At 46.3% G+C, this 71456-nt stretch overlaps 3 protein-coding genes across 5 annotated transcripts; 1 reads left to right on the top strand and 2 right to left on the bottom strand.

Annotated features, from left to right (window-relative positions):
- Nucleotides 1-1646: 1646 nt before the first annotated feature.
- Nucleotides 1647-2696, bottom strand: LOC308490217 (N-formyl peptide receptor 2-like; the record flags this gene model as incomplete). Its single annotated transcript, XM_081032140.1, has 1 exon — nucleotides 1647-2696. The coding sequence occupies exon 1, from the start codon at nucleotides 2688-2690 to the stop codon at nucleotides 1647-1649; it is 1044 nt and encodes a 347-aa protein (XP_080888266.1). The 5' UTR covers nucleotides 2691-2696.
- Nucleotides 2697-36203: 33507 nt separating this feature from the next.
- On the top strand, nucleotides 36204-46947 carry HAS1 (hyaluronan synthase 1). Its single transcript, XM_081030621.1, has 5 exons — nucleotides 36204-36386; nucleotides 41021-41719; nucleotides 43131-43356; nucleotides 43631-43763; nucleotides 45434-46947. The coding sequence occupies exons 1-5, from the start codon at nucleotides 36303-36305 to the stop codon at nucleotides 46107-46109; spliced, it is 1818 nt and encodes a 605-aa protein (XP_080886747.1). The 5' UTR covers nucleotides 36204-36302; the 3' UTR covers nucleotides 46110-46947.
- SPACA6 (sperm acrosome associated 6) lies at nucleotides 46947-58814 on the bottom strand. 3 transcript variants are annotated; one of them, XM_081030623.1, is made up of 8 exons: nucleotides 58401-58814; nucleotides 57924-58001; nucleotides 52302-52370; nucleotides 51651-51674; nucleotides 51213-51290; nucleotides 50986-51095; nucleotides 50457-50613; nucleotides 46947-50380 (listed from the first exon to the last, which is right to left on the bottom strand). In XM_081030623.1, exons 1-8 carry the CDS (start codon nucleotides 58612-58614, stop codon nucleotides 50166-50168), a joined length of 945 nt encoding a protein of 314 aa, XP_080886749.1. In that variant the 5' UTR covers nucleotides 58615-58814; the 3' UTR covers nucleotides 46947-50165. The 3 variants fall into 3 exon arrangements, with proteins under 3 accessions (XP_080886749.1, XP_080886748.1, XP_080886750.1); XM_081030622.1 differs by having other exon boundaries at nucleotides 50986-51290; XM_081030624.1 differs by lacking the exon at nucleotides 50457-50613 and having other exon boundaries at nucleotides 50988-51290.
- Nucleotides 58815-71456: the final 12642 nt, after the last annotated feature.

The raw sequence follows: 71456 nt of genomic DNA, 5'->3' as shown, positions 1-71456 counted from the left end.
TCTGATGTGATCAAAAAACGTCTCTTGATGAATGAAAAAAGACACTTCTATCACTCAGGAAATTGCAAGGGTTTAGAAGCCCTGTACCATTACCAAGGGCTAAGGTCAGATACATATATATGTCATATATACATATGATATATATACAAATGATATATATACAAATGACATATATATATCATATATATGTAATTCTAATATTTATTTGAGTTCTTTCTTTTGCCAATGAGTCAGGAAAGTATGTTATAAAATAAGGGACAATGTGTGAGTGATTATTTGCAGGGGAAAATAAAGCCGAGTACTATAGCAGATTGATTTATTTCAAAATAAACATACATCAACATTTAGCAGGAGTACTTTATTCAAAATAGAAACTCAAAATTTGAGGTGTTCCTAAAGATATAAACCACAGGGGAATTTGTAAAGATTTTGGGAATGGGAGTGAGAATTCAAGGGACATTTCCCAATTCATAATCAATTCAGAGTTAATTTTAACTAGATATTAAAGGTTCTCATTTGACACCTGGGTGATACTATTATTTATTGATTCATTAATTCACTAACTACTTATTGAGTGTCTATCATATACTAGGCATTATTTTACAAATAGTATCATTATCCATTAGTGAACAATGCAGACCAAAAATCTTTCCCTCAGATAGCTTACATTTTCATTATGTGAAGGAAACCATACTAAGTACTGTATACAGTTATACTGTTTCACATCAATTAGTTTGACAGTTTGGATAAAGTGGCTAAATTCCTTGAAAGTCACAATTTACCAAAACTGACATAAGAAGAAAATCAGACTAGTCCAACAACTATTAAGTTGAACCTGTTATTAAAAGCTTTGCCATAAAGAAAATTCAAGACCCAACTAGCTTCACTGGTGAACTTCTCTAAACATTTCTAAAAGACATGATACCAGAGAATGGAATCAGAGGAATCACTTCCCAGGTATTTTTAGGAGTTTGATGTAATACCTTATACAGACATTAGAGGAAAGTAAAAGAACAGACTCATTTTTACATAAACATAAGTGCAGAAATTCTAAACAAATCTAGTGATATTAATTATAAGTATGTAAAATACATCAGGACCAAGTGTGGTTTATTCTAGGAATGCAAGGCTGGTTTAACATTAAAAAATTAATATAGTTTATGATGATGTAAATAAAATGATAAAAATAATATGATCACCTTAATATATGCAGAAAATGTGTTTGATACAACCCAATAGCATTCTTGATTAAGAAAAGAAGAAAACTCTTAATAAACTAGAAATAGGAAACTTCTGCGGTCAGATGAAAAATAGCTGAAAACAATCTACAGCAAACATCTTACTTAATGGTGAAATACCAAAGTTTCCCCCTTAATATATTCTCTCATCAAAGATTTATAAATTCCTCATCATCCTGTCTCTTCTCTTCCCTTGTTCTCTTTTCCTACCTCCATTCTCCCCAGGGTATAGGCTGATGTCCTCAAACCAAAATTGACACTAATAGTACCCTATGCCAATTTCTTGCCCCCCTCCCCAATCAGGGGGCATCAAAGTATTTTTCATGATGAGTATGACCTAAGGAAAGATGAAGCTGGAACTGGGAGCAGGGTAGGAGCAGGCAAAGCTCAAAAATGTCCCCCAACCCCTCACATTTCCTGTAACTCAGTGCCTGTGAAAAATGAAGCAGGTTTGGTTGCTGTGTCACTGGTCTGGGCTGAATCCTCGGTCAAGGCTCTCTCCAGACTCGCAGGCAGGGAGTGGATCAGTCTTTTTCGGAAGTCTTGGCCCATGAAGACATAGAGCATTGGAATGAGGCAGCTGTTGAAGAATGCCAGGGATCCCAGTGGATTAACAAAGATGTTGTACTTCTGCTGAAAAAGTGACTCTCTAGACCAACCTGTGTTCAAAAGGGCAATCATTTGAAAGGGGAACCAACAAAGGAAGAAGGAAGCCACGACAGCAGTGAGGACCCGTAAGGGACGGCTGGAATCCATCATGCCTTTTTTGCGGATCTTGGCAGCTATGAGCCCATAGCAGATAGCAACGATGGACATGGGCGCAGTGAAGCCAATGATGAACCGGATGATCGACCTGGCTGTGGACACTGTGATGGCCACCTTCAACCTCTTATCAAGGGTTTCACCCCAGGATGCAAAGGAGAAAGCACAGTATGTATTCCCTTTTTCATCACTTGCTATAGTCAAGAAGATGAAAATTTGTGAGGTAAGGACTAGTGCAAGAATCCAGGGTACAATGATCAGTTTTGTAGCCAGGCTTACAGTGCGGTGGTTCTGGGCCCAGACTGGATGCAGGACACAAATACAGCGGTCCAGAGCAATGAAAGCAATGAGGAAAACACTTCCAAACAGGTTTATGTCCACCACGCTGTAAACAAACTTGCATAGGAACCAGCCAAAAGGCCATTGTTCTTTCTTGAGCATTGGGACCATGAGGAATGGTAGAGTGGCAGTGAAGGAGAAGTCAGCTATGGCCAGGTTCAGGTAACACAAGGTGGTGACAGTGCGTGCCATCCGGAATCCAGCCACCCAGATCACAAGCCCATTGCCCAGAATGCCGAGCACAAAGGTGACTCCAAACACCACTAGTGAGAAGTACTGCAGAATAGTGTATGTGGTAGACTCATAGAGCATCTCAGATCTATTCAGAGGGCTGGAGAAATTGGTTTCCATCTTGCCCACACCTGAAATATTTCAACAATGGCCATTTCTCAGCTGTGAAGCCACCTTACAGCATCCGTTTTCAGGCCCACATCCCTTCCACTATGGCTCCCACTGCTAACAGGATACCCACTCTACTGAACCTGTGGCCAGTCATACTGTAAATTTGGCGCTCTCTTGGATGTCCCCTTGGGAAAGGGTAGATCTCCATGTTCCCATGATTACGAACATGCATTGCACCTATCAGGCTGATTAGTTAAGCAAGAGGGTTACAAGGCTCCTGTCCACCAGCCAAGTACTGAGCGAGATGTGTAGACTACAGAAAGTTGATGAGCGGCATCTTCAGCCGTGAACAGTGAGGGGAGCACTAGACTGGGAGTCAGTAGGGTCACATCTTCTTCCACCCATGACTCAGTGCATAGGTGCTGGCAGGCTCTGCACCCTCCACCTGCCCCAGGGACTCTCAGACTCCCAGCTCCTGGCCCTTCCCTCTGTGAGAACCCTTGAGCTATTGTTTCATTCACCTTTAAGTTAAAGTTTCAGAGTGTGGTTTTAGTTTATAGTTAAAGAGGATCTTGAACAGTTACTGGTAATGTGTAGTAATGTATTACATCCTGTGGATTCTGTGAGATAGACAGTCGGTGAAGGGGACCCTATCCCTGCATTCAATCCTCTGTTATTCATTGTCTGTGTGTGATATGGAGTTCTTCTCTGCTTGGGATGCTAAGGTTTCACCCATTGTCTAACTTTAGTGTCTATGGCATAAGGAATATGAAAGTACCATGTTTCCCGAAAATAAGACCTAGCAGGACAATCAGCTCTAATGCGTCTTTTGGAGCAAAAGTTAATATAAGAACCAGTCTTATTTTAGTATAATATAAGACCGGTCTTTAATATAATATAATATAATATAATATAATATAATATAATATAATATAATATAATATAATATAATATACCAGGTCTTATATTAATTTTTGCTCCAAAAGATGCATTAGCGCTGATTGTCTTGCTAGGTCTTATTTTCGGGGAAACAGGATAGTACGTTTAGTTTTATTTGTGGGGGTTCTTATTAGAGATGGTGTTACATTAAGTGGGAATCTAATTATTTTCATGGGGATCCACTTTGACCTACAGAAAACTCTACAATGTTCATTATTTCTACTTTTCATAAGAATAAATTGATATTCGGAGAAATTCTGAGACTTGCCAAAGGTCACTTATGTAATACAAGGTAGAAGATGGCTGTCAATTCAGCTGGATCTGAAATCCAATTCATTTCTTCACACTTAACTATGACAGATATTGCTGGTTGTCCACCCAACCCACATTCTTTTCTGCTAATTTTGTTTAGTTACTCACCCTTCAGGGAAGGTATTTCTCTCCATCTTTGCAGGCAAATCCTGATACACTCAGTAGTAGCTGGTATCCCCTTTGCTTTGCATGGGACTAAATCCTGGATACTAACACTTGGGGAAGATATTCTGGGTAGCTTCTGGGACAGGCTTCTGGGATAGATTTCCTCGCTCTTAAGGTTAACAATGCACAGAAATGTAGTGCCTCTAGACCAGATCGCATCTTGCCTCCAGATTCAACCCAATGTCTGTGTGACCCACTTGGTCATGAGACTTCACCAACAAATTTCCTTATACTGTGGTGTGAACTTTATCAGAAAGGTCCACGATGTCTGTCAAAATGCACATTCATGAACCCCATTCAAAAATCTCTGCATAATAGCCAGTGTTATTTTCCATGCCATGAACATGTGCATATCATCTTGGCTTGGTCTATTCTGCCTCCTGAGGAGAAATGCAATTTTCAGCATCTATTCACATTTAATACATGTAATAATATTGCAAGACATCCATTATCATCCCTCTCTTACCAAGGGGAAACCCTGGCCCAGGGATTTCAGCAGTGTGTTCACCACCATGCCCAGCCAGTCTGGGGAGGCAGTGAGCTCTGGAAACCAGATAGAAATAATTCCAGAGCCACTGCATTTGCCAGTGTCAAGTGCTGCCTTTCATAGGTTCCCCCAAGGTTACCTGGAGATGAGCAGACCCTGGTATGACAATTTGCCTCATTCCCTCCCTTCTTGTCTTTCTCACTTTCTCTGTTCTTCCTCTTTTCACCAGTCACTTTCACCGAGTCTTCTATGGGATATTGCTTAATGTAGTTCAGGGTTTCCTAACCTTGTCACCACTGACATTTGAGACTGCATAATTCTTTGTTGTGGGGGGCTGTCCGGAACATTCTAAGATGGTTAGCCGTATCTCTGACCTCCTTGTGCTAGATTCCAGTAGCAACTCCCTCTAGTTGTGACAACCAAAAGTGTCAAATGCCCCCTGAGGGGAAAATCACTTCCCCATTGAGCGTCACTGTTACAATGTAGTGTGCTGGGCACAGCACTTAGGTCAATCTGTATTCTAATCTCACTTGTGACACCTGTCACATGAGAGCTGACTCAGTGACAGCTCTTCATATTCCCCATCTAGCAAATGGGGTGATTTTGTAGTGAGCTTTGGTTTTTAGTGAGGATCAGGTCAGAATACATATGGAAATCTTTTAGGCAGAACCGAGTTTCTTTAACACATGGGAACTCTGGTGCTCATCAGTTTCTGTGCTGTGTCTTGGGACTCAGTCCTGAACCATATGTTGTAGAAGTTCAAGTTCAGGTCAAGAACAATGCTCATAACAATCATAGTTACTGCTTATGCACATTTCTTATGGTCAGGAGTTCCTCTATTTTTCTTTTTCTTTTAAGGAGGGTGCAGCTCACAGTGGACCATGCGGGATCAACCAGGCAACCTTAGTGCTATTAGCACCACGCTCTAACCAACAGAGCTAACCAGCCACCCCAAGATCTCCTCTTTTAACCCTCACCTCAACTCCTGTTGTATGGCTCTTGAGGATTGCAAGTGTGAATCTGTGTAAAGCACTGAGCATATTCTGTGACATTGTAAATATGGAATCATTTTAGATATAATTAGTATAACCATTGTACAGATGAGAAAGTGAAGACTTAAACTGGTTCCATTAATTATTTAAAACCCCAGTTAGAAAGAAATAGAGCCTGTATTTGTGCTCAGGCTGATGGCTTCCACCAGAAATGTACTCAGTTTCTCCCACCACATACTTCCTCAACAAGCTTTCTCCACCCACTCAGCAGGTTACAAGGCATTCAGAAGATATGATGAGCTCAATAATCTCTAAATTGTTGGTTTAAAATGTTGACACAACAAGAAAGGACGATCGTGCAATGATAGGTGGGGAAAGGTCAGTGAGGCAAATTTGTGAAATTATGGGCCCAGCCTAGGGGGTGGTGGAGAGAACCTGTGTGCCCCAGATGGTACTTGGATGGATTATGATGGCTTGTATTTGGTGAGCCCCTTAAAGTTGCCAGTCATAGTACATTTTATCATCACCAAAGTCAACATCTTGGCTTTTGGATAAGTATCATCATTGTATATTACAAGAGGAAATGTGGCCTTGGGAGGGGAAGTAACTTGTCCAATGTAACAATTGTTAAGGGGTGCAGCTGGATTTATGACCACAGATTTCGCATGGACACTCAGCACTTTTTGTTAGCTTACTCTTATTTCTTCTTCTCAGTATATTAGTATTTCTATGTTTGAAATAATTATTTTAGTTCTGCTTTCTCTTCAAGTAACTAACTTTCCAATGCCTGCTCTCAGCTGATGCCCTTCCCTCATATTTCAATGCAAAAATGGTAACAATTAGTTGTGAACATTTTAGCCTTTTCTCACCAAAACCCTCCAATTAACTGCACTTGTAACAGTGAGTAGAGAGTTCTGGTTCATTCCAGTGCACATAGGGAGTCAAGAGTTCTTGTTTATTCCCTCCCCACATTTGCTCTGGATCCCTCGCCCTCTCACCTTCCCATGAATTTCCCTCATACACTATATCTTTTCTTTTTCCGCAATACATACCCAAGATTTTCTTTCTACTAAATTATTCTACAACACAAACATGATCATATCCCTTCCCTCAACAAAATATCCAGTCTCTGCCCATATCCTTTTCCAGCTTCTGCCCATATCCCTTTCCAGCTTCTGCCCTGTTTCTCAAGAAGATGATTTCGGTGAGGAGGATTCACAGCCAGATTTTAGAAGGCTATGTCTCCTTCTCTTCCCCTCTCCTTTCCTCCTAAATACACTCCAATTGTCTTCGGTCCTGTGCATTCCAAGGACTGTGCTCTCAGTAAGGATGCTTATGGCCTCATGTAACCGACTCCAGTGAGGCCTTATCAGTTCTTATCCTGATACCTCTGTGACATGGGACCCCTTAGACCCCTTCTAATTCTTAAAACTCATTTTTCTTAGGCCTTGAGATGATAAAATGTACACACACCTTCTTGATTATCTTTATAGCTCAATTAGCCACTTTTTCTCAGTCCTAATTACTAGCATTTGCTCCTCTAAATTTTGAGGTGTCCAAGGGCTTGTACCTACCTCCCTCCATCCTCTAGTTTTTCCATAGGTAATATCATCCAGTCTCATATCTTATAATATTGCAGTGATAACTCAGATCTGCAAATCAACCTTGGCTCTTCCCGGAGCTCTGGCCAGATATAAACAACTGAATCTTGCCATCTCCCCTTGGGGATCCCATAGACACCCCAAACCTAGCATTGACTGAACCAACCTCTTACTTTTTCCATCCTCCCATATCTGGCACTCTTCCAATAATCTGTGTCTATTTGGATCTTAAACATGAAGTTGTAAAGCTCTAAATCTAACATTGATCCTTGAAATCCCTTTCCCTGACCACCCAATCCAATGCAAGCCAAGCCAATCAACTGCATCTACAAAGCTACTGAATCCGCACCTGGAGTCATCGTATGACCACTACCCTTGTCCAAGGCTCTTGTTGGGCTGCTTATTGGCACTAACCTTGCAAGTAGCTTGTTCTTGCTACTGATGCTGTTACCCCCCCTCAATCCATTTTCTAGACAGAAGCCAAATGATCTTTTAAAAACACAAATCATATTATGACATTATTCTGCTCAACATCCTCTAATGGCTTCGAGACTCCTAACCGAAGCTTACCCAGCACTCCTGTGTATCCCTCACCCTCACACCTCCACTGTCCTTTCACCCACTGTGATGGACCCACACGGCATTCCTCTGATTCCTGAACATGACAAGGTCATTGCCACGTCAGGCCTTCTGCATCCTCTGTTCCTTCTACATACTATTCTCTTTCTTTCCAATCTTCCTGTATCTGGCTCTTTTCTCAATATTCATATCTGAGCTTAGATATTATATCGTCAGAGAAGTCCTACCTGATCCACAGTGTTAAGCAGCTATCCCAGGTACAGCCTATTTCATCACAGACTGTTCTTGTTTACTTTTCCTTTCATTTATTTTTTATTCCATATACCCTCCACATTAGAATGTATGCTCCATGATACTACCAAGTTCTTCTAATTGGGGTATCTCTAGAGTAACATTGTCTAATAGAACCATAACTGAGAGCCTCAGCTGTGACTTACAGTTTTTAAAAGTAAAATAAATTAATTTTAATAATATATTAATTATTAATAATATATTTTATCTTACTCAACATACCAAAAGGAATATTATCTGTGCACATAACCATTCTAAGAATTATTAATGAGATATTTTTCATTCTTTTTTCATACTAAGTTTTTGAATATACTAAATGTACTTTATACTACAGTACATCTCAGGTCAGATTAGCAAGAGTTCAATAATCATAAGTGGCAGGGTATTCTATACTGGACAGTCTAGCTCAAGACATATCTGCCACAGAGTAGATGTTTAAATAATCATTTTGAAGATGTCAAGCTTCCAACTTACCACCAGCTGAGATCCTTTTCTTGTGGCCAGTTCCTGGCTTCTAGTGGAGTGACTCTGGCTGGAAGGGCTTCAGCAGATGCTTTATGAAGGACAAGGGGTGGGACAATGGATCTTGACTCAGTCATGTGACAGAAACTCAGAGTTTCTGTCAATATCCAGAAAGCACCCTGGATGGGTTGTCAGTATACTGTACTTAGAAACACTGTCTGAATATTTCCCTAACCTCCCACCTGTGAGAGATATAGGAGTTCAGTCCTCTAAATATCTGGGATTAAGGCATTTGTGTGTCCAGGCTCTTTCTCCTTCAGTGATTCAGGAAAATGGAAGAAACAATTATTGAGGTGGGAAGAAATAGAGGCAAGCAATAAAAACAGAGGTGAAGGTTAAATAAAAACTTGTTTCTCTACTCACACAACACTTCTGACACCAAATGAGTGGGTTTGTTCTATATCAAGAAATTCTCCAATTCTCTGTGGACCTGAATTGAGCATTCTACAGTTCAATTCAATTCTGACACTATCTATCCAGAGCCACAAGTTAAAGGGCTCAGGGCCACAGGGCTGCTCCCACTTGAGTTGCCCCTTGAGAGTTTTAGTTTACCACTGATACTTCTGACTGACTAGCTACAAATCAGGGGTTTGCCTGACCCTTTCCTCAGATTTGATAATTTGCTAGATTGGCTCACAGAACTCAGGAGTGCAATTTACATCTGTTTACAAGTTTATTATAAAGGATACAACTCAAGAACAGCTAAATCAAAGAGATGCATAGGGTAAGGTATGGGGGGTGTGTGTGCACACAGCTTCCATGCCCTCTATGGGGGCATCACCTTCCCAACACCTTGATGTGTTCACCATCCTAGAAGCTCATCAAATCTCATTGATCAAGAACTTAATCTCCAGGCTCTCTCCCACCTCCCCTCCCCAGAGGTTGGTGTGAGAAGCTGTAAGTTCCAAAGTTTTAATCATTTGGATTAAATGATTAATCCAAATCTGAGGCTTTCTAGGAGCCCACCCTAACTCACCTCATTAGCAAAAACCCTGATGTGATCAAAAGGGGCTTCTTATGAATTAAAAAAAAAGACACTTCTGTCACTTAGGATATTGTAAGGGTTTTAGGAGTCATTTGCCAAGAACAATGGACAAAGACCAAATATATTTCTTTTTATACCACAGTGGGGCTAAAAGAAACAGTAACCAGAAACACAGAGAGGTAAGGGACGTATATGAGGGAGGACCCAACACCATCATCAAGATTAATCCCCTAACCTTCTGCTCCTGAAGGAGATAATTTGTGGGTTTGAGGAAATGGGCCTGTTCTGAGGTTTTGAGCATCATCAGAATGTTTTACACAGTTGTTCTCAAACCCAGTGGATATAACCCTGGAAAAAAGTGCACAGTGAGAAAACAAGAGTTTAAGAGGAAGAGATAAAGATGATTTTGTTTTGTTTTGTTTTCCCCGAATCACTGTATAATTGGATGTATTCAGGTACTATGTTTCCCCGAAAATAAGACCTAGCTGGATCATCAGTTCTAATGTGTCTTTTGGAGCAAAAATTAATATAAAACTTGGTCTTTCTTTAATATAAGACTGGATCTATAATGTAATATAATACAATACAATATAATATATTTTAATATGTTTTAATATGATATTTTATATATATTATATTTTAATATTATATAACACTGGTTATAATATAATACCAGGTCTTATATTAATTTTTGCTCCAAAAGATGCATTAGAACTAATGTGTCTAGGTCTTATTTTTGGAGAAACATGGTATGAGTTATAGAAAACATGTGAATCGCTTCAACCATGAAGAAATTTATTATTTAAAAAACATTGGAAGTAGGTACATTCTGAGTCTGAATACGAATTGAGTTTAATTTAATTCTTCTAGGCCAGCATCCTATTGGTTTTCTTCCTGGGGCTCCTTGAACATGACCACAAGATGGCTGCCACTGTTCCAGACATCGCATCCACATAACCTCCCAAGCCAGAAGGAAGAGGATGGGCAGAAAATTTAACAAAGGAGGAAAATCTCTTCTAGAGTCTCTACAGGACCTCTCCTTACCTTTTATTGGTAGAACTGAGTGACATACCATCTCTTGACTAATCCCTGGCAATTTTTCAAAAATTTGGTTGACCCAATTGGCTTAGGATGAAGACACATTGCCACCTGAATAAAATGGTGTTCACTTTTCAAAGGACAAGTGTTGGTGGGTATTGTATAGGTATTGCCTCCAAAGAGGTGCTACCTTGCTGGCTCTGGAAATACAGAGATTATTTATCAGTCATGGGCTCTATCCTGGAGAAGCTGACCAGGTGGATCTCTGGAGAAGTTAGAGAGTGAAGTGCTTAGCCACAGTAGAGTGGGGATATATGTAGAGATAGAGAGATGCCTTGGTCATTATGGGATCCCCCAAAAGGAACGGCTAATTCAGACTGAAAGGGTCTAGGGTCACTTCCTGGAGGAGGTAATATCTAGACTGACTCTTAGAGACTCAGGCAAAAAGAGAGAGAAAATTGAATTCCAAGCAGAGGTGAGTGAAAGTGCATAGGAAAGGGCCAAGAAACTGGTTACATTTGGTTATTGGAGCACAGATGGTGAGGCAGAGAACAATAAGTGATGAGTCCATAGGAAGTGGCAGTGGACATCTCTTGGAAGATTGTGAATGCTACAAGAAGCAATTGGAACTTCCTTTAGGAAAATGAAAAGACATTTAAGCAGGAAAGGGACTTGTCAAGTGTATGAGTATGCTTCAGGAAATAAAAGTCCTAGAGTCCTGCAAAGGGATCGATTTGAGAATGTTCCCAATTGGAGGCAGAGATCTTAGAGTGGAGGATGTTGCAAGAGATCAAGGTGAAGCTGTTGAAGACCTACTCAGGTCAAGAATAGTGTAATGGAGAGGATGTGTGTTTTGGGGAGATTGCCCAGACTTAGCAGACTGACCTTGGAGACTGGATGGCTATGGGGATTAAGGAAGAAGGAGGACTCTTTATGAACCCCACACTTCTTTATTGGGGTTCCAGTTACTATTGCCATATAATAATCCACCCCAAAACATAGTTATGTAAAACAACTATATAGGGGAAAACCCAGTTCTTCCCTCCTGTGTGCTTCTTCCGACATGTGTTTACTTTTACATAGAGCACTACTTCTGGTTACCAAATTTGTGGAGTTTTTCCCCCACAACAACAAGGAAGTCTCCCATGCCTGCTGGGTGTCTTACAATTTAACTCAATACTGACACCATCTACATGAAGATATTATCAGATCCCACAGGTTAATGGCTCAGTCACACAAGACTCTACACGCACTTACACACACACACACACACACACACACACACACACACACACACACACAAATGCTAGTCACAAGTCCAGGTTGTCACTTGTGCTTCTGACCAACTGGGTACAAGTCAGAGGTTCCAACAATCCCTTCCACAAGTTTGATTAATTTGCTAGAATGGCTCACAGATTTCAGGAAAACACTTATGTTTACCAGTTTATTAAAGGAGATGACAATACAGATGACAGGCAGATGAAAAGATACATAGGGTGAGGTCTCAGAGTGTCCTGAGTGCAGGAGCTTCTGTCCCCATGGACTTATGGCGCATCACCCATCTGGTGTGGATGTTTTCGCCCACTTGGAAGCTCCCTTGACTGTGTACAAGGTCTGACAATTAAGTTCATGAACTTGTTGCAACAATGTTACTCACCTTTTTTTAATATCAGAGGGATTATTCATTATGAATTTGTACCAACTGGACAAACAGTTAACCAGATTTACTATTTGGAAGTGCTGAAAAGGCTGCATGAAAAAGATGACCTGAACTTTTCTCCAACAATTCATGGCTCGTGCATCACAACAATGTACCAGCTCACAGAGCACTGTCTGTGAGGGTGTTTTTAGCCAGTAAACAAAGAATTGTATTAGAATACCCTCCCTACTCACCTGATCTGGCCCCCAATAACTTTTTTCTTTACCCAAAGACAAAGGAAATATTGAAAGGAAGAGTAAACAAAGAATTGTATTAGAATACCCTCCCTACTCACCTGATCTGGCCCCCAATAACTTTTTTCTTTACCCAAAGACAAAGGAAATATTGAAAGGAAGAGACTTTGATGACATTCAGGACATCAAGGGTAATACAACAATAGCTCTGATGTCCATTCCAGAAAAAGAGTTGCAAAATTGCTTTGAAGGGTGGACTAGGTGCTGGCATCAGTGCAAAGGGGAGTACTTCGAAGGTGACCGTAGTGACATTCAGCAATGAGGTATGTAGCACTTTTTCTAGGATGAGTTCGTGAACTTAATTGTCTGATCTTGAACTATTGGGATTTTATGAGACTTCCTCATGTTGGCATGATCCATTATTAACTCCATTTCCAACCCAAATCCTATCTCTAGAGAAGTGGGGCATGGGGGGCTAGCTGAAAATCCCACGCTTCTAATCATGCTGTTTTTTGTGTGTGTGACTAGTCCCCATCCAGAGTCATCTCAATAGAACAAAATGCTCCTAGTGCTCTCATCACTTAGGAAATCACAAGGGTTTTACGAGCCCTGTGTCATGAACTGGGGGCAGAGACCAATACATATAAATATGTGTGTGTTTATTATATCTCAACACATATTTTATTGTGCTCATGAATTATGTGGGTTGGGAATTAAACTAAGACACAGAAGAGATGTTTGTTTCTGCCCAAACACTCAAAGGTTTGGGGGTGACTTGAAGGCTGGAGACTGGAATCATCTGGAGCCTCCTTTGTTCACCTGTATGATACCTGGGTTGAAATGACTCAAACATTGATGTAGCCTGGGATTGGAGGATCCACACAAGACCTCTCCAGCATGGCGGCCTTGGCGTAATCAGATTTCTTGCACGATGATGGCTGCCTTCCTCCCAAATGGCTGTTCCAAGAGAACCAGTAGAAGCTTCATGGTTTTTTCTGACCTAGCCTCGGTAGTCATGTAATGTCTATTGCTAGTCCTAATCCCACCCAGATTCAAGGAGAGAGAGTATAATCCTTACCTTTCAATGGGAGAAGTGTCAGCAAATTTTGTGACCATTTCCTTGAAAGTCACCACATTAGGGTAATTTAATGGATTTGAGGTCCCTCATTAAGATGGAATCCCAGGAGGAGAAGCAGAATATGTTAGTTTGCTCAAGCTGCCATAATAACATACCAGTGACTGGATGGCTTAAACAACAGAAATTATTTCTCACAGTTCTGAAGGCTAGAAGTTCAAGATCAAGGTGTTGTCAGGGTTGTTTCCTTCTGAGGCCCCTCTTCTTGATTTGTAGATGGCTGTCTTCTTCCTGTGTCCTCACATCATTTTCCCTCTGTGTGTCTGTGTCCTAATCCCCTCTTCTCATAAGAACACCAGTCAGATTAGATCGGGGGCCACACTAATGACCTCATTTTACCTTGGTCACCCCCTTAAAGGCCCCATCTCCAAATACAGTCATATTCTGAGGTGCTGGGGGTGAGGACGTCAACATAGGAATTTTGGAGAGATGCAATTCATTCCAAAACAGTTATAGGAGAAGGTGATGACATCAAATTCTGGAGATGAGCATGACGGGACAGAGGAATTCAAGATATCATGTCTAGAATTCAAGAGCAAGGTCTGAGTTGGAGGCAGGGACTTGGGGTTTGTTAACTGAGGTGTGGTTGGAACCTAAAGCCTGGGTAGTAGGTTCACCCAGAGAGCATGTAAAACATGACGTGAAGAGATTTTTTTTTCTGATTACTATCATATGGATAATATTTACTGCCTGAGAATCGATACTAAATGCTTTGCATCAAATATTGTATTTCTTCTGTTCAGAAAGTCCTCTGTAAATATTATTATTCTCAGTTCATAGATGAAGTGACTGAGGCTCAGTGAAGTTAAGTCAGGGGTTAAATCCACCTGTATTTGTATAGCCTGTGAGTCAGCAATGGTTTTTATATTTTATAACGGCTGAAGAAAAGCAAAAGAAGAATAAACTGTGACAAATAAAAATTATATAAAATCAAACTTCCGTGTCCTTACATAAAGTTTATTGGCATACAGCCGTGCTCATCACTTCTGTATTGTCTATGGCTGTATGTGTGTTGTAACAGCACAGCTGAAGAGTTGTGATGGAGACCTTAGAGCCTGTAAACTGTAAAATATTTACTATCTGGCTTTTTACAGAAAACAATTGCTGACCCTTAGGTTAAGTGTCCTTAATGAACTGGTCAAGGGTAGACCTGGGTTTCCAGCCCAGGCAATCTGACTTCACTGTCTCTGGCACCATAATTTACTGAAAGACATGACTGTTCACAGATGCCATTTCAGACATTAGCTATCATCAGAGTCAGGCATTTTCACAGCACAGGCCAGAATTTTCCCTAGGTCAATTCCCATGTCATTTCCCCTTTGGCCTTACCCAATTTAAGCAGAGGGGCCACTCCAGAATGGGAGTTCATTTGAGAGTTTTCTCAATCCTAGTCATATTGCCAATGTCCATTTTTGCAAATCCTGGTTAACTGTCAGCCATTTGGCAGGAAAGAACAAAACCTGCTTATGCTTCCATAAAGAGGGTTTATGGGAAACATTCAAGGGAAGGGTGTGTTTTAGGAAGAACACCCAGACTTTCCTAAAGACCTGGAAATCTGACTGGTAGTTACGCTCTGTGGAGTCCCATGTCTCTTGTTTTTTTCTCAGAATCTGGGCCCTTCTCCTGTATGCATTGCAGTGCCCTCTGCCATATTCTTTATTTTAATTATTTGGCTTCCTTTTGACTCTTGGTCACATCCACACTTGTTACCCTTCCTCCCTTTGGCACCTTCTAAAATTTGTCTTTTATGTATGACCCCAAATAAATTTTTATAAAATACAAATCTAGACATATCTCACTTCTGATTAAAAAATCTTCAGTGATTCCCCATTTCATCCACATCCTCCTGGCTTGAGATACTGTTGTGTGAAGGCAGGAGTTATGGCAGCTCTCTTGCAGCCATGAGAAAGAAATCCACCATATTAAGGATGATAAAGTGGAAGGATTAAAATAAAAGTGGTTCTTGATGCTATTATTCAGACAGAACCTAACCTAGCACTATCCATAACCAAAATTCTTGCAAACCATGAACATTGTCTTGGTTTAAGCCATTGTTAGGTGTAACTGCAAGTTACAAATTACTTATAATTGAAAACATCTTAATTGATACAAGGCCTTGGGAATAATGCTTTTAATATGACTGTCCTTACCTCTGTCTCTTTCATCCTGTAATTCCCTATATCACTCTTATACCTTTGATTAATACTTAAAATTTCAATAAGACTGCCATCTCTTTTGGCTAGAAGCCTACCAATGAGTTTCCATAGGAGCAGAGGATTATGGGACTAACCTTGGCAGTGGTGGGTGGATGTGGAGTGCTCTTGTCCAACTGTCTCAGCTTCTCTGCCTCCTATCTGGGAGCTCTGTCTGTGTTTCTAGTTCCTGTCTCTGTCACCATCATCTCTGCCTCTCATTGCTTATCTCTGATTCTTCTCACCTCAGTACTTACTCCTTTGTTTATTCTGATTCATTGAGAGAGAAGCATACTGGGCACCCAGATTCTTTGACCCTTGGTGTTGAGAGGGTTGAACTTATTTTATTTTGTTTTTATTTATTTTTCCATTACAGTTGACATTCAATATTATTTTACATTAGTTTCAGGTGTACAGTATAGTGATTAGACATTTATGTAATTTATGAAGTGATTCCCCCCATAAGCCTAGTACCCACCTAGTAGCCTGGCACCATATATAGTTATTGCAACATTATTGGATATATTCCCTATGCTGTAATTTACATCCTCAAAACTATTTTGTAACTACCAATTTGTATTTCTTAAACCCTTCCCCTTTTTCACCCAACCCTCCAACTTCCCTCCCATCTGGCAACCACCAGTTTGTTCTCTATAGCTATTTTCATTTTATTTGTTCATTTATTTTGTTCTTCACTTGATCTTAGCCAAAAGTCTGAGAAGCGATCATTTATTTTGTTCTTTAGAGTCTACATATAAGTGAAATCATATGGTATTTGTCTTTCTCTGTCTGACTTATCTCACTTAGCATAACACCCTATAGGTCCATCCATGTTATTGCAAATGGTAAGATTTCATTCTTTTTTTAAGGCTGAGAAATATTCCATTGTATATATGTACCACTTCTTCTTTATCCATTTGTTTATTGATGAGCACTTAGGCTACTTCCATATCTTGGCTATTGTAAACAGTGCTGCAATGAACATAGAGGGGCATATATCTTTTTGAATTGATGTTTTGGATTTTTTCAGATAAATACCCAGAAGAGGAATTGCTGGGTTATCAGGTAGTTCTGTTTTTAATTTTTTTGAGGAACCTCTATACTGTTTTTTGTAATGGCTTTACCAATTTGCAGCCAAGAGGGTTGAACTTCTGCATCCCACAGAGGACTGAGGTTGCAGAAAACAGTCAGCCACTTGAGTTTCTGAAAGGGCCTAGTCTACTCCCTAAATGCTGTTAAAACAAGTGCCATGTTGGTGTATCAAAGCCTCTAAGAAGCACAAGGAGCCCTGGTTTCCTGTTACCCAATTGGTTTCAGTTAAATTGCCCATTCTCTGGTCCTGTTTGTGTATCTTCTGCTAAGACCATTAGAGCTAGAGACACTCTCTTCAGGAGACCAGGACGTAGAACTGGCCAGAGCAAGGACCACAGTTTGTGGAGAGTCCAGGTGACACATGCGTCTCTGGGGGGTGGGGAGCTGGACAAGGGCACACTTAGAATGGTGGGGACAAAAGACTCTTTAGAGAGAGTTATGGAGAAATGCAAGGTGAAGAAATGAATACAGCAAACATACACAACTCTTTCAAGATGTTTTGCTGTGAAGGAAAGCCAAGGAATTGGTTAGAAACTAAGAAGGATGTGGAGTTGAAGGATACACTTCTTTTTTCTAAAGATAAAAAGTTCTAGACCATGTTGGGGTGCTGATGAGAACGATGAAGTAGAGAGAAAATATTGATGCTGCAGGAGAGAGAAGAGATAAGTGAAGAAGGAGGGTTCTTTCTTTCTTTCTTTCTTTCTTTCTTTCTTTCTTTCTTTCTTTCTTTCTTTAAATTTATTGACATTTGCTAGTGAAATTACATAGATTTCAGGTGTACAATTCTGTGTTACATCATCTATAAATCCCATTGTGTGTTCACCACCCAGAGTCAGTTCTCCTTCCATCACCATATAAGAAGGAGGGTTCTTGAGAAAACAATGGGGAGGGATTCAGAGAACAAGCGGAGCATCTTGGGCAAGGGTACTTGTTTTCTGGTCGTGGAGGTAAAGACAGAGGGCAGCGGTGCAGGAGGGGGCAGGAGTGTGGATTTGGTGGAGTATGAGGCAAGGGCATTAGCTGCAAATGGGGATGAGAGAGGAAGCTCAGAGCTTTCAGGACAGAGCAGAAGGGCCAAAAGAGTGAGTATGGATCATGGGGAAATGAAGGTAATCAGGAAGCAGTAGCCTCCCAGAGCAGGGGTGCATCTCCACGTGAAGGGACTGGCCCTGGATGTTATATGGCCCATCAGCAGGACTCAGCTCAGCCCCATTCAAATCACAACCTTAAATCATAGACCAGTCACTCGCCCTATCAAGGCCCAAGTTTCTTCTGTCACTAGTGATGATGATGTTTAGCCAATTTTCAGCATGTTGAGCTCAGAGGCAAGAAAGGTGAGGATTCTGTATAGTGACTGCCCTGTAGAAGGGACTCAATGAATGACAACCACCATGATTTGTATTAGTTGCAGATCATAGGCTTTCCCCCCTCACCTTCAGGCCTTGGCAGAGTCACAATTACCCAGTTTTCCTTTCTGACGTGTTCCCTTCTTTCATTGCAGAATCTTCCTCATTCATTGCATTAACCTTTTCAAATGATGGCCTTAGAGATTCTTGGGGACAAACTTTCCCTCGGTATCTCTGTGCTTAGATAGGGGTGGAAAAACATCTATAAATTATTTCTCAGACTGTAGAGCATCAAAGTTCAACAGAAATACGAACTATATATGTAACTTTAAATTGTCTGGTAGGCACTTCGAAAAAGTAAGCAGAATTATAATCTCAAGATTCATCCATGTACACAGAGAAAGTAGAGAACCATATGATTTCACTAATATGTGGTATATAAAACTGAAAACAAAAAATAAAAAACAAGAAAAAGCAAATGAAGAAACAAAACTCATAGACACAGACAATAGTTTAGTGGTTACCAGAGGGTAAGGGGGGTGGGGGGAGGGAGATGAGGGTAAGGGGGATCAAATATATGGTGATGGAAGGAGAACTGACTCTGGGTGGTGAACACACAATGGGATTTATAGATGATGTAATACAGAATTGTACACCTGAAATCTATGTAACTTTGCTAACAACTGTCACCCCGACAAACTTTAAAAAAAAAGTAAGAAGAAACATGAAATTAATTTTTATAAAATATTTTACTTGATCTTGCATAGCCAAATTATCAGCATTTCAATATGTATTCAATATAAAAATTATCAACGAGATAGTTCACATTATTTTTTTTATTGTGAGTCTTCAAAATCTGATGGGTGCCTTACTGTTACAGTCGATATCAAATAAGATTAGCCACATTTCAAGCGCTCAAAAAAATGCAGTGAGTGCCTATTAAATTAGACAGCTTAACTGTAGAGGCAGTATGGCAGGGCAGGGGCAGAAGGAAACCTCTGTGGTATTTGACAAACCTGAGCTTTGGGGTGACTTTAAGCAATTAACTTAAATTTCCTCATCTGCAAACTAATTGTGAAACCCTAACATTATTCAGTACATGCTGTGTGTCAATCACTGGCCCATGCTTTAAGGTATTAACCTATTTTACCCTTACAACAAACATTTGAAGAAGGTTGATGCGAGATTTAGAAGGGAAGATAAGCTCTTGGCAAGAGTCTGGCATGTAATTCAAGAATCCAACCTAACTAAATCTCATCCCCAGTACATATTTGGACTGTTATTACTATCACTTTCTTCACCAGGAATAGAGCCCACCCAATGGAGTGCCTGTTTTCTTTACATGCCTTTTACCCAGTATTTGTAGATGTTTTTCCTACACCTGTCCAACCACAGAAATTCCCTGAGGACTGCTTGTTTGTCCTCATGAATCTCTAAGGCAATCATCTGAAAAAGGTTGATGCAATGAATAAGGACCATTCTGCAACGACAGGAGGACACACATCAGGCAGGAAGATGGAGAAGAGCACCCCATCTATCCGGCCAAGATAACCACAGAGACAAGAGTGGAAATGGGACCTCCTGCCCTGACTTCCTCTAGCACAGAATCCACAAGATGTAATAATACTTGGTTACACACTGTTATCACTCACTGATCCATTTTGCCTATCTTTGAAAAACTAACTAAATAGGAAGCCTGACTTCTCACAACTGCAGATGATAAGGGGCTTTCATGCCCTGTAAGAGAGGGGGGCAGAATCTGAGATGGAGAAGTAAGTCTTGTCACCCTCAGTCAGAGTCTTGGGAGACTCCTCCTCCTCCTTCTTCTTCTTTGCTTTTTAAAAATTGTAGTAAAATACACATAACATAGGCTTTACCATTTTAACCAGGCGAGTACATAATTCACATGGTTGTGCAACCATCACCACCATCCATCTCCAGAACTTTTTGACCACCCCAAACAGAAACTCTGTACCCATCTAGCAATAACTCTCCATTCCCCAGCCCCTGGCAACCATGAATCTGCTTTCTGTCTCTGTGAGTTTGCCTATTCTGGACATTTCATTTAAATGAAATCATACAATATGTGACCTTTCGTGTGTGGCTTCTTTCACTTTTCAAGTTTCATCTGCATTGTGGCATGTATCAGTATTTCATTCCTTTTAATGGCTGAATAATATTCCATTGTATGGATGGAGCACATTTTGTTTCTCCATTAATCCATTGATGGACACTTCAGTTGTTTTTGCTTTCTGGCTATTGTGAAGAATTCTATTATGAACATCTCTACGTACAAATTTTTGTTGGAGTGCCTGTTTTCTCTATACACTTTCTGTCCAATATTTTTTCTCAGAGGGCAAGAACCTTATCTTCTTTAGCTAAGTAATGTGCCTGGTAGGTGGCTTTCATGTTAGCAATTATAGAAGTATCTGTGATACTGTGATTTATAATAATGTATATTTGATCTTCATCCTGGTTCCTGACACAGAGCTCCTAAAACACTTTGATTGCCTATGAAGAGAGTGCTAAAGGTGTCTTTTGTTACATTAATGAGATGACTTTTGGAAAAAAACCTAAAGATGGGGCTGGTCACCAGAGCAACCAACCCTGTGATTAGAGGGTTGGAACTTTCAGTATCCACCCTGGACCTCAGAGGAGACAACAGGGGCTGGAGACTGAGTTGAATCACCAATGGCCAATGATTTAATCAATCCTGCCTGTGTAATGAAGCCTCCATAATATCCAAAAGGATGGAATCGAGAGAGCTTCCAGTTTGGGGAACCAGACGCTTCCACGTGCCACTGTGCTGGGCCCCAAACTCCCCAGGTACAGAAGCTCCTTTCTTCAGGACCTCATCCTATGTAATTCTTAATGTGGTTGTTGATTCATATTCTTTAATGTCCTTTGTATAAACTGGTAGTCTAGTGAGTAAATGTGTTTCCTGAATTCTGTGAGCCATTCTGGCTAATTAATCGAACCTAAGGAGGGTGTGGTGGGAACCTCTGATTTATAGCCGGTTGGTCAGAAGTACAGGTAGCAATCTGGACTTGTGATTAGCATCTGTAGTGGAGAGAGGGCAGTCTTGTGGGACTGAGCTCTTCACCTGTGGAATCTGATGCTGTCTCCGGGTAGATCGTGTCAGAATTAAGTTGTAGGACACCCAGAGGGTGTGGGGAGAACTGCTTGGTGTGGGGGGGAAAAACACACACGCTAGAATTAGTGTCAGAACTGGACCATTGCACTCCCCATTTTCCTCCTCGTTGGCTGCACCCTTTTCCATAGCAGCCATTCATGCAGCCTAGAGTCTAAATCTCCAGTGGAAGAACTTGGAGGAACTAGATTCTAAATTTAATTTAATTTTAATCCATTTAAATCTAAATAGCTGCATGTTGCCAGGGGCTAGGGGTTTGGCCAGAGTAGCTCTAGTGTGACCGAGGGCTGTCTTTGCTCCTCTCCCCACTACACTGAGCTGACTAAGGCTGTTCTTCCTCCATTTTGCCTCTGTGTTCTGGCCACAGAGCCTGGCTCACGCAGGCCCCAGGAGATATGAAGAAAGGGATCCTCATGCTCTCGCACTTGTCTTTGTATTCCCAGTTTTCTCTCTGCTTTTGACAAATGAGTTTATGAGATAGCCACTGGCATTTTATGATAACTTTTAAAACCTCAGAGAGACCTGTATGTCCTCAGCCCTGGACATCACAAATCAACTCCAATGTGCAGAGGGCCAAGGACAGTCAGAGCACTGCAGTGAGTATCAGGACAAACCCCTGTTACTATTACTCAAGCAGTCCCAGGTCTACAGTCCCCACTTATCCGCAGGGTATACCTTCTGAGACCCCCAGTAGATGCCTGAAACTGAGGATAGAACTGAACCTTATATATAGTATGTGTGTTTCCTATTCATACATATCTATGATAAAGTTTAATTTATAAATCAGGCACAGTAAGAGATTACCAATAACTAATAATAAAACAGATCAAATATAACAATACGCTGTAATAAAAGTTATGTGGATGACTTTGGGGCCATTGTTAAGTAAAATAAGGGTTACTTGAACACAAGCGACAGTCAATCTAATAACTGAGCCAGCTACTGAGTGACTAACGGGCAGACAGTGTATATAGTAAGGAGATACTGCACAGAGTGATGGTTCTCACGCTGGTGGGAAGGGGCAGACGGCATGCATGAGATTTTATGAAGCTGTTCAGAATTGCAGAACTTAAAACTTATCAATTGTTTATTTCTGGAATTTTCCATTTAATATTTTCAGACCTAAGTTGACCTTGGGTAACTGAAACTACAGAAAAGGACACTGCAGATAAGGGCGAAACTACGGTACTTACCCTTCTCATCCCTCAGCTCTGCTGCTTTGGAAATCACTGAAGCTTGGGAAGCTTTGCCCAGGTCAGGACATAGATCCGTGAGGGGTAGAAAACTGGGGCCCTCAGTTCTTGAGTGACTGAGTAAGTGGGAGTGCTGGGGACCCAGACTCCTGGCACTGAGGACCTCATCTCTTTGAGCCTCTGTCTTCTCACTTATAAAACGGCTCTAGTAACAATCCCTCCTTTAGAGCATTGTCTGCACAATGAAAAGAGACGGAGGAGATATACACAGTGAAATGCTACTCTACAGGAAGGAGAATGAGTGAATCATAACAACATGCACAACTCTGGAGGAATCTCCTGGACATAATGTTGAGTGAAAGAAGACAGGTACAAAAGATGCACTGTGTGATTCCATTTACAGGATGTGTGAAAACAGTGGAGTACCCTGTGCTGACTGGAGTTAGGACAGTGCTTATCGTGTGTGTGTGTGTGTGTGTGTGTGTGTGTGTGTGTGTGTGTGTGTAGGTGACTGAAAGGGGTAGCTGGGGATTTCCTGCTTCTTGATCTGGGGGCTGGTTACACAAGTGTGTTAACTTTGTAAACATTTGTTGATGGAACATTTATGATATGTGCAATGTTTTGTGTGTATATTATACTTTAGTAAGAATTTCACTGAGAGAGAAAGGAGGAAGGGAGAGAGTAAGAGAGAAAGGAAAAAGGGAGGGAAAGGGAGAGAGAGAGAGAGAGAGAGAAAGAGAGAGAGAGAGAGAGAAGATCAGGGAGTCATTCAGCAGACTTCCCTTTGAAAGCCTTGAACCTTGGTTCTCAAACTTTATAGAACCATCTGGGGCATCTGTTCAAGTCATTTCCAGGGCCCTGAGCTCACTCAGTCCGAATATATGGCAGTGGGCCCAGTAATGTATATTTTTAGCCAATGCACCTTGGTGGCTGGGATGCTCCTGTGCCAACAGACCAGTCTGAAGAACACTTGGCTGTGATGAGAAGAGCAGGGGTGGATCCAGTTTCTGGATGTATGTCCTTGGGCACCTGCCTTCATTTCTCTGAGCCCCAATTTTGGCATTTGGAAAAAGAAATTCATCACAGGGATCAGGGAACATCGGCCAGGATTGCTCTTCTCACCTCACTGCGTTGATGGGCATTGTGGTTTGACCACGGGACTGCGGGTACCTGCAGCACTGATCACAGGAGGGGCCTCCAGGCTTCTGCTCCTCTGACTTCCTCTGTATGCAGCCCGCAAAGGAGCCCCCTCCATGACACACTATGCTGTACACTGTCTGCTACTCAAACTTTCCTGGGGTGACACCATAGGAATGGTGGCAGCCGGGCGCACTTTTTGAGTTCTCCTCCAGATCTTATCACAAACGGGACATATAACCCTTCAAAGGGTTATATCATCAAAGGACTCTGCTCAAAGGAATCTGCTCATCACACAGAACAGCTAAGTGACTCGTGCAAGGATAAGTTGCAGGTGTGCAAATTGGGCGAGCAGGGGAAGAGGGAAGGGAGCAGAGTGGAGACGCGGCCGCATCTGTAGCTGTGGGGACGTGGCCGGCATCCGAGCTGCAGAGACGCAGGGGATCCCAAAATGGAACAGAGAACACAAAAGCCGGGAGGTGGGCTCTTTCCCTGCATCCCACAGCTGATCGCTCCCGCGGGGGGAGGGGGGGCAGCAAGTTGGGCCCTAACTTGGACAAAGGACACAAACTCCATACCTGGGCCCCTCCCTCCCCCGCACTTCCAATCCTACCCCCGCCCTTCCAGAGACTTAAACTGGCCCCTGAACTGAGGAGTAGTGTCAGATTACAGAGGAGCCTTAGTGCTCAGGCTCTGGGAAGACTGGCAGGCAGCTCTGACCCAGGGAAGAGGCTGGGAAAAGTGTGATTTTTACTGGGCTTGGAGAGAAGAGACTCTTCTACCCCCAGTCACCACCTTTTCTGGCTTGCGGGAAGAGTGTGACACGACTGGGCTGGGAGAGAGAAGACCCCTCCATCCCCAGCCCCCACCCTTTCTGGCCTGCCTAGGGTGGGTGGGGCAATTACATCTGCAGAGGCACTCCCAGGGATCAGCAAGAAGCAGCAGACGCAGCTCCCGGCTTTCAGCAGCTCAGAAATCTCCCTCCCGTCACACACACACACACACACACACACACACACGGAAGAAGTGCCCTAAGACTCAGGAGAACTGGACACAGGGCTGGTGGTGCTACTCTCAGTGTGCATATGTGCAGGCAAGGGCAGAAACTGCTCTGACTTTGTAAAAACTACCATCCAGACCCCTCAGCCCCACGCATCTAAATCTGCAGTCCCAAAGTCACTCTGGGCACTAGGTGACCGGCTCTGCCTGCACAATACGCAGGGGACTCTTTTGTACAGCACAGGACAACCTGGAGATTACTTGGTGGGCTTAAGCCAAGACTGGCGCTGCTTTTTGTTTCACTTTGTTTTGTTTTGTCTTTATATTTTTGATATCTTTGCCTGTGTTGAGTGGTGGTTGTCGGTTGTTTTTTACATGTGAATGTATTTGATTTTTTCTTTGTTGTTGTTATGCTTGGTGATTTGCTTTGTTCTGAAATTGCACTACCAGGGCCCAGCTTGAGAGGCACAAGATTCAACATATTCAGAGGCAAACTCCGGACCAAACCAGAGTACTACTGGGTTTGACCTACAAGTCACACACCCAGAGGGAATTCTCTACAGGCACAAGAGCCCATAGAGGCCAAACCACATTTAAGCGGTCAACCCTCATGCAGCAGAACACCCTGCGGTGGGCTGAGCCAAGTCTCACAACTAGTCAGCCTAGGAGTTAACCCCACCTACTCACAAGTGAAAAGCAATTGAAGATCTTCTTTAACAGGACAATATACACAACACAAGAGTCACCTTTGGAGCACACACAGAGGAGAAGAAGGAAGTGGTGCAAGTCAAATATAAAGGACACATACTACATAAGATAACCCAGCAAGAAATAAGGACTGTAGGGGATTTACCTAATACATCAAAGCAACACAGAGAGTCAGCCAGAATGGGGAAACAAAGAAACATGTCCCAAATTAAAGAACAGAAGAAACCTCCAGAAGTGGAACCCAATGGAACAGAGGTAACCAACCTATCAGAGACAGAGTTCAGAACACTGGTAATAAGAATGCTTAAGGAGCTTAGGGACGACATAAAGAAGGATGTAGAAATCACAACAAACAACCAGTTAGAACTAAAGAACACAATTACCGAAATAAAGAACTCCCTTGAAGGAATTAACAGCAGGTTAGATGAAGCAGAGATTGGAATCAGCGACTTAGAAGACAAGTGAGCAGAGATCACCCAAACAGAACAACAGAAAGAAAAAAGAATAAAAAACAATGAAGATGGTTTAAGAGACCTCTGGGATAACATCAAACACAACAACATGCACATCATAGGAATACCAGAAGGTGAAGAGAGGAAGCAAGGGATTGAGAACATATTTGAAGTAATGTCCGAAAACTTCCCTAACTTGATGAAGGAAACCAACATACAAGCCCAGGAAGTGCAGAGAGTTCCAACCAGGATAAACTCAAACAGGTCCACACCAAGACACATTATAGTTAAAATGGTAAAGCTTAAAGACAAAGAGAGAATCCTAAAAGCAGCAAGAGAAAGACAGAGCGTTACATACAAGGGAACTCCCATAAGGCTATCAAATGACTTTTCTACAGAAACATTGAAGGCCAGGAGGGAGTGGCAGGCGATACTCAAAGTGATGGAAAACAAAGGCCTACAACCTAGATTGCTTTATCCAGCAAGGCTATCATTTAAAGTTGATGGAAAGATAAAGAGTTTCCCGGAAAAGAATAAGCTAAAGGAATTTATTACCACCAAGCCAGCATTGCAAGAAATACTAAAAGGACTTCTGTAAATAAAAGAAAGATGAAAACAATCTAACTAAAAATTTAAAAATGGCAATAACTATGTACATATCAATAATCACTTTAAATGTAAGCGGATTAAATGCTCCAATCAAGAGACATATGGTGGCTGAGTGGATAAGAAAGCAAGACCCTTGTATATGCTGTATACAAGAGACTCACCTCAGATCAAAAAACACACACAGGCTGAAAGTGAAGGGTTGGAGTAAGATATTTCATGCAAATGGAAATGAGAAAAAAGCTGGAGTTACAATACATATATCTGACAAAATAGACTTTAAAATGAAGAACATATTAAGAGACAAAGATGGGCACTATATAATAATAAAGCGATCGATCCGACAAAAGGACATAACCCTAGTAAACATCTGTGCACCCAACATAGGAGCACTTAAATATATAAAACAGATGTTGACTGACATAAAGACAGAGATCAACAGTAACAGTATCATAGTAGGGGACTTCAACACACCTCTGACAACAAGGGACAGATGTTCCAGACAGAAAATCAATATGGAAACAACAGACTTAGATGATACATTGGACCACTTGGATTTAATCGATATTTTCAGAGCATTTCACCCCAATGCTGCAAAATACACGTTCTTCTCAAGTGCACGTGGAACATTTTCCAAGATAGACCATGTGTTAAGCCACAAAACAAGTCTTGATAAATTTAAGAAAATTGAAATCACACCAATTGTCTTCTCTGACCACAGTGCTATGAAATTAGAAATGAACTACAGGAAAAAAACTGGAAGACACACCAATTCATGGAGGCTGAATAACATGTTACTAAATAATGTATGGGTCAAGCAGAAGATCAAGGAAGAAATCAAAAGATATCTCAAGACAAACGAAAATGAAAACACGACGACCCAAAATCTATGGGATGCTGCGAAAGCAGTCCTAAGAGGGAAATTCATAGCATTGCAGGCCTACCTAAAGAAACAAGAAACATCACTAATCAACAGTTTATCTTCACACTTAAGGGATCTGGTAAAAGAACAGCAAAATAAGCCCAAAGGGAGCAGAAGGAAGGAGATAATAAAGATCAGAGCAGAAATAAATGAAATAGAAACCAGAAAAACAATATAAAAGATCAATGAATCCAAGAGTTGGTTCTTAGAGAAGATAAACAAAATTGACAAACCTTTAGCCAGACTCATTAAAAAAAAGAGAGAGAGAGGACCCAAATTAATAAAATCAGAAATGAAAGAGAAGTGACAACAGACACCGCACAAATACAAAAAATTTTAAGAAATTACTATGAGCAACTATATGCCAACAAATTTGACAATCTGGAAGAAATGGACAATTTTCTAGAAGTGTACAACCTTCCATGGCTAACTTAAGAAGAAACAGAAAACCTGAATAGACTGATTACCACCAGGGAAATTGAATCAATAATCAACAATCTCCCAAAAAACAAAAGCCCTGGACCAGATGGCTTTACAGGTGAATTTTACAAAACGTTCAAAAAAATTATCACCTAATCTCCTCAAGCTCTTCCAAAAAATCCAGAAGGAGGGAAGACTCCCAAACACTTTTTATGAAGCCACTATCACCCTGATCCCAAAATCAGACAAAGACACCACAAAAAAAGAAAACTACAGGCCGATATCGCTAATGTACATAGATGCAAAAATACTCAACAAAATATTAGCGAACAGAATTCAGCAATACAATAAAAAGATCATACACCTTGATCAAATGGGATTCATCCCTTGTATGCAAGGGTGGTTCAACATCCACAAATCAATTAATGTGATACACCACATTAACAAAATGAAAAATAAAAATCACATGATCATATCAATAGACGCAGAAAAAGCATTTGATAAAATCCAGCAGCCATTTATGATAAAAACCCTTAAGAAAGTGGGAATAGAGGGATCATATCTCAACATAATAAAGGCCATATATGATAAACCCACAGCTAACATTATGCTCAATTGGGAAAAGCTAAAACCATTCCCCCTAAGATCAGGAACAAGGCAAGGTTGCCCACTTTCTCCACTTCTATTCAACATAGTGCTGGAAGTTCTCGCCACAGCAATCAGACAAGAAAAAGAAATAAAAGGCATCCAAATTGGTAAGGAAGAAGTAAAATTGTTATTATATGCAGATGATATGATACTATATATAGAGAACCCTAAAGACTCCACCAAGAAACTATTAGAGGTGATAGATGAATTTAGTAAAGTAGCAGGATACAAAATTAATATTCAGAAATCAGTTGCATTTGTATACACCAATAATAAAACATCAGAAGGAGAAATTTTAAAAGCAATCCCATTTACAATTGCTCCAAAGACTATAAAATACCTGGGAATAAATTTAACCAAAGAAGCAGAAGATCTGTACTCAGAAAATTATAAGACACTGAAGAAAGAAATGAAAGAAGACACAAATAGATGGAAACACATACCATGTTCATGGATAGGAAGAATTGATATAGTTAAAATGTCCATACTGCCTAAGGCAATATGCATATTCAATGCAATTCCTATCAAACTACCAACATTTTTCACAGAAATAGAACATATAATCCTAAAATTTACATGGGACAATAAAAGACTCTGGATAGCCTCAGCAATCTTGAGAAATAAGAACAAGTGGGAGGTATAATTATGCCTGACATCAAATTATACTGCAAGTCTACAGTAATCAAAACAGCATGGTACTGGCATAAAAACAGACACATAGATCAATGGAACAAAATAGAGAGTCCAGAAATAAATCCATGCCTATATGGCCATTTAATCTACGACAATGGAAGCAAGAATGTACGTTGGTGTAAAGACAGTCTATTCAATAAATGGTGCTGAGAAACCTGGACAGACATATGCAAAGAAATGAAGTTGGACCACCTCCTTACACCATATACAAAAATAAATTCAAAATGGCTTAAAGACTTAAATGTAAGATCTGAAACCATAGAATACCTAGAAGAAAATATAGAAAGAAACTTCACAGACGTAACCTGGAGTAAGATTTTTACTGATATATCCCCTCGAGTGAGGGAAGTAAGAGAAAAAATAAACATGTGGGATTACATCAAACAAAATTTTTTCACAACAAAGGAAACCATCAATAAAACAAAAAGGGATCCTATTGAATGGGAAAAGATATTTGCCAATGACATATCTGATAAAGGGTTAATATCACAAATTTATAAAAAACTCACTCAACTCAACGCCGAAAAAACAAACAACCCAATTAAAAAATGGGCAGAGGACATGAAGAGACATTTTTCTAAAAAGAACATACAGATGGCAAACAGACATATGAATAAATGCTCAACCTCACTAACCATCAGAGAAATGCAAATAAAAACCACAATGAGATACCACTTTACCCCAGTCAAAATGGCTATCATCAATAAATCAACAAACAACAAGTGCTGGCACGGATGTGTAGAAAAGGGAACGCTTGTGCACTGTTGGTGGGATTGCAGATTGGTTGCAGCCACTATGGAAAACAGTATGGAGGTATCTCAAAAATCTGAAAATGGAACTACCCTATGATCCAGTAATTCCACTCCGAGGTATCTATCCAGGGAAACCCAAAACTCCAATCCAAAAGTCTTTATGCATTCCTATGTTTATTGCAGCACTATACACAATAGCCAAGACATGGAAACAACTGAAATGCCCATCGGTAGATGATTGGATTAAGAAACTGTGGTACATTTATACAATGGAGTATTATGCAGCCATAAAGAAGAAAGAAATCTTACCATTTGCAACAACATGGATGGACCTAGAGAACATTATGTTAAGTGAAATAAGTCAGACAGAGAAAGACAAATACCATGTGATCTCACTTATATGCGGAATCTAAAGAAAAGAATAAGTGAATGAACTAATCAGAAACAGTTCTGGAGACAAAGAAGAAAAACTGAGGGTTGCTAGATGGCCGGGGGTGTGGGGATAAAGGGGAAGGTGAAGGAATTAGAAAACAGTTGGTAACCACAAGATGGCCATGGGGTTTTGAAAATTAATTTGCGGAACGTAACCAATAATGTTGTAAAGATTTTGCAGGGCATCTGATGGACACGTGTCCCATTTGGGAGACCACCTCAGGGATGATGTAGACGCCTGATCACTGCACTGTACACCTGAAGCTGAACAATAATGAATGCCAACTATAATTTTATATGTATATGTATATATATGTATGTATATACTTACAAGAAGCGGAGTACAGCATTAGGAATAGAGACAGTGAAATGTAATGGCTCTGTGCGATGTCAGAGGGATAGTGGATGAGGGAGGGGGGTTCACACAGTGTGAGGGATATAAATGATAAACGTCTAAGTATTACTTTGTCTTGTGCACCTGAAACTAATTTAAATAAATAAATAAATAAATAAATAAATAAATAAATAAATAAATCTTTCCTGAGCTCCCCTAAATGGCCCGGTGTGGGAGGGTCTTGCCACCTCACCCTTTTGAAACAAGGAAGCTGGGGTTCAGGGATCCAGTGGGTGGCCAGCGCAGCTCGCAGCTTGTGTGCAGACGGGCCCTCCTTGCCGGCTGGTGGAGGGGAAGCTACACCAGGGTGGGAAGGTGGCTTGCCTGGGGCCTGCAGCCTTGGAACCCAGGAGCATCCAACTGGAGAGCTCAGCCCCTCCCAATGCCCCCTGGCTCACTCCCCAGACTGGAGCTGTGGTAACCAAGGTAGGTGAAGGTTCCCTTGTTGCCACCTGAGTCAGTCATTGAGACACTCAGCTGCTGCTACTTCAAGAACAGCTAACACCTCAAATTCCAGTGTGCCAGGCAGATGCTCTCTCCTTGTGTGAAGAATTCCCTGTGAGAGACAATTTGTGACAGTCCGATTTCACAGATGAGGGAAGAGAGGCTCAGGGGAATGATCCAGCTCCTTTCCAAGAAAACACCAGCTCCTCCCCGGGGGCCCTACCTTGTCCCTCTGGTGCCCCAAACTTGCATCCTTCTGACTCAGATTGGAGGCAGAGGCAGACCCAGAACTTCAGGAAGGGAGTAGGAGAGGCACAGAGCCCATGCATATGTGCAAGAGAAGCCTGGATCTGAAAAATTTTCTTTCAGAGCTCAGAAGGTGATGGCCTCAAGAGTCCAGCGGCCAGGCCTCCTCTTCAGCACACAGAAGTGCAGATCCCAGGTGCCTCCTCCCTCACACCCAGGAGTCCAGGCCACCAGCCCCTTTTCCCTCAGACCCAAGAATCCAGGCCCCCAGCCCCTCATCCCTCAGACCTGGGAGTCCAGCCCCCAGCCCCTCCTCAGTTACTTTACCTGGCTCAGTTGCCCTGTCCTGCATCAGGATGTCCAGGAAACTGCTCTTTCCAGACCTCATTTTCCCCCTCTGGAAAATGCTTCCGTGGGAGAGGATGAGCTGCGGAACGAGGAAGTCTCCCTCCATTTCTGGCTCTTTCTGGCTCTGTTCTCGGGAAAGGGCAGGAGCCATGGAGGAAGCTAGGTGGAGGCATGTTCAGCTAATTGGGACAGGGCTATGGCAGACAGCATCCTCCACTCCTCCTGGCCCAAAGGTCAGGAGTTTCCTCCAGGGGAAGGTTGGGTGTACCATCACTATTGCCTCCCTCCTTCCCAGGATTTTGGCAGAATCTTGGAAGCCTAGGTGTTTTCCAGAACGTGGGTGTGTGGGAAGAACAGTCTGTGTAACTCCAGCCCATCCAGGGCTCCGCTGAGAGCACTGGGAGCCAAGTCTGTGAGTTCCTGGAAGTCCAGGGCCACCTATTTCCAGATTTAGGATCTTTACTGATCCAGGAAGCCTTGCCCAGGGTCCCACCTCCCTGGGAGCTCCTCACCCTATCTCTCTCAGAACTGGCCACTCTGAGGGGTGGACACCAAGCTGCTGGGTAGGGTGGGGGGGGTCCCAGCTGTTGGGCACTCTCTCTCCCACTCCTCTGCTTTCCTCCCTATCCCTCTGCCCTCTTCCCCACCCTGCGACCTCCTCCCTCCTTCCTCCCTCTTCTCTCTCCCCTGCCCCTTTCTCTTTCCCCTCTCTGGCTACCATTCTGACTCTCCATTCTGACCTCTGTCATTCATTCAACACACATGCATTGAGCACCTACTGTGTACCAGGCCTCAGTCCAGACCCTGAGGAAATAGTCATGAACAAAACAGGCAGAGATAGCTGCCTGGGGAAAGCCTGCATCCTGACAAAGGAGAACATATTAAACAAAAAAAGATAATAAATGGGCAAATTGTACTTTATGTAGGAAGGAGATAAATGCTATGGGGAAAAAAGCAAAGGGTAGAGGGGATTAGGAGGCCACGGTGGGTCAGGTTTCCTTATTAAATAGGTGCTCAGGTGACCTGGCCCCCTTCCTCCCTTATTTCCTTCCCCCCTCCCCTGCTCTCTCCTCTGTCTCTCAGTATCTAGATTCTCCCAAAGCACTTCGCTGTCACCAGGACACCTTGCAGAGAAGTCACTTGCCTGGACTTAAGCATTTAAGAAGACACAGATTTCCTCAAGGTACTTCCCCAGGTCTATTGCTCTCCCTAGTTCTCCCAGAGGCAAGTAATCATAAGACAGTAAGTCCCTGAAATGAGGCAGATATAGTCAGCACAGCTCCAGTGAAAGTTTGAGTCTGCCCGCCATGTCTGCCACCCATCTTCCTGTCTCCTTACTCCTCAGGGTTTTCTCTTGGATTTCTGCCTCACCTTGCTCTGCACTCTGCGTGACTGCTCCCCCATTCCCACAGCTTCTGCCTACGTCCAGGCTCAGACTCAGGGCTCACTCTCCCCCAGAAAAGACCCTTACAAGACCCACCACCCAGATTGCGTGGATAAAATACCCCAGTCTCTCTGTCCAGAGTGACCCTTGCAGGTGCCCAGAGCTGCCCCTGCCGCTCCCCTGTTCACAGCCTTCCGTGGCTCCCCAGCTCCCCAGGACAAAGTCCAAGCCTCTGAATCTGGTATTCAAAACACTGCTATGCACCGCTCTCCCCCTCCCCACCCCCCGTGTTTCACAATTTATGCTTCCACAACATCCATCTGTCTGTACTTTCCTGACTGGCCAGGGCATTACTTGGTTTGGATGCCCTGTCCATTCCAACCTCTAACCCCAGCACCATCTGCCCTTACCCTAGCTAACTCCTCCAGTATATCACCTCCTCCAGGAAGCCCCCCCCCCAAGTTTCTCTCCGGTTGGCGCATCCTTAAACTGGTCTGTGACCCCCTGTTTACATAGCTGTCTCTTCCACCAGATTGGCATCTCCTCAAGGGCCAGGCCCATGCTTGAGTCATCAGTGCTCCGGGCACCGCCCAGCTGAGAGCCCAGCCCGCCAGCACTGCAGGAGACGTCCCTACAGCGAACAAATGTTCTTTCCTCTGCCTTTTCTCCATGGCTACCTTGTTATCTCCCCAACTCTTCTCCTCTTCATCCTGGTGGTCTGTAATCCACATCCTGAGGGTTTCTGATGATGATGGAAGTCTTGGGAGGGCCACTGCGGACTCAGGGCAGGGGCTGGAGATCAGCCCCCATTGGAGTAGAGGGTTCTGAGAGAGATGGCTGTTAGTGAGGGGATCAGGAGGTGGTCCCACCACTACCAGTCCCTGCCTCTTGTGGGGAAGGGGGCCCAGTTTCATCTGTCCTTGTCTTTCAGCTCCATCATGGCTGCTTCCAGCCTTGGTTATCTCTCCTAGAAAGGAATTCTGAGAGACTGGACTCCTGAGTCTGAGGGAGGAGGAGCTGGGGGCCTGGACTCCTCGATACTAGAGGGGGAAAACATTGGGGTTTAAAGTCCTGGTCCCTTCTCCCTCAGCCAAACTCTGGTTTTAGAAACATCTGGTTTTATACAGCTGCTCCACCCGTGGCAGGGCTGGGTGGGGGCTGGGCAGCCAAATGCCCAGCTTCTGAGTGGAGTCTGGGCTGCCCCCACCCCACCCTGGAGTAGAGGAATAACCCTCCCCTCCTGCTCTGGGCTCAGCTCCCACCGGAGTAGCCATCATCCTGACACAACCAGACACCAGGCGGTGGTGCAAGGGCGTCAGCCAGCCCGGCTCTGGTGAGGTGGGCGGGGTTCCCCCCACTTTGGCCCTGAACTGGCCGCCTTCAGGCAAAGGCCCAACCTGGCGCTGGCCCCCCACACCCTGCCTTTCCCGGGAAACCCAGGGAGTGAAGGCTTGGCATCTTGCAGGGAATTGCTCCACGACAGGCTGGACTAGATCGAACAGCAGGGAGAAAGGAGGACTTAGGGACAGAAAAACAGAGAGAAAACGTGAAGGAGAGAAGAGTGCCAGAGAGAGAGAAAGAGAGAGAGAGAGAGAGAGAGAGAGAGAGAGAGAGAGAGAGAGAGAGAGAGAGGACACTGAGATAGAGTTTCAGGAAGACATACACAGAAATGCAGGGAGACCCAGTGAGGGTAGAGACCAGGATAGATGGATCGGCAGAGAAAGAAGAAACAGGTAGCCACTGAGAGGAACAGAGAGAAACAAAAACTGGGAGACAGAAAAAGAGACAGGGATATAGTTATTCAGAAAGAAGGAGCTAGAAATATGTAAAGAGAGACAAAGGCAAAGAAACACAGAGGGAGAGGAAGAGAGAAAGAGAGAGAGACAAAGGATGAGAAACTCAGGAAGAGATACTCAGAAAGAAAGAGAGGCAAGAATAAGAAAGTCAGGGAGAACAAGAGTGAGAAATTTAGAGGTAGACAGAAACAAACCCAGAAGGAAGCAGGTAGAAATGCAGGGGGTAGGGAATGGAGAGAAACAGACAGGAACACACAGAAAAAGACCCAGACAGACAGATGGACAGCGAAACAGAGCCAGGGAGACAGACAAAATGATAGACTCAGAGACAGAGACAAGGAGAGAGAAGGAGATGGGAATGTACAGGGATAAAGAAAAAGAGTCACAGATATGGGGAGAGATGGACATTATCAGCTCATAGCAAGAGGAGCACAGAGAAAGAACTACATACAAAGGGGTTTAAAAAAATGACATTTATCACGCTGAATCTTCTGGTCCTGAGGGCCTGGGGGCTCAGATGCCCAGCACCCTCATCTCTTTGGCCTCTGACAGAGGCCACTGGCACCTTTACTCTGACTCAGTTTCCTGAGAGGCTCCCTGGGGGCAGCTAACCAACAACTCCGAGATGATCCCCAGGCTCCTAGGGAGACAAATTCCAATGTCCCAGCCCCCTCTTCAGCTCCTGCACACCCACACATGCACACGCACACACGGTCAATTAGGCGCTGAACTGACAGACGTTCACTCACAGCTCCAGTTCCAGACAGCCGTGCCTCATAAGCCAGCGCACACACAGTCCCACCCGCAATCACGCACGTGTGTGCATTTTATTCCATCTGCCAGTCCCTGAGACAAGTCCCTGGGGAATACCACCCAAGATGGATTCTGGGGCTAGGAGAGGAGGGGCAGTGTGTAGGGAGACTGTTGTGGGGGGGAAAGGGGGAGGGGAGGAGAGAGAAATGGGAGGAGAGATGAGGAAAGAGAAGTGGGGAGAGAGATGGGGAGAGAGGAAGGGAGGGGGAGAGAGAGAAAGAACACAGAGAAAGGGTGACTGGGAGAGAGAGATGGGGAGAAATAGGAATGGAGAAAAATAGAGGGATAGGGGACAAGAGAGAGCTGAGAAAAATGGGGTGAGAGGGGAGACCTAGGAGGAGAGGGGAGGGTGGTGATGATGGGGGACTGGGAAGGGAGGCCCGTCTGGGAGCAGGAGGTGGGGTGGCGGGGTAATGGCGGGAAGCGGGTGGAGCTGCCGTGACCTCAGAGCCCCTGGCCCAGCTCAGCCCTGACGTCAACCTCTCCTCCCGCCCCCGCCCGCGCTGGTCTTCAAATGACCCCCAGCTCTCGCGCTCCAGAGAGACTCGGGGAGCAGCAAGAGAGGACAGAGCCCGGCCAACGCGCACTGATGAGACAGGTGTGTGGGGGGAACTGCGACCACAGCCATGGGGAGAACACTGCCATGTGTGTGACCACGTGTGTGAGGAAACCACGTGTGCTCAGGATTTTATGAGTGAGCTCAGGTGTATGGCAGCGAACCTCTGTGTGGGACAGTGACTCTGTGAGGCTGAGTGTGCCCGTCCCAGCTCTGTGCGGGTAGCTAGCCCTCCTCTACATACGTATGTGACATGTCCATGTTCATGTTGCTATAAGTCTGTGAGTATCTGTGCTCGGGAAAGTGGGGGAGAGGGAATGAATGAGAGAGGGAAACAGAGAGACAGACAGAGAGACAGTCCTATTTGCTTGACACGTGGGTCTGAATTTCTGTTTTTGTGTTTGGTTTAAGTTGAACTTCATGAAATCGCCGGTATTGAGTCACTTTTGACTGGGAAAAGGTTAATTTCATATGGTTTAAACTCCACAGTTCCTATTTGTTCTGAAACTTGTCTGGTTGCTCCAGACCCATGTCGGTGTAAGTGTGTCTGTTCTCATGTGGGTATCTCTTCCTGGTATTGCTCCTTCCTGCCAGAGGACAAAGGATGTATGTCCTCAAGATCACCAGTGTGGCTGTGGGCAGAGGTCTCAGGATCACTAAGCTCCGCCTTAGAACAGGTGTCTGGTCATCCTTGAGGAATGAATGTATTCCATGTGGGCACACTGTGTATCCCTTGTCATGTGTGAGTATAGGAGTGGGGTGTTGACAGCTGTTACACGCACGTTCGTGCTTGTGGTGGGGACTAGAACACTCCAGATGCCCACCCATCTTGGTGATTCCCAACATGAATTGGGCCACCCCCAGAAACTCAGGCAGGGCTCGGTTTGGGACAAGGGGAAAGGGCAGGAGGATTCCAGAAGAAATATAATAATTGTTAATATTGAGCAATTAATTACTAGTGCCAGGTGAAAAGCTCCACCTTAGCCCTGTCTTATAGAAACAGCACGTGAACTACATAACTTAAAATTTTCTAGTAGCCATACAAAAAATGTAGAAAGAACAGGTGAAATTAATTTTAATATTTTATTTAACCCAATGTACCCGGGGTCAGCAAACTGTGCTAGGCTAGATAGTCAATATTTGAGTCTTTTCAGCCCATATGGTCTCTGTTGCAACTAACTGTGGCATGGTGTGAAATCAGCTATAGATAATATATAACAGATGAGGGTGGCTGTGTGCCCACAAAACCCGATGTAAAGGCGCTGAAATTTGAATTTCATATAATTTGCATGTGCCATAAAGTATTGTCCCTCTATGGACTTTTCCCAACCATTTAAAAATCTAAACACCAGTGTTAACTTGAGGGCTATAGTGAAAAAGGTGGCAGGCATTGGGCTGTGGATATGAGGTCTGCCAATTAAGGTCGCGAACTTCTTGCAATGATGTTGCTAACCTTTTTTCATATAAGAGGGATTATTCATTATGAATGTGTACCAACTGGACAAATAGTTAATCAAGTTCACTATTTGGAAGTGCTGGAAAGCCTGCGTGACAAAGTTAGACGACCTGAACTTTTCGCCAATTCATGGCTCTTGCATCACGACAATGCACCAGCTCACATGGCACTGTCTGTGAGGGAGTTTTTAGCCAGTAAACAAGTACCCTGTTTCCCCGAAAATAAGACGTAGCCGGACTATGAGCTCTTATGCATCTTTTGAAGCAAAAGTTAATATAGGACGGTCTTATAGTAAAATAAGACCGGGTCTTTTTTTTTTTTTTTTTTAAGATTTTATTGGGAAGGGGAACAAGACTTATTCGGGAACAGTGTGTACTTCCAGGACTTTTATTTTCCAAGTCAAGTTGTTGTCCTTTCAGTCTTAGTTGTGGAGGGTGCAGCTCAGCTCCAGGTCCAGTTACCATTTCTAGTTGCAGGGGGCGCAGCCCACCATCCCTTGAGGGAGTCGAAACTGGCACCCTTGTGGTTGAGAGGACGCATTCCAACCAACTGAGCCATCCGGGAGCTCAGCAGCAGCTCAGCTCAAGGTGCGGTATTCAATCTTAGTTGCAGGGAGTGCAGCCCACCATCCCTTGCAGGACTCGAGGAATTGAACTGGCAACCTTGTGGTTGAGAGCCCACTGGCCCATGTGGGAATCGAACCAGCAGCCTTCGGAGTTAGGAGCATGGAGCTCCAACTGCCTGAGCCACCGGGCCGGCCAAGACCGGGTCTTATATTAATTTTTGCTCCAAATGATGCATTAGAGCTGATGGTCTGGCTAGGTCTTATTTTCAGGGAAACATGGTAACTGTATTGGAACACCCTCCCTACTCACCTGATCTGGCCCCCATTGATTTCTTTCTTTACCTGAAGATAAAGGAAATATTGAAAGGGAGACATTTTGATGACATTCAGGACAAGGGTAATACAACGACAATTCTGATGGCCATTGCATTAAAAGAGTTCCAAAATTGCTTTGAAGGGTGGACTAGGTGCTGGCATCAGAGCATAGCTTCCCAAGGGGAGGACTTCGAAGGTGACTTTAGTGACATTCAGCAGTGAGGTATGTAGCACTTTTTCTAGGATGAATTCACGAACTTAATTGTCCAACCTTGTAGTGTGCTACCTATTATCATTTTCATATGTAATCAATACAAAAATATTAATGAAACATTTTACTTTTTTTTGTACTCAGGCTTCAAAATCCAGATGTGTAGCACATCTGACACAGATGCTATATTTTCAATGGAAATACTTGATCTGTATTTAGAGTTTGTAAAATTTGTAGTTAAAAAAGAACCCAGATCTTACTTATTCCAAACACACTTAAGCACTTTCCAATAACGGACTCGAGGGTCAGTGTTTAACTTTAAATTAAATAAAATTAAAAATTCAGTTCCTTGTGTGTCAGAGAAAGACAGATGCAATGTGATTTCACTTATGTGTGGAATCTAAAGAAGAAAATAAACAAACAAATAAAATAGAAACGACTTCATAGATACAGAGAACATTTTGATGATTGCCTGATGGGAGAGGGGTTGAGGAGGTGGGTGAAAAGGGGGAAGGTATTAAGAAGTACAAATGGATAGTTATAAAATAGTCTTGGTGATATAAAGTAAAGCATAGGAAACATAGTCAATGATATGGTAATAACTATGTATAGTGCCAGGTGGGTACTAGACTAATCAGGGGATCACTACTGAAATTATATAAATGTCTAACCACTATGCTGTACACCTGAAACTAATATTCAATGTCAACTGGAATAGAAAAACTAAAAAGAGGGGGAAGAGGTGAAGGGTAAGAAGAGGTCCAAATTTCCAGGTACAAAACAAGTAAGTCATTGGGATGTAACGTACAGCATAGGGAATACAGTCAATAATATTGTGATAGGATGGTACGGTGTCAGATGGTTGCTGGGCTTATCGTGGTGCTCACTTCTTTGACATATAAATGTTGAATAACTATGGTGTACTCCTGAAGCTAATCTAATATTCTATGTTAGCTATATTTTAATAAAAATCTTTTAAAAATTCAGTTCCTCAGTCATACCGGCTGCATTTCAAGAGCTCAGTAGCCCGTGAGTCCAGTACGGGACACCACAGCTCTATAACTCATGTAACTCATAATAAGCCCATGAGGTGGGGACTGGTGACATAGGAGACAGTTTAGCGCAGAGGACAATGGAGCCACGCTGCCTGAGGGACCTTGCGCAAGAGAATACACCTCTCTGTGTCTCAGTTTCCTCATCTGTAACAGTAGAGAGTAACCATACCTACCTCATGTAGAGCAGTGCTTGGCATGTGAAAGGGGCTAAATCCTCATTTTACAAACGAGAAAACGGAGACGCTCCTCCCCTCGGATCTAGGTTCTTCCAGTTTCACATACTGAGTATCTGGCCCTATGAGAGGGGCAGTGGAGAAGGAGAGCCAGGCTATGCCTCTGGGACATCAGGGAGAAGACTCCACCTGTGAGCTTTGTGACCTTGATGTGCCTCCTGGCCCATCAGGCCTCAGTTTTGCCATCTGTATGGTGGCAGTAAATATAATCTGTCCCCCAGGGCTCTCCAGAGGAATAAACCTAGTATGTGCATATAAGGTTGTAGTTTAGTGACTGGATTCTTAGGGTTCAAATTCTGGCCCCTCTGCTTTCCAGGTGTGACCGTGTGACACAGTTACCGCATCTGTAAAATGGGGATGATAACAGTACCTGTTGTGAGGATTAAAATAAATTAGTTCTTATAAAAGGCTTAGAGCAGGGTCTAGTACATACCATAGTGTATTGTTCTTTTAGATGTACCCTATATTATTTTTGCTACTATTGTCTCAACACTAAGAAACCTTTGGTTGTGAGACGAATCATTCTTTTATGTGCCAGTAAGACAGGGGAGACCCGTTAATTAAACTGTGATACTCCATTGATTGTAATCCTCATAGATTTAAGAGCTGTTTCAAATACGAAAAAAATGCATTAGAATCGACGTCATCAGGCGGTCAGCCTTGATAACTGTTTGTCACAATCATTTTAACTAATGAAAATCGCATTGCAGTACTCGGGATTTTCTCTACAAACACCTAATGTCACTCAGTCACTGGCTTGGGGGGGGAAATCCAGGAGGTCTTCCTGGACGAGGATTTCAGGACTCTTTCCTTTACTATCTCCTGTCCCCTCTCCTGGCAGGACGTGCCCAAGCCCAGCCGGGCAGCCCGCCACTGCTCGGGCCTGGCGCGGCGGGTGCTGACAATCGCCTTCGCGCTGCTCATCCTCGGCCTCATCACCTGGGCCTACGCCGCCGGCGTGCCGCTGGTCTCCGATCGCCACGGCCTCCTGGCCTTCGGCCTCTACGGGGCCTTCCTCTCGGCGCACCTGGTGGCGCAGAGCCTCTTCGCGTACCTGGAGCACCGCCGGGTGGCGGCGGCGGCGCGACGGGCGGCGGCTCGGGGGCACCCGGACGCGGCCACGGCGCGCAGCGTGGCGCTGACTATCTCGGCGTACCAGGAGGACCCCGACTACCTGCGCCAGTGCCTGGCGTCCGCGCGCGCCCTGCTGTACCCGCGCGCGCGGCTGCGTGTCCTCATGGTGGTGGACGGCAACCGCGCCGAGGACCTCTACATGGTCGACATGTTCCGCGAGGTCTTCGCCGACGAGGACCCCGCCACCTACGTGTGGGACGGCAACTACCACCAGCCCTGGGAACCTGCGGCGGCGGGCGCGGCGGGCGCCTACCGGGAGGTGGAGGCCGAGGACCCCGGGCGGCTGGCGGTGGAGGCGCTGGTGAGGACGCGCAGGTGCGTGTGCGTGGCGCAGCGCTGGGGCGGCAAGCGCGAGGTCATGTACACTGCCTTCAAGGCGCTCGGCGATTCGGTCGACTACGTGCAGGTAAGTGGAAAGCGCGCCCGCCCCACCGTGACCCTAACATCCCGGCCCCACTGTCCTGGGGCCTTTGTTCAAGGTAGATTGCTATGAACCTCTTCCCCCCTTTATTCATTCATTCATTCATCCATCCATCTATCCATCCATCCAATATGGAGATCATTTATTCATCATTCATTCATTCATTCATTCATCCATTCAATGTAGAGCTTCTAGCCTTCATTCATTCATTCATCCATCCATCTATCCATCCATCCAATATGGAGATCATTTATTCATCATTCATTCATTCATCCATTCAATGTAGAGCTTCTAGCCTTCGTTCATTCATTCATCTATCCACCCAATAAGAGATCATTTCTTTATTTATTTATTCATCCATTCAATGTAGAGATTCCTTCCTTTGTTCATCCAATGTAGAAATTCTTTCCTTTGATCATTCTTTCATGCATCCATCTAGCCAACCAATATGGAGGCAGAAAGTTGTTCATTTAGTCATTCACTTATTCATTAAACGTAGAGATTCATTCATTCCTTTCCTTCCTTTTTTCATTCATTTAATGTTCATTTAATATTGAATTGAGATTCTCTAATTCATTTCTTCATCCATTTATCCATCTATCCAATATAGAGATTCATGTATTTAGTCATTCATCCATTCAATGTAGAGATTTGTTCGTTTATGCATTGCATTAGTTTTCTACTGCTGCATAACAAATTACCACATATTTGGCAACTCAAAACAAAACACATTTATTATCTCATAGTTTCCATGGTTCAGGAGTCTGGACAAAGCTTAACTGGATCCTCTGTTCAGGGTATCATCAGGCTGCAGTCATGGTGTCAGCTGGAGCTGGGTCTTATCTGAGGCTCAGTGGCCTGTACCAAGCTCACGTGTTTGTTGGCAGAATTCATTTTTTTGCACCGTAGAACTCATGGTAGCTTACCTCTTCAAGACCAGCAACAGAAAATCTCTGAGCTCTAGACCCTCTTTCAAACGGCTCACCTGATTAGGTTGGGCCCACCTGGGATAATCTCCCTTTGATTAATTTACAGTCAAGAAATTAGGGACCTTAATTACATTGCAAAACCCCCTCACCATTCCCATTTAAGGTAATCAAATCATGGGAGTCACATCCCATCACTTTTGCTGTATTCTGTTGGTTACAAGAAAGTTACAGGTCTTGCTCTTGCACCAGAGGAGGGTATCACACAAGAGCATGGGTCTTAGGAGGGTGGAGACCATCTTAAAATGTAATTAGACGTTGAAAATGACTAAAAATTCAAGTTTATGTTCATATTGGCTGCAGTGTGAAACAGTTGCTCCCCACTCCTTGGTGCCCTCCCCTCAATCACCCCTCTGGCACCTCAGCACCAGATCAATCTGATCTGATCCTGGTCTCTTCTTACCCCACAGGTCTGTGATTCAGACACAAGGCTGGACCCTATGGCATTGCTGGAGCTGGTGCGAGTGCTGGATGAGGACCCCCGAGTAGGGGCTGTTGGGGGCGATGTGCGGATACTTAACCCTCTGGATTCCTGGGTCAGCTTCCTAAGCAGCCTGCGGTACTGGGTGGCCTTCAATGTGGAGCGGGCATGTCAAAGCTACTTCCATTGCGTGTCCTGCATCAGTGGTCCCCTAGGTGAGCAGGGGTAGGGTTTGGGTGGGCCATGGATAAATGGGGTGGAGAGGGAGAAGGGGAGCCAGAATGGGTTGAGGATGTGATTGAGAGTGTGGACAAAGATGGGGGTGGGGCATGAGTTGGGGCTAGGAATAAGACAGAAATTGCGGGTGGGGATGGTGTTTGGTGTTGAGATGGGGTTAGAACTGGAGATGAATTGAGGTTGTAGATAGGAGTGGGGATGGTGTTGGCAACAGCAGAGGCTGATGCTCCTGTACTTCCCTCCCCCACCTAGGCCTGTACAGGAACAACCTTCTGCAGCAGTTCCTTGAGGCCTGGTACAACCAGAAGTTCCTGGGCACCCACTGCACTTTTGGGGATGACAGGCACCTCACCAATCGCATGCTCAGCATGGGCTATGCCACCAAGTAAGCCGAGGGGACCAAGTGGTCGAGTGTGTGGAGGCCAAAGAGTATCCCAATGAGTGTGTGTGTGTGTGTGTGTGTGTGTGTGTGTGTGTGTGTGTGTTGGGAATTTTCCAAACCCAAAGTAACTTGCAGGACAATGGGCTCTTCCAAGTGGGACGTTAGAGGAGAGAGGGAGATATCCTAAGGGGCAGAGGTATCATTTGCATTGAACCACGTGACTCAATTGACTCTACCAAGTGAGGCAAGGTGAGGGTGGGGAATTCCACCTAGAAGACACAACATGAGATACAATGCGCATGGGTGAGATGGCTCTACCATGGAAAGCACAGATTGCCACAGCAGCAGAGATTACTCCAAATGAAGTAGGAAGGGAAAGAAATAAATAGATAGAGTGGGATCTAACCAGTGAGAGAGCGAGAAGAATCAAGTGTGAGAGGAGGAGAACACCTAAACTCTAGTAAGCGCTTCAGGAAGAAGAGATGTAATTCAGTGAGACTCGGAGGAGTATGAGTTAAGAGTAGGTGAAGTTCAGTGGAGTGATTTCTACAAAGCTAGTCCCGTGAGAGGGCCAGAGAGAATTTGGGATAAGCCAAACCCATGTATTCATTCACTCAACAGATATTCATTAACTTGTGGCGATGCAGCAGTTAACAAGAGACACAAATTCATACTTATGTTGATTGGGGAGACAGACAATAAATAAAAAACATGTAGAACATATAGTATGGTAGCTCATGATACATGCTGTGGAGATAAGTAAGCCAGGAAGGGGGATAGGAAGTTTAGGGGTAGGGAATGAAATGCTAGAGTGCCAGAGGAAAGATAGGGATGGAGGCTGAAAATAATGCCACTGGAGCAATAGCAAGGGAGGGTCAGGAGAGGAGAACAGAGTAAACAGAGGGTCCACTCATGAAAGGCTTATGGGCCAGGGTAAGAACTTTGAACTAAGATGAGGGTGCAGCCGGTATGTGTGGGGGGAGTATTAAGCAGAGGGGTGACATGTTGTAACAGGATCCCTCTGGCAGTTGTTTTGAATACCAACTATAGGGGGCATAGGGGTTACCAGGGAGGCCATGGAAGGTGCCAAGGGGTTTGACCCTCCTAACAAACTGCCTGCTGGTGGCCACCTGGTAACAGTCTGTAAAGGGATTCTAGCTTCTGTGGGTGTGGCTGGAAACCTGGTAGGGATTGATTAGTGACGTCTGCCACGGCCACAGCAAGGGAGGTTTATGGTTCCCTCGAGAAGCTCTAACACATGGGCTATCCTTGGTAGGAACCATGCCTGGCTTGTTTCTCACCAGCGGGCCTGCCAGTAACAGTAAGCACATGAGTATTCGTAATAGAATGCTGATAGTATTAGTAATAGTGTCGGTAACCGCAATGGTATTAGTAATTGCGATGGTAATATTAGTCATTATAAAAATAAAAGTAGGAGCTAACATTTGTTGAGCAAATACTATATATTGGTCCCAAGCACGTGGTGTTCAATCCGCATTCAATCCTCCCAGTACCCCATTACATAGGAACCATTATCAACCCCATTTCAAATATAACACTGAGGCTCAGAGAGGTTGAGGGAACTTGCCCGGGGTGCCATGCGCAGTGGCTATTTCTGGATTCCTGTCGGGCCCCAAGGACAGCTGCGCTGATGCCTCCTCCTACCTGTCCAGGTACACCTCTCGGTCCCGCTGCTACTCGGAGACCCCGGCGTCCTTCCTTCGCTGGCTCAGCCAGCAGACGCGCTGGTCCAAGTCGTACTTCCGTGAGTGGCTGTACAACGCACTGTGGTGGCACCGGCACCACGCGTGGATGACCTACGAAGCGGTGGTCTCCGGCCTCTTTCCCTTCTTCGTGGCGGCCACGGTGCTAAGGCTCTTCTACGCCGGCCGCCCGTGGGCGCTGCTGTGGGTGTTGCTGTGCGTGCAGGGCGTGGCGCTGGCCAAAGCAGCCTTTGCGGCCTGGCTGCGGGGCTGCGCGCGCATGCTGCTGCTCTCGCTCTACGCGCCCCTCTACATGGGGGGCCTCTTGCCCGCCAAGTTCCTAGCGCTGGCCACCATGAACCAGAGTGGCTGGGGCACCTCGGGCCGGCGGAAGCTGGCTGCTAACTACATCCCTCTACTGCCACTGGCCCTCTGGGCTTTGTTGCTGCTTGGCGGCCTGGTGCGCAGCGTGGTGCACGAGGCCCGGGCTGACTGGAGCGACCCCTCCCGGACTGTCGAGGCCTACCACCTGGCCGCCGGGGCCGGTGCTTACGTGGGGTACTGGGTGCTTATGTTGACGCTCTACTGGGTGGGCGTCCGGAGGCTCTGCCGGCGGCGAGCGGGGGGCTACCGTGTCCAAGTGTGAGTCCAGGAACTTGGCGTGCCAGCTCAGAGGTCCTCAGGGGAGGCAAGAGGAGACCTACCAGGCCCCAGGAGCCATGACCTTGCTGGGTGATTCTCTGGTCCTCAGTTTCCCTCCTTTGTGAAATGAGGGGGTCGACCCAAGATTCTTCAGCCTGGACTGTTTAGGGGCTGGGACTTCTGGATCTCGGGGGCGGGGTATTTATTGATCAGGGTGTGGGTTTTGGAGGGAAGGGTGGAAAGGGGTCCTCACATGATGTTCTGGGGCCCTTGCTTTCTTCCTGCTCTTATTTAATCTCCATTTGTACTGTGTGATTAGGATATAATAAAGAATTTTATTTATTTTCTTCTGAGACTCCCTCCATTTTTTTAATGGAGAGGGCTGCATAGCTGAGAATTGGGGACCCCTGGCTCAGTCTTGGGTGCCAGCTGTTTCAACTAGACAGGATACCCTCTCTTCTTCAGAGCCTTGGTCCCCTCTAGGGAAAACAGGAATATTAATTCCATGGGTCAGGGCTGTTGTGAGGGTGGAATTTATGTTGTGGAATTTCTCAACCCCTCATTCCTAAGTACTTATGGAGCATCTACTAAATGCGGACACTGTTAGGCACTGTGGATGTGTTTTCCTGGTCCATGCGCTCATCTACTTTCTAAGGAGGGTAACTCCCAGCACCTCCTCCCCCAGCCTCATCTTTAGCTTGCTTCATAGCTCACTGAGAAAACAAAAATGACAAGAAGAAAACTTTCATCAGAGTCCCCACCTCCATGATTCCCACTCATCTGCATCTGTGCCCATACAGTCCACCTTCCCCCATTATTAAGGGTGAACTGTTTGTGCTCCAATGCCCTTCCATTTGACATGCTTTCTTCACTTGGCTTTCAGAGTGCCAATTGCCTTGCTTTCCCTGTTTTCCTCCTGGGTTCCTGTTAATGTTGCTGATTGCTTAACTTTGGAGAAACATCTATTTATCCTCTTATCTATCCACTCATTTCCTCTGTGCATCTAGTCCTATGGTACTGAATGCCTCGTTCATGCTCCATGCGTGAAGAAGGGACTCTGAAACTTTTATCTTGACATCAGACCTGGACCCTAAATTCCAGATTTGTATACCCAACTGCCTCCAAGACATTTCCACGTGGATACCTAACAACTAGGCCCAACTCCTGATCTGTTCTCCTCATTCTCCTCAATCCCCACGAAACTTGTTCCTACAAGAATAAACAGAACTCCATCCTTTTAGCCACTCAGGCCAAACATGTTAGAGCTGCACTGTCTACAACAGTAGCCACTACTACATGGGACTATTAAAATTTTTTTCATTCATTCATCCTTTGATTCAGTCAATCAGTCATAAAAACATTTACCAAGCATCCATTGAATTCCACACACTTTGCCAGGTTTGCAAATAAACGATTAAGAGCCAGTGTCTGCCTTCTAGGAGTTCCTAGTCAAGTAAACAGAGTGTGGCCTCTGATTAACGATACTCAGACACATGCCTCAATGACTTCTGTTGTCACAGAGGAGAGATGGTTTAGATTTAAGTTATCAAAGCTATGTAGAGATTATAATTCAGTTCCTCAGCTGCACTGGCCACTTTTCACATGCTTCATGGTCACATGTGGCTGGCAACTGCCATACTGGACAGCACAGCTCTAGAACATTTCCGTCATGGCAGAGGGTTCTACTGGACACCGCTGCAGTCCTAACCATTGATCCTTGAACCATCTCTTTTCTTCCTCTCGTACCCAACATTCTGATCCATCAGCAAATCCCATTGGGTCTCCCTTTAGGACCGATCTGGAACCACTCCTCCTCGCTTTCACTGTTACCTCTTTGTCCCCGAGCTGCATCTCTTTCCTAGATTAAAGCTGTTATCTCATACCTGGATCACTGCTTCTACCCATGGCCCCCTAGAGTCTGTTATCCATATAGTAGCTGTGTAAATCAAATCAAATCATGACCTTGGCACAAAAACCACCCAAGACCTCATACAGAGGAAAATCCAGACCTTACAGTGGCCAAGATCCTGTATGACCTGGTCCCATGTCCTCCCTGACCTCACTGCATATGCATTTCCTAAAGCTCCGCTCCAGCTGCCCTGGCCTCCTGGCTACTCCCCTACTCCTGACTCTGGGTTTTTGCTCCTACTGTTTCTTTTGATGGACACTCTTAACATAAACATTCACATGGTTCACACCCTCATCCCCTTTCTTCATTCAAATGTGAGGCCTTTCCCAAAGCTCCTACTGCTCCCTCCGTCCCCCCCAATATCCCCTACCTCAGTTTCCTGCCTTTGTTTTCTCCATCACATACATTATCATACACCTGGATGCATATTTTATTTTGCTTAATTTTCTTGTTTATTGTCTGACTGTCTACTAGAACCTAAACTCCATGAGGATGCAGATTTTTGTTTGTTCTGATTTCTTCATTGATGTCTCTACAGTGACTTGAAAATGCCTGGCACATAGTAATCACTCAGTAAATATTCACTGAATGAATGAATACATCCGTGAATAAGAATGAGTATATGTCCAGAAGGAGCTTATCTTTTAGGTGGGGAAGTCACAAAACCAAATAAAAAAATAAATTTACATTAGGTCCAGGTGAGTGCTATGCATGAGCTAAAATAGAGAGATGTCAGTCACAGGGCGAGGGGGAGTAGTCAGAGAAAGTGACATCTGGGATCCATGCAGTAAGAGGGAAGTGGCTTTGTGAGGTTCAGAGTACAGTCATTTAAAGTATACAAAGAACAACACGTGCAAAGGCCTGGAGATGGGACTAAGCTTTGCATGTTCAGGGGACCAAAAAAAGGCCAGTGGGATGAGAGAATAAAGAGGGGGACAAGAGAGAGGTGGAGGCATGCAAATAAAAACAGTGCTGGTCATACAGAACTGTCATGGGGATTAAATGGGTTAATACATGCACAGGCTGTCCAGGGGAAATCATAATTGAGTTAACTGGACAAAGAAGAGAGAAAACATTATTCTAGGCAACAAACAGCATGTACCCAGGTCCTGGAGAGGGTGAGAAGAATCATGACGAATACAAGGAATGAGCCAGACAAACTGCAGGGCAGAATGATCAAGGTGGAAGAGTGAGCGGTAGGGGATAAGGCTAGCCAGGCCAGCAAGGGCCAGAACCTGGGGGGCTTTGAGGCCTTGACAACAAATTAGATTTGTTTCAGTGGCAATGGGGAGCCACTGAAGGGCTTTGAGCAGAGAAGTGAGCAAATCTGATACACTTTAAAATATGACTCTGGCTACTATGTGGAGAATGGACTGCAGTGAGGCAGGCTGGGCAGAAGCAGGGAGGCCAGTGGGGACAGTGCAGCAGTGATGCAGGCAAAAGACGGTGGTGACTGGGGCCACAGGAGGCAACTTTATGGGACATTTGGGAGTTGGAAAGGTTGAGACTTGGAAAGAGACTGGAAGGAGAGGAGTAACCTCCACTCTTAGATTTCTGGTCGAGCAGCCGGCTGGATGGTCGTGCCCTTTATGATGTCAGGAAATCCTTGCGGAGGAACCAGCTTTCAGGGCAACATCAAGGACTCTATTTGAAGGTGGCTTCTGCGGTTGAAAATGTCAAGGAGGCTGCCAGAAATCTGGGGAGGGGTTTGGGCTTGCACCTAAAGCCTTCTACACAGGGCCTGCACTGTGACCGCCATTATATGACAGTCATTATGGAGGCGCGGTCCCCTAGGCATATTTGGGGTATGCTGCCCCTCCTCCTACCTAAATTAGTAGTAACTGTCTTCAAAGACGAAAGAATTTGTAGAGCTGAAATATATTCTTTATTTTAGGGATGGAAATAGGATAAAGGAGAGAAAGATACCTTTGTTAGTTGCCACTGCAGTACCATCGAAAGAACATCCTGGGGAAACAAGGAGGTGGCTGTGTGTGTGGGGGGGGGAGAATTAGGGAGTAGATATCCGAGTCGTGCAAGTCTGGGCCCCAAAGATGAATAGAGTCTGGATTCCGGGGTCTGAGGGAGGAGGGGATTGGGCACCCGAGTCTGCGGAAGGAGTGTTAGACGGTGGGACTCCGGGGTTCTGGGTACTCACCACGCCAGCCAAGTCACACTGGCTGACACTAAGGCCGCAATCGCCGCGAGCAGGCACTGGTTGCTCGGCGTGAGAGCCTCAGGCCTGGCCAGCAGCTCACCCAGGCTCGGCCTCCAAGGTTCGATCACCTCCGCCTCCCGCGGCGCCCAGTGCAGCACTTCCCGAAAGGAGATCTGCAGCTCAGTCTCCCCGCGCGGCGGCGGACCGGTCACTACGGGGGCGCGCACGTCAGCGGGACGCGAACCCCGCCCCCGCGCAGCCCCGTTCCCCGCGCAGCCCCCCCAGACCGTTAAGAAAGAAGTAGAGTCGCGCCAGGGGGCGCTGATCGTGCGTGATCACGCAGGAGAAGGTCCCGCCGTGAGTCGGCTGCACAGGCCGGATCCGCGCCAGGTACCCGTGGGCCCGCGGCATCTCTCGGAAGTAGGACAGGTCCTGAGTCCGGAGCTGCGGGACGCTCGGGCTGAAGCGGCGGGAGGAGCGGGGCCGCTCCGAGCCCGGGTCAGACTCTTCTTCCGCAACACACAAGCCCCGCCCCAAAACTAGACCACGCCTTCTGGAGCCCCACCCCCAGCCGTTATTCAGCAACCCTTTACACAGAACCCCACCACCTAAATTTTGACTCGCCCCTTGGGCCTAATACCGGTAGTTGCTCTCCTGCTCTAAACCCTCACGCCCGGGTCCCGCACTGTGAGTCTTGAACCTCCCCTTGCGCGAAGCCCGCATCTAGACCGAGTTCTCCGAGCGTCCTGACTCGCCAGCCTCCTTCAAGCATAACCCGCCTCCTAAACCCAACGCGCTGGCCCCGCTCCAACTCACACCTCCTCCTGCGAACTTCCAGGAATAAGTGATCTCCTCCTTAGGCAGCTGGAAGTTCACCGTGCAAGAGAACATAGCCTGATCACCCCGAGTCACTGTCAAGTCCTGCACTGGAGACCGGGCCGCGTCACCACTTCGGCCCCGCCCCAGCCCACGCCTCCTCCCCCCGCTCGGCTCCCTTCTCTCCCGTTTCTCTGGTTCCTGCTCTTCCAGGCCCCGCCCCTCACCTGGGCAGTCCAGCGGGAGGTCGCAGACGGTGGAGTAGCAGCCGCGGCACCGGAAGCGCCGGGCGACCTCCTGGAGTCCTATGGGCGGGAACACTGGGTCTGGACTCCACCTGCCTTCCCCAACCCGGGTCTCTTGGGCAATTTAAGGTCTACTAAGCTTCCCTGGGTTCATCGGCCAGAACCTGGCTTCCCCGCCTTCCCTGCGCTGATTGGCTTTCACCTCTCTCTCTGGCCTTTAGTATATTCATTGCTTCGCGTTAGCTTTCGGACCCATCTTTTATGAGGTTTGTGAGTAACACCTGGTTAACTTTTCTCCAGGGCTCTTACGGGCCTCCTTCAGGTCTGCAGCCTACCCCTGCTCTCCCATTCCAAGTCCCAGGTTTCGCCCCGACCACCTCTCTTACTCCCGCAATTCTGAGCTTTGAATGAAATGCTTACCGCAGGGAGGGATGCAGGCCTTAACTGCAGAGAGAGAAGAAACGTTATTACCCTGGAAGTCGCGGGAGGTGCCCGCCGATGCTCCCATAGAGGGTGTTAACAGGGTCGGATGCATTTCTCGGAGAGGACGGAGCCAGGCCTGCCGCAAGCCACCGAGGGGGCGGGGCCATCTCGGGATCAAGCCAGGCCTGCAGCATTCCACTACGTAAGAGGCCAGGCTTGGGCTTGCTGCTGGCTGAGGGAGGCAGGCCTGCGGCTTGCACTAAGGAGGCGGGGATAGCCCAGGGGGCGAGGCTAGATCCTGGGCGATCCTCACGGACTCAGACAAGGGTTGTGGCCAGACTAGAAGTAGGCTTTTGTCTTTCAGTGAGTGTTCAGGGCTAGAGATTCCCAGAGATCCAGGAAGTCCGGGCTAATCTGAGAGAGGTCCATCCCAAGAACGGTTCCTAGCTGGGGAGGAAACCTTAGAGAGGGGGCGGGGCCAGATTCCAAGTGGTCCTCAGATCTTGTGTCCCGAATGCCACTCCCCCACCCCGGAAGTGGCTCAGAGATCCGCCAGGGGATCCGACTAAAGGGAACGGACGGCAGTCTCAGGACTGGGGTTTTCTAATTGAGACTATGGCTGTGGGAAGCAGATGGAGTCTATTTTACCTTCTTTAAGCTGTATAATGACGTTCCGCATTTTCTCAGCTGCGTCAGGGAAGGCAACCTCAAATGACCCTGGAGGGTGGAGGGAGGCCTTCAGTAAAGACTCTTGCCTCTTGGCCCGGCGAGCTCGACTGGAGTCACCATCATGGTGTCTGTGCCCCATCCCCAGCCCTTCTCTACCCGTGTTTCTGGTATATACATGATTCTCTCTTGTTACCTCCTCCCACCCTGTCTCTCAGGAAGTCTGACAAATTCCCAAGTCTTCCTTCTGCCTCTTAACCAGGGAAGCCCTCCTCTGTATCACTGCATTTATCTTGTTGAAGGGAAAGGGAAGGATAAAGATAAAATTCTTCACCAAGGCTTCTTAAGCCCTACATGATCCAGTCTAGTTTCCTCTTACTTTCTATTCCACTCCTACTGCACACCCTTCACTTCCCCTTGTAGGAAGAGCATATTCTCTAGCATCTCGTACTGGCTTCTGTTTCTAGGTCATCTTTCCCCCACTCCTACTCATCCTGCATGTCATACCATATCTAGGCAGTGCATACAAATATAGTCAGTGATGAATCTCATAAGAGCGTTACAAAGGGGTTTGAGAGTTCACAAGGATTCACGTCGTACTTCGTGTCATCCACTTACGAGGTTTTCCCTGACCACAAATCTGAGTTCCCTATTTTTGTCTCACAGTTCCCCACTTGTTACATTCATAGCTCTCACCAGTTCAGAATTATTTATTTTTATATACACGGTGATCATTAAAGTCTATCTCTCAAGTATGTAAACATATCCTTCATTAGTGCTGTGTCCCCAGAGCCCAGGATAGGACCCTGAGTCTTAGAAAGTGCTCAGTATGTACAGAATTCCAGTATCCAAGTGGGATGGAGTCCCCCCCACTGGTGGCCTATGTCCCAAATCCATCTCTTAGATGTGTTATATTCAGCCAAGAAAGTGTTAAAATAAAAAAATGAACCAGTTGCCATGACATAATATTTGGGGAAGTCACATAAAATGTTTGGCATCTGTTTTTAAAAATTTGGAAGAGCCGTAACAGACACAGAATTTCCATGAGGCTGCAATTAGCTGGAGCTTAGTAGTAGCCACCCCTTTTAGACAGGGCACACACCCACCACCTCTCCACAGTCCATGCCTTGATTCATTTCTACTCTTTCATGTTCTCTGTCCTTACAAGTGTTTGAATTGTAACCACTGTAATAGCCTCCAAACTATAAGGTTTTGTGACTTTTCCAAAATGGATGGCTGGATTTAATGGCCGAGGTCATTCTGGAAATCAGAAATGTGTCAGGGTGTTATAGGCTGAATTACGTCTCTCCCAAATTCATGTTGAAGTCCTAACCCCTAGTACCTCAAAATGTGACTGTACTTGGAGATAGTCTTAAAGAGCTAATTAAGTTAAAATGAGGTTATTAGGGTGAGCCTTAATCCAATAGGACTGATTTCCTTATAAGAGGAGGAAATTTGATGAGTCTCTCTCTCTCTCTCTCTCTCTCTCTCACACACACACACACACACACACACACGACCATGTGAAGACACAAGGAGAGAGAAGATGGTCATCTACAACCAAGGATAGAGGCCTCAGAAGAAATCAACCCTGCTGACACAGACACCTTGATTTTGGACTTCCAGCCTCCAAAATTGTGAAAAAATGAATTTCTCTTCTGTAAGTCACCCAGTCTGTGGTAGTTACAGCAGCCCCAGCAAACTAACACACAGGGATTGCCAATTGCTTCCAAATATCTGTTTCTCTTAGAAAACTGTATCTCAGCTGGGAAAGCACTCCCCAGCTAAAAGACTACATTTCCCAGCCTTGTGACTAGCTCTGATCATGTGACCTAGTAGTGGTCATGTGACCAGGTTCTGGACTATTGAGATGTAGGTGGAAGTATCATGTGGAGTCACAGGAAATAACCTTAAAGAGAACTGGTGCCATCTTATTGATCCCCTTCCCCTTCTTCCCTGCTAGAATTTGATGGCTGGAGCTCTAGCAGTCACATAGGACCATGAGAACAAACGCATCCCAAGGATGGCAGAGCAGAAAGATAGAAGGTGCTTGGGTCCCCACGAAAATGGAGCCGCCACATTAGCCTTAAGTGCTTATCTCAAGCCTTATTTCATACGGGAGAAATAAAGTGCTAGCTTTCTTGAGCCATTGCTAGTTCCTCTGAGATTTCATATCATACAAAAAGGGAGGGAACTGAGGATATTGGCGAGAATGGCTGAAATGATGATCATTAGGTATAAACTGGAGAGAGGGGACACTGAAGTCAGGAAGTGGGTTCAAAATGAGGAGTCAAGGACTCAGAGGTCTCTTCTTGGCTCCAGAGCAGGCGTGTGGTCTGGAGATGGCAGGATGAACAGGAGGATGTGGTCAGACTGGGGTGCTCAAAAAGAGAGGCCAGGATGTTGGAGGAGTCATCCAAGAAATATCTGTGGGCCAAACCAAGTGATTCACGGGGAGGGTGAACGTGGGCTATACCAAGTGAGCCATGGGGGCAGGGTGTTATCTCTAGTAAACTGTGGGAGTCAAGTGAGGATGTAGTGAAACGTCAGACGAGGCTAAGGGGCTGGGGTTATATCAAGTGAACAACCAGGGGGGGTGTGGGTCAATGTTGGGAAGTCTCCCCAAAAGAGGTGCCTAGCCTAGTAGGATCATCAGTTTTTGATCATCTGGGTTTGAGTCCTGGCTCTTCCATCTATGAGCACACCTGTCTCATCTGAAATGGCAATCACAAGTCCTCCTCCCTATGTGACTTTGGCCAAGTGACTTAATCTTCCTAATCCTTGTTCATAAAATGGGGACAATATCAGTGGGGGGAGGGAGATTTAAAGCCACCATACAACATAAAAGTGCCCCTACCTCTGTCCCAAATTGTGTGCCAGGTACCATTGGGTGAGTGCATAAGATAACACCTGTAAGTGCTTAGTGTGATGCCTGGCACACAGGGAGTGTTACAGAAGGATCAACCACTAGTATTACCATCCCCAAGTTTGAGATGGGAAAACTGAGGCATGGAGAGGTTAGGAAAGTGGCCCAACATCCATCAGCTAGATCTGATCCCAGGTGGTCCAGCTCCAGAGCCCCACATGTAACCACTGCCTGTGGTATACTGCCCTCCTTTCTATACCATACTATCCACTCCTTGGCTTATACACGTATATACAAATGGTATCACCTGCCACCATCGAAAGCCACTCTGAGTCAGCATTTCTCTCTTGGGTCCTCAGTCTAGGAGACCTGGGAATCAACCTTACTTCTTCCTATTGCCTTCACCCCACATACATCTGGTCCAGATGTCGCCTGGATCTGTCCTCCCTGTCCAGCTGAGCCCCAACTTTCCCATCTAGAAAATGGGGCTATAAACCCCACCTCACAGGGCTGGTATGAGGCTATCCTTTAGGAGGTTAAGTAACATAATTCTGTCAGCTTTTCCCATGTACTGGGCAGTTTTGGCACATACTCGAGTTCCTGACCTTCCATCTCCTTCTTTCTCATGGCCTACCCCCCAGTTCAGACCTCATCTTGGTCCACCTGGACCACTGTGACTGGCCCGGTCACCACCAGTCTCCCTGCTTCTGCCCTTGGCCACATCCTGTCTGTCTCTCTCTCCTTAAAATCCTCCAATGGCTCCGCCATCTCAAGAGCAAAGGCCAAAGTTGGTCCAAGGGCCTATAATAGCAGTTCTCAAAGTGTGTTCCAGGAGCAGCATCAGCATCACCTAGGAACTTGTTAGAAATGTCACTATCCAGGCCCTGCCTCAGACCTACTGGTCAGATATGGAGGGTGGGGCCGAGGACCATGCATTTTAACAAGCTCCCAGGAGATCCTGACATACACTGGGGCTGGGGAACCACTGGTGTACAAGGTCCTACAGATGTGGACCCTTGCTACCTCTCTGATTTCATCTCCTTTGCTTTCTCCCTCCATGACTCCACTCCAGCCCCACTGGCCCCAGGGCCTTTGAACTGGCTCTTCTCTCTGCCTGGATCACTCTTTTCCCAGATTATCTGCATGGCTCTCACTATCACCTCATTCAGGTCTTTGCTCAGTTGTACCTTCTCTTTTGCGCCTCCCCGACCAACCTGTTTAAAATGATCACTCTACTGGCCCATTCCCTCCCCTTCTGTTTCTTCTGTAACATGGATCACCAACTGACATACTATTTCATTGATGTTTATTGTCTGTCCACCCCTGCTGCATGTAAGTAACCAAGGGCAGGTGGTTTGTAGTTTTGGTTGCAGCTGTGTCCCCGGTGTTGTTCCTGGCACATTCAATAAATATCTTTGGAATGTATTGCACCATCTTCTCCCGGCCTCCAGTCCGTCCTCCACACGGCCCCAGAGGATCTTTCTACACCCAGAGCTGACCCTGTTCTTCCCCTGATCACGGTCCTGCTCCTCCAGGATAGAGCCTCAAGTCTTCCTTACCTTTCAGCTGAACCCTGGACCCATGTATCTAGCTGCCTTCTGGGCCCCTCATAGTCACTGCATCCTGGCCCAGGTCACCATCTACCCCAACTGCTTTTTCTCCCAGGCCCCCCATTTCAGGGATGACCCACCGCCCCACCCCCTACCCTGGGGCATGGAGCCAGACCCTGGGTACTGTCCTCTAGCCCTCCTCTTCCCCTCTGTCTGAATAGCTCATCAGACCCAAGCCCTATCCCTTCTTCCCTTGACTCTTGCAGCCCCCATTCCCTTATCTCCACCTTCACAGCCCCCGCCCCAGCTCAGGCCTCCTTTACCCCAGCCTCCACCCAGGCCTCCCAGCTTCCGTTCTCTCCCTGCTCCAGACTGTCCCAAATACAGCTCAGCCCTAAGAGGTCTTGTTCTCCTCTTTTCAAAACCTTCTGGGACAAGATGGCCTATGTGGGGAGAAAGGGCATTTCCTGGGGTCCTATGGCCCATTGCCGGCTCTGAGTTCTTCAAGTCTCCCTGAGGATGGGGGATTCACAGCTGAAGTCTTCTCCATGCTGGAGCCCCAGACACCCCCTGGATGGATGGGAACCTCCCCATCTTTGGGGATCTTTGTCAGAAGATCTTGCTTGGTGGGCAAGAACAGAAACAAAAGAAGTAATGGCAGATGTAGAAATAAGCCAAGCCCCCAGACCTTTGAGGTGGCCAGTTTATGCTGCACAACAGAGCTCGGGCTTCCTTCCCTCCCTCCTACCCCCAACAGTTCCAGTCTCTGGCATAAAGAACATGTTTTATGCCAGAGGAAGATCTCCTCCCTGAGGTTGTTTCATCAGGGGGCCCCTCTCTCTCACTGAGCTCCAAAGGCATCCTGGGAGGCAACAAAACTGTCCGACCTTACAGGTAGGTAAGGTGAGGCACAGGAGGGAGCAACACGTCCAAAACCTCGTAGCCCAGGAGGTAAGCCACACAGTGAGGTCAGAACATACCTCTACGTGATCCCAACTGGGCTTCAGACTCGAGGTTATTTCTGTACTGCCCCTTTACCTCTTGCCAGCATCTCCCTGACAAGTAACTGGCTACCTGGCGCCACCTCCTCCCAGATCAGTCACATTCCCAGGCCCTCTCTGCACATACACTATATCTTAGGGGTTCCAAGCCTACATCTTCCACTGCTGCCACCCTTACCCCACTCACCTTGGGCGGTGGCCATCTCCTGGAGGGAGTGGGTCATCTGGGTGAAGGCATCATGCAGGTGACTTCTCTCATCATAATCTGGGGGTGGGAGCAGGGGCTTGGGGGAAAGCAACTCACCCCAACACCACGTTCCTTGTGCGGACATGCTCTAAGACATCGTCTGTATGTCTCTGAATCTCTGTCCCCACCGGTCTCTATCCTCCCCTCTCTGACTCTTTGTTCCCCAGTCTCTATGCTCCCGTGTCTCTTGAGTCTGTCCCCCAGTCTCTCTCCTTCCGAGTTTGCCCTCCCCTCCGCCCCGTGGTCTCTATGCTCCCGTCTCTGAGTCTCTGTCTCTCTGAGTCTCTGAGTCTCTGTCTCTCTGAGTCTGTCTACTTGTCTGCGTGTCTCTCCCCCAGGGTTTCCCCAGGCCTCCCTGGCCCCGCCCTCTGCATGCCCCGCCCAGCGCCCTGGAGGATGGTGGTGTGGTTTCCTCACTGATTTCGGTGTCCAGGAGGCCCTTAAAGGCAGCCAAGAAGGCTTCCTCGCACTTCTCGAGCTCCGGGCCCTCCAAGCCTGCAAAAGTCTGGCAGACACGGAGGCGCTCATTATAGGATGTGAAGCAAAGGAGACAGGCCCAGGTGGGGACCCTGAAGACCGTGAGGGCCACCAAGGCGCATGGGACAGCACTCGCTGAAGCCAGCAGGGCCATAGCAGAAGGTCTTGGGCTGGGGAGAAGCTGGTGACCTTTGTGAGGTCACCATGGGTTGGGGGAGGGGCTTGTGGTATGAGGGCAAAGGTCAGATTTCAGTTGCTGGTCAAATGTCAGGCTTGGGGTTTTAAGAGAGGAAGGATGTCAGGGGTCAGGGGTCATGGGTAGGACCAGCAATCTTCAGGCTTGTGGTTGGGCCAGACGCCAGGCTCCCAAGAACCTCACCTGTGACCCTGGACGTGCTCACAGGTTAAAGGGTCTCAGGGACCCAGAGGCTGGCAGTGTGGCGCATGGTGGCCTGACAGGCTCTGGGGTAGGGTGAGGGGGTGGGTCTGCAATGGAGAATGGAGACGCTGCAGAGACACTGTGAGTGCCTGAGTGACACAGAGAGACATCAGAAAGCACCAGAGAGAGGCAGAAAGTCTGAGAGGCCACTGTGCAGAGACACACACACACAAACCTCCAGAGAAACAATGGAGATGGAGAGACAGAAAGGAGATTTCTTGATGGGAGAGAAAGTCTTCGAGGGAAGAGAGGAGGGAATGCAGGGACAAGGACAGGAGAGACAGCCCAGCTCCTCCTCTCAGGGTCCCTGCAGCAGCCAGGCAGGGCGGGGCAGGGGCTGGGGGTCCCCGCCGGGTGGGCGTCCCGTGCAGGGCGCAGCCTGGGGAAAGCTAGGAGGCCGTATAGTGATCTCCTTGGGTGTCCTCCTCAACTATACAACCTCCTACCTCAGCCCGGGGGGCGCGGCAGGTGGACAGACAGACGGATGGACAGACACACAGGGGCCAGGAGGGCAAGGGAGGGTGGGGAGGGCCGGGGAGGCCCCAGCTGCGATGGTGAGCCCCCGACACGGACCCACAGACACGAGCTTGTGTGCGGCGAAGGCCCCGCAAGGTCGGTTCTACGGGTGGGTGCCAGGACCCAGGAATCCGGGCCCCCGGCCCCCTCCTCCCCAAGGAACCCAGGAATCAGCCCCTAGCCCCATCCTCACTGGGGACCCAGGAGTCCAGGTCCCCAGTCCTGTCCTCCTTTGGCCCTGGGAGTCCAGCTAGGTCTGTCTCCCTGGGGAAGGCACAGCCTGGCTTCCGGGATGCTGGGTCAGAGGGTACCTCACCTGTTTTGGAGTTTGGCCCCTTGGGCAAGACTGCTCCCTATTCACCTGTCAGATTCAGGAATCCAGGATCAGGCTGAAGTAGGCCAGGGGATACGAAACCTTCAAAGTCTCTCTGGGTCTTTTTTCCCCTCTCTCATCCCTCCTTTTTGGCCTCTCATCATTTATAAAGATGACAGCTCTGATCCCTGAGCTCCTACTCTGCCTCAGGCCTCTGCTATCTCACAGCCCAGAGATCCAGGTTCTATCAGCACCGCTGTTTCGCAGCTGGGAAGGCTCAGCCCCAGAGAAGGGCAGGGACTTGGTGAAAGCCAGCTGTAAGTTGGGGGGGGGCAGGCTTCTCAGGTGGGTGACCCAGCACCCACCCTCCCACCCCTGAGCTAAGAGTCTGTGCACCTAGGGGTCTCTCCCTCTGCCCCAGTTCTGTCTGTCTCGCTCTCACTGTCCCACCTCCATCTCCATCTTTATGGTGCTCTCTCCTGCCGCCTCCTTCTTCCAGCCGCTAGGTATATCTCAGCTTCTGTCTCACCTGGTTCCTATCTCCTACATCCGTGTATTTCTCCCTCGGCTTTTCCTCCTTTCTCACAGTGCCTTTCTCTTCATTCCTTCTTTTATCCTCCTTCTTCCTCCCTTTCTCCTCTCTCCCTCTGTCTTTGTCCTTCTCATTCTCTCTCTCCCTCAATTTCTCTGTCTCACTCCTCCGTTTTTGTCTCCCTCCTCCCCTCCCCCTTCTCTCCATCTCTCTGTCTCCTTCACTCCCAGTGTCTCTCTCTTTTCTCTCCCTCTTAGGTCTTTCTCCTCACTTCCCTTCCCCCTTCTCTTCTCTTGCCGTCTCCCTCCTTTCTCTCTCTCTCTCTTTCCCTCTCTCTCTTTCTCCTTCCTTCTCTCCCTCCCCCTCGCAGCTCTGAGCCAGGTCTGGAGCTGGGGGTGGGGTGGGGGTGGTTGGAGAAGGGGCCCAGGGCTGGGGTAGCGACCTGCTGAGGGGGAGGAGAAGCGGGAAGGGGGCGGAGGAGGAAGGGGGAAGGCGGGGGGCCAGAGACGGGTCTACGGTCCCAGCTTTCATCCCCCTTCCCTCCTTCCCAACCTCCCAGACCCTCAGGCAGGGGCGAGAGTCAGGCCAAGGTGGGGAGGAAGGGGAAGGGAGGAGGCTGCTCCCGCCCCCCCCACCCCCAACAACCTGGCCCAGAGCCCAGGCCTGGGTTCCCAGCATGCCCCGGGGCTGCCTGGGGCCTGAGGAGGGGGGTGAGAGGAGAGGGGAAGCTGAGAATCTTAAAGGTTTGCAGGACCTGAGCATCTCCCTACTCCCCCAACAAATTTATCCTTGGGGAAACTGAGGCCCAGAGAGACTTGTTCAAGGTCACTGGACAAGGAGATGGTGGAGACTCAATTCCCTGGGCCTATTTGGGGTAGGGGATGGGGCTAGCCTTCCCCCAGGTCTGGGTCCCCTCCCCCTCTCTGTAGACCCTGGGCAGCCCCCAAGGGTCAGAGAGCAGACCCAAACAGTCTGGCACCATGGCAACCAGCTGGCCCCGCCCCTTTAACCCCCAGAGGGCTGGACTCCAGCTGGGGCTAAAGAGGTGGGGACTCCTGGGTTCTGGGGAGGAAGGGGCTGGGGGCCTGAGTTCTGGCGTTTTATGGAGGGTGGGGGCTGGAATGTGGGCTCCCAAGGTCTGAGAGAAGACCTGGGAAGCCAGACTCTAGGGTCCTGGAGTGAAAGGGGCCAGGGGTTCGGATTCTGGAATTCTGAGGGAGGGGGCTGGGTTGCGGACTCCCAGGTCTAAGGGAGGAGGGGGCTGGGGCCTGGAATCCCAGGTCCCCAAGGGAGCATGGATGCTGGGCCTCTCCTCCGCCAGACATCCCCTGCCCCCGCCGCTGACCCTGGCCTGTCTGGCAGCCCAGACAACCTCCCCCTCTTCCGCGGCCCCCTCCCACTTGCACGGCTCACCCTTGACCCCTCAAAGCCCCGCAGCCCCTTCTCTCCGTCCCTCCACCTCCTCCCCTCCAGCCAGACGTTAACCCTTCCGCTGCCAGATGCACCTCCATAGCCAGTCTCCGTCCCTGCACCTCCCCCGAGGGCGCGGGCGGGCACCTCGCCCCAAGTCTCCTCCAGCTCCGAACCTGGCTACCCCAGTCCATCTCTCCTTCCAATGGCATCCAGGAGGTGTTCCCCGCCCTCTCCTCTGGATCCCAGAATCCAGGCCCCCAGCCCTCACCTCCAAGGATTCAGGAGCCTGGACTCCCAACCCCCTCCTCCTCTTCCAAGAACCCAGCCATCCAGACCCCCGGCTGCCTTCTCCCTCGGGGACCGCGGAGTCCGGGCCCCGGGCCCATCCTCCTCCCCTTCTGCAGACTCACGGCTCCGCGGCTCCCGCGTCGGAGGGAAGGGTCTCCCGGGCCCACGGCCGCCGGCTGCTCTCCATCCTCCGCCCGCCTCGGCCGCCCGACGGCCTCTCCCTCGCCTCCGCGTCTCCGCCATCCTCCTCCCTCCTCCCGACTCCCCCCGGCGCCGCGGCCCGGCTCTCAGCCCGGGACCCCGCGGCCCAGCCCCCTCCCCAGGGGGCCCCCGCCCCGGCCCCTCCCGCCGCCCTGCCCAGCGCGGCCTGGCTTCCCCCTGCCCCGCAGCTGGCCCCGGTCCAGGGGAAAAAATTCCATCCAGCCCGGGAGGAGGAGCGGGCGGGGGAGGGCGCTGGCGGGAGGCCGGCCGGGGAGCGTGACGCAGGGAGGAGGGAAGGGACAAAAGGGGCCGGGAGGCAGCGGGCCCGCGACGCTCCCACCGCTCCCTCCCTCCGCCTCTCTCGGCCGGGCCCGTCTCTCCTGTCTCCGCTTCTCGTCCCTCCACCTCTCCTCCCTTCCCTTCTCTCTGCCTGTTTCCTTGCCCTGTTTTTTCTCTCTCTCCCTCTCCCTCTCTATCTCTCCCTCTCCCTCTCTCCCTCTCTCTCTCTCCCCTCTCTTCTCCCTCCCTTTCTCTCTTCTCTCTCTCCTTACATCCCCCCCCCCTCTCTCCATCAGGGTCTGCTCCTCTCTCCCTGCCTCCTTCCCCTTCCTCCGCGTGGGTCTCCCCACCCATCACCCACTGGGGAATCAAAGGTGAATCAGACCCACATCTGCCCTTGCAGACGGAGCTCACAGTCTGATGGAGGAGACAGACCCAGACGCAGACAGTTCCAATCCCGGGTGATGGGGTATGACCGAGGGCGAGGCCAGCGACTGTGGGAGCCCAAGGCTGGAGGAATCCTTTCAGCTGGAGACAGCCCAAAGGACCTCCAGAGGAGGCAGTGCTTGTAGCTTGACCTCCAGGAACCGGGAGAAGTTAGATCTGAATGGCTGAGAGACAGAGAGGGGCGGCAGTAAGGGCGTTCCAGACAGAGGACACTGCTTAAGCAGAGGCCCAAAGGCAGGAAAGCAGAGGCGATGCTGGGAGAACAGCACAGCAGTCAAGGCTGACTGGAGAGGACTGGAGCTCAGGAGAACAGAAGACGAGGCCGAGGTGGTGGGCGGGGCCCCGTTCACTAGCGCTTTGGAGGCCAGGCTGGGGACTTTTTTTCTGAGATTGAATGGGAGCCTTGGAGGGTTGTGAGCGAGAGGAGGGGCAGGGTCAGATCTGGATGTCAGAAAGACCCCTGTGAGCCTTTTGGGAGATGCACGGAAGGAGAGAGACTGGTGGAGGCCAGGAGGCCGGGGTGGAGGATGCCTGAGCTGGGGCTGGGACCGTGGAGACAGAGAGGAGGGGCTGGGGCAGTGAATGTGAACAGGCCGGAGGGACTGAGTACTGACAGGCTCTGGGCGGTGACTGGCAGGGAAGATATAAAGAAGATAAAACAACCAGGAGTCTGGCCCAGGACGTCAGGGGACAAGCGGTGTTCCCAATGGGGAAACAGGAGGAAGAAGAGGGTACAGGAAAGGGACGATGCTATACACAGCTTGGAACTTGGTGGACACTAGGGGCTGGGGGATATTTAGGGAAGATATTCAGGAAGTGGTGGGTATACAGTTCTGGGGCTCCAACAGTGGAAAATATATTTCCCTCCCACCCCGCCTCTCAGCCACCCAGCTCTCTCTGGAGAGAGCTTATGCTTACCAATTTCTTGTGTATCATTCCTGAGGAATTCTATACATCTTTGCACATATATTTTACCACCCCTTTGTTTTTATTGTCCCCAGATGGGATCATATTATTCTACTTCGCTTTTTTAAACACCATATCCCAAAAATCCTCCTACAGCCATACTTATAGAGCGACCTAAATCATTTTAGTGGCTGTACAGTATTCCACTGTATAAATTTATTTATTTATATTGATTCAATCAGTTGATTGGGAGACATTTGTTTACATAAAGAAATTAATGCTTATGCATATGCAAATTACTGGGGTTGGTTTTTTTTTTTTTTTTTTTACTGATTTCCTCCAATGCTCTTAAGCCTCTGAACCCAGATATTTGATACTTACTTGTAGGTCTTTTAAAATTTATTATTAATTACTAATGATAGAAATAATAATGACAAACATACCCTTTACTGAAAGTCTACTTGAGGACAGGCCCTGGGCTGGGTATTTGTTATCCATGATATCATTCAATCATTACAGCAATCTTATTATTAGGAACTGTTTTATGTCCTGAATCATTTTGACTTTGGGGAAGAGCCAGAAGTTGCACAGTGCCAGGTCCGGTGAATAAGGTGGATGAGGACACACTATAATGTTTTTATTTGACAGAAATTGCCATATACCAGAAGTGATGTGTGACATGGAGCATTGTCATGATGGAGAATGATTTCTGGCACACTTTAAAACACACCTTCTCTCAACTGTAGCTGTCATGGAACTGAAGTTCTGAACAATGAGTGCCCAAGTTCACAGAGTAAATGGCAGAGCCAGGATTCAAACCCAGGCTCCAAACTCCATGCTCTGTCTTTGGAGGTGGGCTGCCTCTGCAAAAATGTGCAACTTACTTGGGATGGATAATGGGCACATGTTAGACTTGTCATGCACACAAATACACGTGATAAAAAGGACCCTGCACGTTGACTTGCAACCAGAATTACTGTCACTCTCCATTCACCCCAGATGCCCCCATAGTCAGGTCAGGATGGTAACTGCATCACCCTGCTGTGTCTCCTTGTCCCGATGCTGATCCTGTGGTTCTCAGTGTCTGGGTCTGCCTCTGGGAATTCACAGAGGGCACGATCCAGGTCTGAGTCATCTCTGTGTCCTCAGTATCACCCAGCATAGGGTGTGGCTCAGAGCAAGGGCTCAGGAAAATGTCTGCTAAATGAATGAATGGAGAGATGTATGAATAATATATGGTTTATGGGTTAGGCTGGGACTTGCTTAAGCCTCTGGGATAAGAGAATATAATTCCTGTTAGTTCCTGAAACAAGGCCTCCATTCCCATTGGTAGTGAGTCACAGGAATCACTGTTTCCATCATTCTCTGATATGCAGGGTTCACAAATCCTTTGGCACCTAAGACTCAGCTACTTCATGTCCCCAAATTCCTGAGTCTCAGGAGCCTCCATCTCCATGAATACTTGAGACTCAGGAGCCACCATTCATTCTCATCAGGCCCTGAAACTCGCGATTCACATTCCCATCACCCCCTGAGACTCAGGGTCCAGCATTCCCGTCAGCAATGGAGACACCAGGGCCACCATTTTCATCAGACATCCACATACCGTTGTTGTTGGTCCTGATACTCATCACCCATAATTCCCATTATCCTAGTGTACAGGGACCACCATTTCATCATCAACACAAGTTCCACCATTCTTAGTATTCCTCAGAACAGCATGCCAGTGTAAAAATATAAACATCCCGTCCTTCACAAGGCCATCCCCAAGTTCCTGGAACAGGAACTGTTAGCCAGGAAGACACTTCAGCCTGCCCTAAGGTAAGTCTGAGTCAAGGATTCACTTGTTAAAACTCTAGAGAAGGAGGCACCAGGGGACCAGGAATATCAAAGCAGCAGAGAATTCTTCCACATGAGGGGTCAGCCCCAAATCTGAGATAATCCTACAGCATCACTTACTCCTCACAGGTGTGGTAATCCTCAGACTGGCAGAGCATCGGAAATACCAGATGATCCAAATGCAACAGACACTTCCATTGTGCCATTAAATAATCCCAAGTGGCAATTTGCCCTGGTGGACTTGCAAGAATTCTGGACAGCTCTCTCTCTCTCTCTCTCTCTCTCTCTCTCTCTCTCTCTCTCTCTCTCTCTCTCTCTCTTCTGTCTCTCTTTCTCTCTCAGACAAATTTCATTCCACCATTAACCCTTTTCTGGACAGGCTGGTTGGAAAAATAGGTGTGATTTTGGGGGAGGGCTTCTCTGCAGTCTGTCTCTTCTCCTTTGGGCCATGTCTTCTGCTTATCTGAATAGTGAAGGGCCTTCAGCTGCTCTTCACATCTCAGCAAAAGGTAGGGAAGGTGGTTCTGAGGCTCAAGGAGACTGGAGTGGGGATGGTTTTTGCAAGCCCATCAGCTGCCATCCACTTCCCCCTTCCTCTGGTAATAGAGCCTCTCTTTCCTATGAGAAACCCACTCCCTGTGACTCTAACAAGAATGTCCTAGCATTAATGCCCATCTTGCCTCTCCCAAAACACTTGGTCTGGGCATGTGACTCAATATAAGCCAATCAGAGCATTCATTCATTTGTGATTTCCCATCAGAGCTGATTCGAATCCAAGCTTTTATTTTTTTTTTATCTTGACGCTTTATTTTATGTCTTCTAAAATACACAAGTCTGTACGCACGTACAGTGTTTTTGTTTTCCAAGAACAAAATTCTATTATATACGAGGTGTGATCAAATAATACGGTGAATGTTTACATTTAAAAAAATTACAATATTATAATTATTACAACACATTGCCATTAGTCCCCCTCAAAATACTCCCCCTTGCTTCGAACATACTTACCCCACTGTTCTTATCACTTTCTGAAGCAGTTCTGGAAGTTCTTTTTTGTGAGTCTTTAGTTGCACTGTCATGACTACCTCGATGTCCTGAATCATTTTGACTTTGGGGAAGAGCCAGAAGTCGCACAGTGCCAGGTCCGGTGAATAAGGTGGATGAGGACACACTATAATGTTTTTATTTGACAGAAATTGCCATACCAGAAATGATGTGTGACATGGAGTGTTGTCATGATGGAGGATGATTTAAGGCACACTTTAAAACACACCTTCCCTCAACCGTAGCTCACACCCGACTGACCACACCAAACAAGTTGAAACTTATCACACACTGTTACTAAGGTTCAATGTGTCACTTCTTGTATTAAAGATCCCTGTCTTTCTATTGGACGGCACTTGGCAGCAGCATTCATCGTATTTTTCGATCACAATGAGAAAGGCTCCATGTCACACATCATTTCTGATACAGCAATTTCTGCCAAATAAAAACATTACAGTGTGTCCTCATCCACCTTATTCACCGGATCTGACACTCTGTGACTTCTGGCTCTTCCCCAAAGTCAAAATGACCCTGAAAGTTAAACTTTTTGAATCGTTTAACAGAAAGTGGCAAGAATGATATGTGTGTTCAAAGTGAGGGGGAGTATGTCGAGGGGGATTAATGGCAATGTGTCTTTTATTGTAATAAATTTTTAAAAATTTAAACATTCACCTTATTTTTCAATCACACCTCATATAGCAAGGCATTTAAGAGCATGGACTCTGAAGCCAGATTGCATGGGTCTGAATCCTGGCCCAGCCATTTTAGTAGCTATGTTTCTTTATGTCTGAATTTTGTTATCAGTGAAATGGGTATGATAAGAATAGTATCTACATCACAGGGTTGACACATGAAGATTAAAGGAGTTAATATATGTAATGTGCTTAAAACAGTGTCAGCACATAATAAGCCACATAAAACGATTATCTGTTGTTATTATTCCTACAAAGAAATAGAGAGCTAGCTTGTTGTTCTAATTTCTTTATATACATGCACAAGATTTTACCTAAACAGTACAATTTATACTTATGGAGATAGTTTTGCTGCACTCTTCCTTCCTCTTGTCGCACCTTTCTCTTTTCTTTGCTTGCTTTTTCTTGACTCCTCCTGTGGGGACAAAGCCCCAGAAAGCAGTTTCCAGGCTCTCGGCCTCACATGGAAAGGTGCTGGCTCAGGTAGTAAATGGCCATCAACTGTGATTGGATGGCCATCAGCTGTGGCTAGTTGGCCGTCAGCTGTAACCAGTGAGCCATTGCCCACTAATATAACTGCCGTGGCTACTCTGGCAGAGAGGTGGGGGCTAGCAAGAAGATGGTGGCTGAGCCTGCAAGCGGTGCAGTGAGGGTTGAGAATTGTGTGGCTCCTGTTTCCTGTGTCTCCAACCTGGCCGCAAGCGAGAATATAGTGGTATGACTCCCCTACCTATGGCTCTGTGGGTGTTCCTGTTTGGCCTCACCATGTCCTGCTTTCTTATGTGGGGAGGAGGAGATGAGTCCCCGCAGGCCACCCCACACGACACCTCCCTTCTTGCCCACCTCCCAGGTGCCTCTCCACCCTAAATCAGGTATTGTATCTGTTGTGGGGTGAATTGTGTCCCCAAAATAGATATATTGAAATCTTAATTCCCAGCACCTGTGGATGCATCTTTATTTACAGATGGAATGAAGTTAAGGTGAGGTCATACCGGGTTAGGGTGAATCTTAACTCCAATGACCGGTATTCTTTTAAGGAGAGAGAGATGTGACGATACGGAGGAGACAAGCGGGGAAGATGGCCATGTGATAATGGAGACAGAGATTGGAGCGATGCCGCTGGCAGCCAAGGAACGCCAGGATTGCTGGCAACACCAGGAGCTGAAAGAAGCAAGAAGGAGCCTTCAGAGGGAGTGTGGCCCTGCTGACACCTTGATTTCCGACTTCTGAGCTCCATAACTGTGAGAGAATGAATTTCTGTTGTTTTAAGCCACCCAGTTTGTGGTAATTTGTTATGGAAGTCCTAGGAAATCAATACAATATCCATGTTAAGCTGTGTGTTTTTCCATACTTTAGTTCATGCTAATGTGCACACACACACCACACACACACACACACTGTGGGGACAGAGCCAGGACTGCAGCTTCCAGGCTCTCGGCCTCACATGGAAAGGTGCTGGCACAGGTAGTAAATGGCCATCAACTGTGATTGGATGGCCATCAGCTGTGGCTGGTTGGCCGTCAGCTGTGACCAGTGAGCCACTGGTCACTAATATAACTGCTGTGGCTACGCTGGCAGGAAAAAATGGGGGCCAGCAAGAAGATGGTGGCTGAGCTAGCAAGAGCGGATTGCAGTTAGCACGGCAGATTGTAGTTAGCAAGGAGTCGGTCGGTTGGCAGAAAAGTGGACGGCAGGTCGCACGTCGTGTGAATCCAGCCCCCAGTGAGACTATAGTGGTATGGCTCCCCCATCTATGGCTCCGTGGATGTTCCTTTTTGGTCTCACCATGTCCTGTGTTCTTATGTGGGGAGCGGAAGCTGAGACTCCGTAGTCCTCTCCGCATGACACACACACACACACACACACACACACACAGACACACACACAAATATACACGTATTTGGTCTGCATTAAAATTCAGCTTCAGCCACAGTATTTGTTCATGTTTTTCTATTTTACTTACCTCTGACTTACCTCTGTCAGCCTTACCTCTGTCTTTTGAAGGTTGAAACACTGAATGCAACCTTGAAGGTCATTTCTGGCATCCCAGAACTTGTGTGAGCTCAGTGAATATGTCGTCAATTGGATTACCATCACCTATCACTAGTGTAAAAACATTAGTAATTTTGAACAAGTCAAGTTACTACCATCTAATGTTGAGATCTTAATAGTTAGTTTCAAATTTAACCATCCTAGTATAACTTGGAGTGAAAATCTTGTGTGTGGTCAAGGTTGAAATTGTATCAGTCAGTTGAAGTATAAATGTGTGTGTTTATGTGTGTGTGTGACTGTGTGTGTATAATTATATAATTATAGGAGTAAGAGGCTGAAATAATTAATTATGATTGTGAAACCCTGTAGGTTGTAGGGGGAAGTTTCAGAAAAGAACTTTGAAAAAGAAATTAGAATTTAGGAAATTAATTGGGGGAGTGGTCTCAGGCTTAATACTTATAAGGGAGTACAGGAGGCAGATTAGGCCCTGGAAGAAGCTGAACTATTATGCAGTCATAACAAAGACCTCAATCAGTCCCATAGGGAGCTCTGGAGCTAGATGGCTCTGAGGAGATGTCTTGAATTAGGGCAAGAGGATTTGGTGATATGTGTGATATAACACATTGACCAGTCATCGATGTGGGCTGCCCCAGGAAGGGGCCATAACCACCGGGAAGCAGCTCCCTGCCTCTGACAGCAATCTCTGGGAGGGGGGCTTAGCTCCATGCCCTCAACACTCCCAGCTGCTGAAGAAATCACTGAGTACTTCAGTTCTGAGGGGGAAATCTACATGCCTCATCCCCTCAAAAAGGCATGTAAATATTAAGGATGCTTTAATTAGATACCACTACGAAGATAGTATCTCTTCTTGGAACTGACAAAAACTTCTAAAAAGGTAAATAATCACATGAGGCAAAAACAAAGATTAGATTAGATAGAAATCCAGAGATCATTTTTTATGGCAAGCATCCTTCTTTATATAATGGTTTGGTATTCTAGCCTTCATATTATTAAAGAAAATAATCTTTAATCACTATATTTGAGTTTTTAGTTATTTAATTCCATTTAAGTCAGGCATCTTTTAAGAAAAGTATTATGTGAAAATTCTTCACATTTGTGAAGATGAATTTAAAAAGATTGACAATTTTGCTGACTTAAATTTCTTGAAGTGGAAACCCTCTAAAATCATGTATGACACCTTCTATGAAGAATCAGTTTTGATCCAGGCATAATAATGAATGCAAAGAGAAGGAAAAAAATAAGAAAGGGTCAGAAATGAGGTTCTCCAAATTCATTTTGTCCTCACCGATCAAACTTCAAAACAACATTTTTCAAAAATTATTTATTTTAATTAGTTTCAGGTGCACCAAACAGTGTTATAGTTAGACATTTATCATTTATATCCGTCACACAGTGACAACCCCCTATTCCCCCACCCACTATCCCTCTGACATCGCACACAGCCATTACACTTCCACTGTCTCTATTCCTAATGCTGTACTCCGCTTCTTGTAAGTACATACATATACATATATACATATACATATATATGCATATAAAATTGTAGTTGACATTCATTATTATTCAGCTTCAGCTTCAGGTGTACAGTGCAGTGATCAGGCATCTACATCATCCCTGAGGTGGTCTCCCTAATGAGACACGTGTCCATCAGATACCCTACAAAATCTTTTCAACATTATTAATTATATTCCCCAAATTGACTTTCATATCCCCGTGGCAATCTTGTGGTTACTGACTGTGCTTTCTAATCCCCTCCCCTTCCTTCTTATTGCCACCCCCGCTCCCTTCTAGCAACCCTCAGTTTTTCCTCTGTGTCTCTGAGACTGTTTCTGATTAGTTCCCAAATTTATAAAAAAACTCACTCAACTCCAAAAAACAAACAACCCAATTAAAAAAATGGGCAGAAGACATGAAGAGACATTTTTCTAAAAGGACATACAGATGGCAAACAGACAGATGAAAAAATGCTCAACCTCACTAATCATTAGAGAAATGCAAATAAAAACCACAATAAGATACCACCTCACACCAGTCAAAATGTCTATCATCAATAAATCAACAAACAACAAGTGCT

This window comes from Rhinolophus hipposideros, assembly GCF_964194185.1.
Source record: "Rhinolophus hipposideros genome assembly, chromosome: 21".
Taxonomy (NCBI): Eukaryota; Metazoa; Chordata; class Mammalia; order Chiroptera; family Rhinolophidae; genus Rhinolophus; species Rhinolophus hipposideros.
Note: the sequence above shows the minus strand (reverse complement) of the source record. Positions and strands in the feature narration are given on the sequence as shown.

Coding starts and splice junctions, on each gene's coding strand:
- HAS1 (XM_081030621.1), top strand. CDS start 36,303: ATGACCCCCAGCTCTCGCGCTCCAGAGAGACTCGGGGAGCAGCAAGAG. Junction 36,387..41,020: donor AACGCGCACTGATGAGACAG/GTGTGTGGGGGG, acceptor CTCTCCTGGCAG/GACGTGCCCAAGCCCAGCCG. Junction 43,357..43,630: donor CTGCATCAGTGGTCCCCTAG/GTGAGCAGGGGT, acceptor TCCCCCACCTAG/GCCTGTACAGGAACAACCTT.
- SPACA6 (XM_081030622.1), bottom strand. CDS start 58,614: ATGGCCCTGCTGGCTTCAGCGAGTGCTGTCCCATGCGCCTTGGTGGCC. Junction 51,291..51,650: donor GGCCTGCATCCCTCCCTGCG/GTAAGCATTTCA, acceptor TCCCGCCCATAG/GACTCCAGGAGGTCGCCCGG. Junction 50,381..50,456: donor ACTCTACTTCTTTCTTAACG/GTCTGGGGGGGC, acceptor GCGCCCCCGTAG/TGACCGGTCCGCCGCCGCGC.